General features: G+C 45.6%; 1 protein-coding gene across 1 annotated transcript; it reads right to left on the bottom strand.

The window, feature by feature from the left end:
- Positions 1 to 27,352: 27,352 nt before the first annotated feature.
- LOC136605004 (vomeronasal type-2 receptor 26-like) lies at positions 27,353 to 67,269 on the bottom strand. The gene is made up of 2 exons (XM_066588939.1): positions 67,214 to 67,269; positions 27,353 to 28,360 (listed from the first exon to the last, which is right to left on the bottom strand). Exon 2 carries the CDS (start codon positions 28,356 to 28,358, stop codon positions 27,444 to 27,446), a length of 915 nt encoding a protein of 304 aa, XP_066445036.1. The 5' UTR covers positions 28,359 to 28,360; positions 67,214 to 67,269; the 3' UTR covers positions 27,353 to 27,443.
- Positions 67,270 to 72,089: the final 4,820 nt, after the last annotated feature.

The following is a 72,089-nucleotide window of genomic DNA, read 5'->3' as shown; positions in this document are numbered from 1 at the left end:
AAGAGGGCAGGTGAAACCCATTAATCGCTTTGGTTAATGTGGCTTAATTTGTAACTAGGCCTGGAGGCAGCCCAGTTAAAATAAAAATTGGTTCAGTTGAAAGTTTCAACGCTTTAATGAGCATTGAAACATATAAAAATTGTTTACAAAAATTATATGACTGAGCCTTGTGGGCCTAAGAAAAATTGCCCGTTCGGCGTGATTACGTCAGGTTACGGAGGAAGAGGAGGAGGATGAATATTATACACAGATTGATGAAGCTAAAAGGTCCCCGTTTTTGATGGTGATAGAGAACAATGCTTCCATCCGCGGGTGCATAATACGTATTGCTTAGGTATCGCTGGAGGAGAAGAGAAGTCTGGGGAAATCCAGGCTTTGTTCATCTTGATGAGTGTAAGCCTGTCGGCACTGTCGGTTGACAGGCGGGTACGCTTATCTGTGATGAATCCCCCAGCCGCACTAAACACCCTCTCTGACAAGACGCTAGCCGCAGGACAAGCAAGCACCTCCAGGGCATACAGCGCGAGTTCAGGCCACGTGTCCAGCTTCGACACCCAGTAGTTGTAGGGGGCAGAGGCGTTACGGAGGACGGTCGTGCGATCGGCTACGTACTCCCTCACCATCCTTTTACAGTGCTCCCGCCGACTCAGCCTTGACTGGGGAGCGGTGACACAGTCTTGCTGGGGAGCCAGAAAGCTGTCAAAGGCCTTAGAGAGTGTTCCCCTGCCTGTGCTGTACATGCTGCCTGATCCCTGCGCCTCCCCTGCTACCTGGCCCTCGGAACTGCGCCTTCGGCCACTAGCGCTGTCGTATGGGAATTTTACCATCAGTTTGTCCGCCAAGGTCCTGTGGTATAGCATCACTCTCGAACCCCTTTCCTCTTCGGGTATGAGACTGGAAAGGTTCTCCTTATACCGTGGGTCGAGCAGTGTGTACACCCAGTAATCCGTAGTGGCAAGAATGCGTGTAACGCGAGGGTCACGAGAAAGGCATCCTAACATGAAGTCAGCCATGTGTGCCAGGGTACCTGTACACAACACATGGCTGTCCTCACTAGGAAGATCACTTTCAGGATCCTACTCCTCCTCTTCCTCCTCAGGCCATACACGCTGAAAGGATGAGAGGCAAGCAGCATGGGTACCCTCAGCAGTGGGCCAAGCTGTCTCTTCCCCTTCCTCCTCATCCTCCTCATGCTCCTCCTCCTCCTCCTCAACGCGCTGAGATATAGACAGGAGGGTGCTCTGACTATCCAGCGACATACTTTCTTCCCCCGCCTCTGATTCCGAGCGCAAAGCGTCTGCCTTTATGCTTTGCAGGGAACTTCTCAAGAGGCATAGCAGAGGAATGGTGACGCTAATGATTGCAGCATCGCCGCTCACCATCTGGGTAGACTCCTCAAAGTTTCCAAGGACCTGGCAGATGTCTGCCAACCAGGCCCACTCTTCTGTAAAGAATTGAGGAGGCTGACTCCCACTGCGCCGCCCATGTTGGAGTTGGTATTCCACTATAGCTCTACGCTGCTCATAGAGCCTGGCCAACATGTGGAGCGTAGAGTTCCACCGTGAGGGCACGTCGCACAGCAGTCGGTGCACTGGCAGATGAAACCAATGTTGCAGGTGCGCAGGGTGGCAGCGTCCGTGTGGGACTTGCGGAAAAGTGCGCAGAGCCGGCACACCTTTCCGAGCAGTTCTGACAAGTGTGGGTAGCTTTTCAGAAAGCGCTGACCCACCAAATTAAAGACGTGGGCCAGGCATGGCACGTGCGTGAGGCTGCCGAGCTGCAGAGCCGCCACCAGGTTACGGCCTTTGTTACACATGACCATGCCCAGTTGGAGGCTCAGCGGCGCAAGCCAGCGGTCGGTCTGCTCTGTCAGACCCTGCAGCAGTTCGTGGGCCGTGTGCCTCTTCTCTCCTAAGCTGAGTAGTTTCAGCACGGCCTGATGACGCTTGCCCACCTCTGTGCTGCCGTGCCGCGCGACACCGACTGCTGGCGACGTGCTGCTGCTGACACATCTTGATTGCGAGACAGAGGTTGCGTAGGAGGAGGAGAAGGAGGAGGAGAAGGAGGAGGGTGGTTTAGTGGAGGAAGCATACACCGCCGCAGATACCAGCACCGAGCTGGGGCCCGCAATTCTGGGGGTGGGTAGGACGTGAGCGGTCCCAGGCTCTGACTCTGTCCCAGCCTCCACTAAATTCACCCAATGTGCCGTCAGGGAGATATAGTGGTCCTGCCCGCCTGTGCTTGTCCACGTGTCCGTTGTTAAGTGGACCTTGGCAGTAACCGCGTTGGTGAGGGCGCGAACAATGTTTCGGGCGACGTGGTCGTGCAGGGCTGGGAAGGCACATCGGGAAAAGTAGTGGCGACTGGGAACTGAGTAGCGCGGGGCCGCCGCCGCCATCATACTTTTGAAAGCCTCCATTTCCACAAGCCTATACGGCAGCATCTCCAGGCTGATAAATTTGGCAATGTGCACGTTTAACGCTTGAGCGTGCGGGTGCGTGGCGGCGTACTTGCGCTTGCGCTCCAACACTTGCGCTAGCGACGGCTGGACGGTGCGCTGACAGGCATTTGTGGATGGGGCCGAGGACAGCGGAGGTGAGGGTGTGGGTGCAGGCCAGGAGACGGTAGTGCCTGTGCCCTGAGAGGGGGGTTGGATCTCAGTGGCAGGTTGGGGCAAAGGGGGAGAGGCAGCGGTGCAAACCGGAGGCAATGAACGGCCTTCGTCCCACCTTGTGGGGTGCTTGGCCATCATATGTCTGCGCATGCTGGTGGTGGTGAGGCTGGTGGTGGTGGCTCCCCGGCTGATCTTGGCGCAACAAAGGTTGCAAACCACTGTTCGTCGGTCGTCTGCACTCTCAGTGAAAAACTGCCAGACCTTTGAGCACCTCGGCCTTTGCAGGGTGGCATGGCGCGAGGGGCGCTTTGGGAAACAGTTGGTGGATTATTCGGTCTGGCCCTGCCTCTACCCCTGGACACCGCACTTCCTCTTCCAACCTGCCCTGCTGCTGCCCTTGCCTCCCCCTCTGAAGACCTGTCCTCAGTAGGCGTAGCAAACCAGGTGGGGTCAGTCACCTCATCGTCCTGCTGCTCTTCCTCCAAATCCTCTGTGCGCTCCTCCCTCGGACTTACTGCCCTTACTACTACCTCACTGATAGACAACTGTGTCTCATCGTCATCGTCCTCCTCACCCACTGAAAGGTCTTGAGACAGTTGCCGGAAGTCCCCAGCCTCATCCCCCGGACCCCGGGAACTTTCCAAAGGTTGGGCATCGGTCACGACAAACTCCTCCAGTGGGAGAGGATTCGGAACCCTTGCTGCCCATTCTGGGCAGGGGCCCGGGAACAGTTCCTGGGAGTCTGCCTGCTCCTCAGAATGTGTTATTGTAATAGAGTGAGGGGGCTGGGAGGAAGGAGGAGCAGCAGCCAGAGGATTCAGAGTTGCAGCAGTGGACGGCGCAGAACTCTGGGTGTTTGATAGATTGCTGGATGCACTTTCTGCCATCCACGACAGGACCTGCTCACACTGCTCATTTTCTAATAAAGGTCTACCGCGTGGACCCATTAATTGTGAGATGAATGTGGGGACGCCAGAAACGTGCCTCTCTCCTAATCCCGCAGCAGTCGGCTGCGATACACCTTGATCAGGAGCTCGGCCTGTGCCCACACCCTGACTTGGGCCTCCGCGTCCTCGCCCGCGTCCACGTCCTGTAGGCCTACCCCTCAGCATGGTGTATTACCAGTAGTGCAGAAACAGAATTCTGTAATTAAATGTGCCGCTTATTGGCCTGTGGTTGGAGGCTGACTTCGCTTACGGAACGCCAGGAAATAATTTTGTGCAAGCCTGCTGTAACACTTAGCTGGCTGCGTATGAATTAGGAGGACAACTACACCCAGCACAGACCCAGTACACTGAGGACAGTCACAGGCAGCCCAAATAGATTTTTTTTCCCAAATGTTTTTGGAAAGGCCCACTGCCTATATTCAATAAATATATGTCTTCTGTCCCTGCGTCACCACTACTGGCCCTGGAGTATGTAAAATAACTGCAGACTGTTGCACTGTGGACAGGAATACAGCGGTGATGTAACAGCCAACACAGAGCCAGGAAATAATTTTGCGCAAGCCTGCTGTAACACTTTGCTGGCTGCGTATGAATTAGGAGGACAACTACACCCAGCACAGACCTAGTACACTGAGGACAGTCACAGGCAGCCCAAATAGATTTTTTTTCCCAAATGTTTTTGGAAAGGCCCACTGCCTATATTTAATAAATATATGTCTTCTGTCCCTGCCTCACCACCACTACTGGCCCTGGACTATGTATAATTACTGCAGGGCGCAATGCTCTGCACGGCCGATATACAAAAAAAAAAATGTGCAACACTGCAAAAAGCAGCCTCCACACTACTGCACACGGTTAGATGTGGCCCTAAGAAGGATCGTTGGGGTTCTTGAAGCCAAAAATACTCCTAACACTCTCCCTATAGCAGCTCCGGCACCAACAGCACTTTCCCTCCTCTATGTCAGAATAAATCTGTGGCGAGCCGCGGGAGGGGCCGATTTTTATACTCGGGTGACACCTGATCTCGCCAGCCACTCACTGCAGGGGGGTGGTATAGGGCTTGAACGTCGCAGGGGGAAGTTGTAATGCCTTCCCTGTCTTTCTATTGGCCAGAAAAGTCTCAGAGATGAAAGTGAAAGTAACTCGAACATCGCGTGGTACTCGTCACGAGTAACGAGCATCTCGAACACGCTAATACTTGAACGAGTATCAAGCTAGGACGAGTACGTTCGCTCATCTCTATTAACTATCACCGAAAAATTCCTAATGAATCTATGGTAATAGTTGTTGAACCCCAAGAATCTTTGTAAGGCTTTCACATTTTCTGGTAGGACCCAATCCTGCACCGCTCGGACCTTCTCAGGATCCATCTTGAACCCTTCTTGGTTAATTATATGCCCCAAAAATGTGATCTCTTGTACAGCAAACACACACTTTTCTCTTTTGGCGAACAAACAATTCTCATGCAAAGCTTGGAGGACCTGGCGAACATGAAAAACATGGGACTCAAAATCCGCAGAGAAGATCAAAATATCATCCAAGTATACTAGTACAAATCTGCCCACAAACTGAGAGAGAACCTCATTGATCAAGGACTGGAATACCGCAGGGGCATTAGTGAGACCAAAAGGCATCACCAGACTCTCAAAATGCCCCTCTGGGGTATTAAACGCAGTCTTCCACTCGTCCCCCTTCTTAATCCGGATTAAATTATATGCCCCGCACAAGTCTTTTTTGGAAAACCAGTTGGAGCCATTCAACTGCGAAAACAGATCCGGAATAATGGGGATAGGGTATGGATTGCGTTTCATGATTTTGTTCAATTCCCTAAAGTCAACACAGGGACGTTACCCGCCATCTTTTTTCTTTACAAAAAAGAAACCAGCTGCTAGTGGGGAATTAGATGGCTGTATATGATTCCTTCTCAGGCTGTCCTGGATATAATCTTTGAGCGCCAGTCTCTCAGGGGCCGATATGTTGAACATGCGACTCTTGGGGAACTTGCAGTCAGGGAGAAGTTCAATGGCACAATCCCCCTTTCTGTGCGGTGGTAATTTGTCTGCCCCCTCTTGGGAAAACACATCAGAGAAGTCAGCTATAAATTCAGGCAACTCCTCTGCCTGAATGGAGGCTATATCAGCAGAAATGCAACCGGACAGACCATCACGGCTCCATTTAACAATGTCCACCCAGTCCACCACTGGGTTGTGTAAGCGCAGCCAGGGCAACCCCAAAACTACTTGCGTAGGGAGGGATTCCAAGACATATAGTGTTATAAATTCCGTGTGGAACAGCCCAATCCTTAAATGGACATTAGGTACACAAAAACTCAGATTTCTCTGAGATAGTGGAGCAGCATCAATGGCGGACACAGGGATGGGACAATCCAAAGCACTCATCTCTAAGCCTAAACATTTGACAGTCTCCTGATGTATTAAATTAATACTAGCTCCACAATCCCAAAAGACTCGTATGGGACTGTCAGCACTGCCACAACGAATTTCAGCGGGAAGTACCAGCCTGGAAGAGGATACCCAAGCAATCTGATGGCCTAGAGGGACCTTCTCTCTAACCTCCAGGCCATCTAGTTTTTCCGACTAAGCATTACGACGTGGGCAAAACTGAGCCATATGACCTGTACTATTACAGACAAAGCATCGGCCATTAAACTGTACCGTCCTTCTCCTCCTAACCCTGCCAGCTAGAGACCCCAGCTGCATGGGCTCTTCCATACCTGTAGGTAGGAGGTCGCAATCCGTAGACAGTTCCTGATGCCTCTCCCTGATCCGTCTTCCAACTTTAATAGCCAGAGACATGGCCTCATCCAGACTGTGAGGTACTGGATGTCCTATCAGTACGTCCTTGATCTCATTGGACAGACCACAATGGAACTCGCTCTTTAAAGCAGGGTCATTCCACTGAGTTTCTGCTGCCCAACGTCAAAACTTAGCACAATAATCTTCAACAGTGGAATCTCTCGCAAACGTCTGACATTTCCCTCAGCCACCGCTATCTTATCGGAGTCGTCATAAATAAGACACAAAGCAGCAAAAAAGTTATCCACTAAGGTCAGAGCCTCAGACGTCGGGGGTAATGAAAACACCCATGCCTGTGGCGCCCCCTGCAGTCTGGACATTACAATGCCCACCCTCTGCGCGTCATCCCCCGAAGAGCTAGGACGCAGTCTGAAATAGAGCTTACAGGCCTCACGATAGGATCCGAATTTCTGCCTATGACCAGAAAAACGGTCCAGTAGCTCAATTTTTGGTTCCTTGCTGGGAACCTGCAGCGCAAGTTGTCGCTGTTTAATCTCAGCGACCTCCGCAGCCAGTGTGCCGAGATGGTGCAACAAAACCACAAGGGGATTCATGTTAACAGCACAGAATCTCCCTGAGTAGGTAAGGGCTGGTCAATCTGTTGCGCCCTACGGACGTGCAACCTCAGTAACTTAAATCAAAGGCACAACTGTGCAAAGGAAACAAAACACTATGGGGAATACTCTCCCTATAGTCCCCTAACCCGGGGGCCCTGCCTACTCGGCGGACCGATCGCTCTGACAAGTGCGAGCCCGCACGCGTGCCTGGGCCACTAACAAGTCCCTATCAGGGAGCCCTAGCACAAAATAGAAGCGAAACAGAACCAAACAAAGCAGAAAAGAACTTAGCTTGCATGGAGAGCTTTCACCAAGCTGTGTTGCTCCGTCGCTGTGCAAAATGCAACTGAAGTGATTGACCAGCACAGGAGATAGTGCTGGCCCTGTTTAAATAGGAGCCAGGCTACTCAGCACCAGGTTCTGACTGACCTTCCTCCTGCAGCTACCACATCCCTCAGCTCCCAGCGAAGCATGGGCACACCCAAAACCTGGTCTGGCCTGCAGGCAAGGTGCAGGCCTCAGCAGGGCTGCAACACTACCAAGCTGTATTTTACTTTGACTTGTCCTTTATCTGTAGGACCATTTGTCTGGGATGATTTAGTAAATCCTGCATTGAGCAGGGGGATGGACCAGATGACCCTGGAGGTCCCTTCCAACTCTACCATTCTATGATTCTATTAACACTTTTTGGGAGCCACCAATTGGTAGGACTATTGTATTTCATTTTTCTATTTTACAATATGCCTTCCCTTTGATCCTCCTGTTCTGTGCACTTCTTATAGCTTTTATATACATTTTATACATACTTTGTGGCATTTTTATTGTGAAAACCAATATTAAAAGCTACCTTTTTATGTCCTTATAGTCAAAATATCTATTTCCAATTGATTTTTATATTATATTTAAATATGTATGCATATTTTCTATGAACTTCCACTTTTATCAGAAATTTTTCCTGTATAGCCTTTTACTATACTTATGGTCATTTATTTTAGACCTATTTCTAACAGTTTTATGCATATTCAGTTTTTTTATGTATCATTTTCTACATATACTACGGTGCTGTATATATACTAATCCGCATAAGTTTATATAACAGATACATATAATACGTTTCTTTTCTTCTTCTATTCTTCCACCTTCTACCTCTAACTCTGCCTACTAATGTGTACTATATAGCTTGTATATTTTAAACACCAGCTGAAGTGATGAATGGGTTATCCCTGAAATGTGTTTTTATACGCTGATCACGTGTTTTATTAAATACTAGCTTACCCGTCGCGCGTTGCTGCGAAGACAGACAGACATACATACATTTGTTTTTATATATCAAGATAACAACCAATCACAGCACAGCTTTCATGTTACCTCAGTGGTATAATATATAACAACCAATCGCAGCGCAGCTTACATGTTAACTCAGCTTTATAATATATAACAACTAGAGATGAGCGAACGTACTCGTCCGAGCTTGATACTTGTTCGAGTATTAGCGTGTTCGAGATGCTTGTTACTAGAGGTGAGCACCACGCAATGTTCGAGTTACTTTCATTTTCATCTCTGAGACGTTAGCGCGCTTTTCTGGCCAATAGAAAGACAGGAAAGGCATTACAACTTCCCCCTGCGACGTTCAAGCCCTATACCACCCCCCTACAGTGAGTGGCTGGCGAGATCAGGTGTCACCCGAGTATAAAAATCGGCCCCTCCCGCGGCTCGCCACAGATTTGTTCTGACATAGAGGAGGGAAAGTGCTGTTGGTGCCGGAGCTGCTATAGGGAGAGTGTTAGGAGTATTTTAGGCTTCAAGAACCCCAACGGTCCTTCTTAGGGCCACATCTAACCGTGTGCAGTACTGTGGAGGCTGCTTTTTGCAGTGTTGCACATTTTTTTTTATTTTGTATATCGGCCGTGCAGAGCATTGCGCCCTGCAGTAATTATACATAGTCCAGGGCCAGTAGTGGTGGTGAGGCAGGGATAGAAGACATATTTATTGAATATAGGCAGTGGGCCTCTCCAAAAACATTTGGGAAAAAAAATCTATTTGGGCTGCCTGTGACTGTCCTCAGTGTACTGGGTCTATGCTGGGTGTAGTTGTCCTCCTAATTCATACGCAGCCAGCTAAGTGTTACAGCAGGCTTGAGCAAAATTATTTCCTGGCTCTCTGTTGGCAGTTACATCACCGCTTTATTCCAGTCCACAGTGCAACAGTCTGCAGTTATTTTACATACTCCAGGGCCAGTAGTGGTGAGGCAGGGACAGAAGACATATTTATTGAATATAGGCAGTGGGCCTTTCCAAAAACATTTGGGAAAAAAAATCTATTTGGGCTGCCTGTGACTGTCCTCAGTGTACTGGGTCTGTGCTGGGTGTAGTTGTCCTCCTAATTCATACGCAGCCAGCTAAGTGTTACAGCAGGCTTGCGCAAAATTATTTCCTGGCTCTGCTGTGCGTTCCGTAGGCGAAGTCAGCCTCCAACGACCGGCAAATAAGTGGCACATTTAATTACAGCGTTCTGTTTCTGCACTACTGGTAATACAGCACGCTGAGGGGTAGGGGTAGGCCTAGAGGATGTGGACGTGGGCGAGGACGCGGAGGCCCGAGTCAGGGTGTGGGCACAGGCCGAGCCAGTGCGGTGGCCAGGGCCAGACCGAATAATCCACCAACTGTTTCCCAAAGCGCCCCCTCGCGCCATGCCACCCTGCAGAGGTCAAGGTGCTCTACGGTGTGGCAGTTTTTCACAGAGACGCCTGACGACCGACGAACAGTGGTGTGCAACCTTTGTCGCGCCAAGATCAGCCAGGGAGCCACCACCAGCATTCGCAGGCATATGATGGCCCAGCACCCCACAAGGTGGGACAAAGGCCGTTCACTGCCTCCGGTTTGCACCACTGCCTCTCCCCCTGTGCCCCAACCTGCCACTGAGATCCAACCCCCCTCTGAGGACACAGGCACTACCATCTCCTGGCCTGCACCCACACCCTCACCTCCACTGTCCTCGGCCCCATCCAGAAATGTCTCTCAGCGCAGCGTCCAGACGTCGCTAGTGTCACTGTTTGAGCACAAGCGTAAGTACGCCGCCACGCACCCGCACGCTCAAGCGTTAAACGTGCACATTGCCAAATTGATCAGCCTGGAGATGCTGCCGTATAGGCTTGTGGAAACGGAGGCTTTCAAAAGCATGATGGCGGCGGCGGCCCCGCGCTACTCGGTTCCCAGTTGCCACTACTTTTCCCGATGTGCCGTCCCAGCCCTGCACGACCACGTCTCCCGCAACATTGTACGCGCCCTCACCAACGCGGTTACTGCCAAGGTCCACTTAACAACGGACACGTGGACAAGCACAGGCGGGCAGGGCCACTATATCTCCCTGACGGCACATTGGGTGAATTTAGTGGAGGCTGGGACAGAGTCAGAGCCTGGGACCGCTCACGTCCTACCCACCCCCAGAATTGCAGGCCCCAGCTCGGTGGTGGTATCTGCGGCGGTGTATGCTTCCTCCACTAAACCACCCTCCTCCTCCTCCTACGCAACCTCTGTCTCGCAATCAAGATGTGTCAGCAGCAGCACGTCGCCAGCAGTCGGTGTCGCGCGGCGTGGCAGCACAGCGGTGGGCAAGCGTCATCAGGCCGTGCTGAAACAACTCAGCTTAGGAGAGAAGAGGCACATAGCCCACGAACTGCTGCAGGGTCTGACAGAGCAGACCGACCGCTGGCTTGCGCCGCTGAGCCTCCAACCGGGCATGGTCGTGTGTGACAACGGCCGTAACCTGGTGGCGGCTCTGCAGCTCGGCAGCCTCACGCACGTGCCATGCCTGGCCCATGTCTTTAATTTGGTTGTTCAGCGCTTTCTGAAAAGCTAGCCACACTTGTCATACCTGCTCGCAAAGGTGCACCAGGTCAGCGCACATTTCCGCAACTCCAAGACGAACGCTGCCACCCTGCGGACCCTGCAACATTGGTTTAATCTGCCAGTGCACCGACTGCTGTGCGACGTGCCCACATGGTGGAACTCTACGCTCCACATGTTGGCCAGGCTCTATGAGCAGCGTAGAGCTATAGTGGAATACCAACTCCATCATGGGCGGCGTAGTGGGAGTCAGCCTCCTCAATTCTTTACAGAAGAGTGGGCCTGGTTGGCAGACATCTGCCAGGTCCTTGGAAACTTTGAGGAGTCTACCCAGATGGTGAGCGGCGATGCTGCAATCATTAGCGTCACCATTCCTCTGCTATGCCTCTTGAGAAGTTCCCTGCAAAGCATAAAGGCAGACGCTTTGTGCTCGGAAACGGAGGAGGGGGAAGACAGTATGTCGCTGGATAGTTGGAGCAACCTCATGACTATATCTTAGCGCGTTGAGGAGGAGGGGGAGGAGCATGAGGAGGAGGGGGAAGAGATAGCTTGGCCCACTGCTGAGGGTACCCATGCTGCTTGCCTGTCATCCTTTCAGCGTGTATGGCCGGAGGAGGAGGATCCTGAAAGTGATCTTCCTAGTGAGGACAGCCATGTGTTGTGTACAGGTACCCTGGCACACATGGCTGACTTCATGTTAGGATGCCTTTCTCATGACCCTTGCGTTACACGCATTCTGGCCACTACGGATTACTGGGTGTACACACTGCTCGACCCATGGTATAAGGAGAACCTTTCCACTCTCATTCCCGAAGAGGAAAGGGGTTCGAGAATGATGCTATACCACAGGGCGCTGGTGGACAAACTGATGGTAAACTTCCCATCCGACAGCGCTAGTGGCAGAAGGCGCAGTTCCGAGGGCCAGGTAGCAGGGGAGGCGTGGAGATCAGGCAGCATGTACAGCGCAGGCAGGGGAACATTCTCCAAGACCTTTGCCAACTTTATGGCTCCCCAGCAAGACTGTGTCACTGCTCCCCAGTCAAGGCTGAGTTGGCAGGAGCACTGTAAAAGGATGGTGAGGGAGTACGCAGCCGATCGCACGACCGTCCTCGGTGACGCCTCTGCCCCCTACAACTACTGGGTGTCGAAGCTGGACACGTGGCCTGAACTCGCGCTGTATGCCCTGGAGGTGCTTGCTTGTCCTGCGGCTAGCGTCTTGTCAGAGAGGGTGTTTAGTGCTGCTGGGGGAATCATCATGGATAAGCGTACCCGCCTGTCAACCGACAGTGCCGACCAGCTTACACTCATCAAGATGAACAAAGCCTGGATTTCCCAAGACTTCTCTTCTTCACCAGCGGACAGCAACGATACCTAAACAATACGTAGGCTGCATCCGCGGATGGAAGCATCGTTCTCTATCACCATTGTGGGAGATATCCTATATGTATTTTCTGTATTTTTGTCAACTGTGAATATACTGTATTTTGTCTATAATGGTTTAAACCTCTAAGGGAAGAAACATCACCCCCCCCCCCCCCCTTCCACAAGAATTTAAGGAGCAGTGCCTATTGTCCCAAGAACTGGTAAAACCAGTTCTAACTGGCCAAACCTTTTTAGGTTGTCTTGGACAGCAGAGAGGAGAAACACAGGATGTTCTTCTCCCGAGGACATATTCAAGAATGAACTGAGCGTGCTCACTGAAGTTCCTCCCAGATGGATGACACCACAAGCTACCTCACAAATACCTCCCTCTGAGGACAACCAATCAGCACGCTAAATAATTGTAACTGTATACTTCCTGGGTGGAAACTTATTTAAGTTTCAACGCGCGCAGAATAAAGACAGACTCTTTTGGGAACACATGATGTAGGCCGTGTGGTCTTTGAAAGGCTCTCCAGGCCTGTACACATATTATCTTAATTTGGAAACGCACAGTATATCGAGATAGCGAAATTTGCGCTAACAAATTTGGAGGCACCGCTGGGATAATGAAGATACAGAGATATGAAGATATTTCATCGTTATCCGGACACAAGGGGACTTCGAAGCAGAGACGGACAGATAATGAGCTCGAACAAGGTAATAAGCTATTCTTGTACCTGTCCCATCTCTCCCTCTCTGCTATGATCCGCCCCAGGCCGGGTGAGTTGAAATATGATAAGTCTGTATCTAAAGAACTATGAAATAGATATACTGTGTTGTTTTTATGTTGTCTGTGAAGAAAATGTCCTGAGTGAAAGAAGGTGTGAGCTATGGGGGTTTATATATTCTCTGTAGTAGTGAATGGTGTGAGCAGACTGTGCAGGTTAATAAGGAACAAAGAATGTGTAGAATAACTTGTTAAAAGAAAGCAAAAAGGAAAGTTGATATAAGCAATTTTAGCTGAAGGTTATAGTAGTGAGTAAAGTTGCTGAGAGTGTCCATGCGGTGAGTTTCCATTGTTCAACATGTGGCTGAAGAGGTCTCCCTTTGTTATGTGGGGGGAGGGGTGCACATGGAGTGCTTGCATTTGCCATGTCTGCATACATCAACTCAAGGGAATTTGGGCTTGGAGTAGAGATGTGGGCGCGCCAGAGAAGTCTCCTCCGATTATGGCAGGCCAAACGGGCTGTTGAGGTTCCACAATGTGGTGCCAAAAGTACAGATCTGTGCCATGAGGTGCAGGAGTAGAGAATCTCAATTAATTAAGGATTTTTCCAATTACGACAAGATGGGCAGGGGTGAAATTGTAAGTGCTTATTAGTGGTAAGCCAGACCTGTGTCGTGAGTTGTGGGAAAAATCGTAAATATGACTCGCAAGCAAATTCAGTGAGATGATGTTTGTAAACATAACTGGACACACAAAAATGGGAAAGGAAAAAGCAAGTCAATGAGTTAAGGAAAGGTAGAAGGTTTAACAATGAACGGTGAAAATGGCTGCTATCTGGAGTGGTGAATATAAGTATGTGGGTGGAAATGGGCATAAGTTGTATTATGTTTGTCATTGGATAGCCTATTCTGAACAAAATATGTAAAAACCGCGGTACATAAGAGTTTTCTTATATATATACTTTGTTCAATATGGGAAGTTCTATGAACAGTAAATACAATCCCAGTTTCTACTTCACATGATATACTTATCAGTCTATATATATGAGTGAATTAAAACCCCAGTGAGTGTGAATTTGTGTGTATAAATGAAGGGCCCGTATGAGAGTTAGATTGTGTTATATGGGGTGTGTACTGTCTGTAACCAGGAATAAAATGAGGCAAGAAAGACCAAACGCTGAGCCAGGCCACAGGGGGTGGAGCTAGGTGATGTAAGGAGATGGGAGGGAAGAACAATAGGAAGAGGTCCTGCTCCACCCTCCACACAGACCAGCCTAGGAGAGAAGAGTGTCTCCATTTTAAGTGGATGTTGGTATATATATGTATATTGTGGTAATGTATAGAGGGAAGGTCACTCTTAGACTCCATGTTAAGTCTCTCACTTGAACAAATGTAGGTGGCCAAAGGAGGGGCATCTAATTTATTTCTGAGGGTAGTTGTGTGAGATAATAGTCCAGGATTGCCACAGTATATATATATATATATAGGTTCTTTGAGTATGTGGAGAATTTAAAAATATTGAGTTGTGTTATTTTGAATATCATTGAATTAAGATACTAAAATGAGATAGTTGTGTACTTGAGACACCTGATAAGTACTTTAGTCAAATTAATAACAAAAGTTCTATTTTAGAGAGTATCTCATTTTCAATTAACAACAATATTTTACATGAAAATAGTTACATTTGAAAAATAAGTAAATTTTTAATGACAGAATTTGAGTATATCCCGAAGGGTATCAGGGGTACGAGTCCCTTAGTAAACCAGTAGTTAACCATCATTGGTGCAGTTGTTATGGTTGTAGTTTGTAATAACAATATTTCCTCTCCTGTTTGCAGTATGTTTCGTACAGGTACCAGAGGTGGTGTGGGGCCCCTTTAATATCATGCTTCCTCAAGGGGTCATAAAATACTGCACAGAGTACAAACTAAACATCTTTCAGCTTCCAGACTAGCTATGTATGAGACTGCCCTGCTAGCACCCTCACATATCGCAATCCAGTGGGGTATAGTTCCAAATGTCGTTTCATGTCTTTTACTGAATTTAGAAGGTTGAGAGGAGGGGCAGCAGGTGCAGACCATGACATTAAATAGCAAGCACATGGTTGTATGATTGTAGAAACACAAATGAAAAGAGAAACTGGGTGTCCTAACAATAATGTTGTAACTGCCATGATTAATGTAAATCTTGAGTTTTACCCATAGATGGTTCCAAATATCGGTGAAATGGACAAGTAAAACAGGCTATGCAGTGGTAACCAACAGAAAGAGGTAATTATACAAAAAACACTCTTTTCCTCCTGAGAGACTCAGTTACTCAGGAAATAGAGGTGATGGCGCTCACTGAAATATGTAAGCTGGCTGCAGGTAAGACTGTTTGAGTCTGCACCGACTTAAGGTACACATTGGGAATCGTACACGATTTCACATCTTATGGGGCACAGTGGACGTTTCATGGGGTCCTCGAGTAAGCCAATCCAGAATGCAGAAGCAGTGTCTTTGTTCTACAAGGTTTTAGCTCTTTCCGCACAGGTGACTTATCATCAGAGTCCAGGCTTATGCCACAGAGACAACCACTGAGGCTGGAAGGAACCAGAGAGCAGGCACCGCAGCAGCCTGACTTCCCTTGAATGAGGTAACGGCTGGTAACCTGCTTGCACCTGAAACAGGTGTAGATATTTCTCTGTTGCTTGAATTACAGGAACAGGCCTCAAAAGAAGAAAAAGGAGGAGTGGAAAAGCGAGCGGAATGCTACTGGGGTCTGGCAGAAAGGTAAATGCCTGTGCCTCCCCTGCACGCTGTGCACCATGATGTCACACCTGATCCCTGAGCTAACCGATTCATCCAAGGAGGTAATGTGTGGTATGGTGTCTTCTGCTTGGCTTACCCCAGGGTTCAACACTGCTGCAATAGGGTTTGTACAGGGGTGCATGATATGCGCCCATTACAATCCAGGCCAATTGGTCAAGGTACCTTCTCGATGCGAGCCAGACTATCTGTATCAGTGACTGCAGGATGATAGCATACAGCTACCACAGGTAGGTGTTTGGAGTTGTTGGTTTGCATAGACCTCTTTTCATGTTAGTTGGAGGCGTGGCTTGAGAAATAAAAATAAATAAAATAAAAATAATTTTTAACACGCCAAAAATATGACCTAAAAATATGTTTTATGAAAGTAATTTTGAATATTTGGGTACACCAGAAGTCATAATAAATAATAAAGGTAAACATTTTATTAGTCATCTACTTGGTTAGAACCACGCCTAAATGTAAGACTAAGTTGAGGCCCTATGAAGGTTTTGTTTGGTAATGCTGCTGTAATAGGCCTACGCTTATTCCAGGCCAAAAAGGAGGGCCTCACCTCCCATGTGAGTGCCTAACATCAGGAGTTATATCATCTGTCACTCATAAATGTGTATTCTCCGTGTTTCCAGATCAAAATGCAAAGAATCCTTTCAAGTGCTGTTAACCACTACGGTCTCAGTGAAACTTCAAGAAAAGCTAATTTGGGTTCATGTCAGACATTGAATAAAGATAATCAAGGAAGGAGACAAATGTGGCCCATAATCCTTTGTTATATGTAGGACCCCTGCGGTCATTGGGCTGTCATTTCTCTTCTTCCTCATAAGGGATGTGGTAAATACATAAGTATTGATGAAGAGGATTATGACAAATCTAGGAATATTGCATTGTGGTGCAAATAATAATTGGCTATTTGTAGCCCTCCATTTTGTCCTTCATCCTCCATTTTGTATTTTCTTTTATTCTCCATTTTGTATCTTACATACGAATAGCTATGAACATTCATGTGGCCTTCAAACCTGTTTGGTGTAGGAAGCTTTGATGTAACTGAAATGTGACAGAACAATGCTACCTGCTTTTACTACAATTCCATTTGTATAGGTTTGTTTGAGCTCTGTCCATATACATTGTATGGCCAGGAATCTGTTGTCTTGATAATCCTGTGATACCATCAGCATTGTCTAGGGAATTGAGTTGTTGATTCTGAACCTTTGATCAATGAAACTGGCTCCTTCAGATGGTGGGGGGTCTCAGACTGATAACATCTTGGTTTACAAAGCTTGGGAATGACTAAGCAAGTTTTAGTGTATAAAATAGTACAAAAATGTCAACAGATACAATAAGGTAGCAGTAAGTGTACCAATGTTTCAGCCATATTGTGTAATCAGACCAATGTTAACATGTAACAAACAATATAACCTGAGATCACACTTAAAAAGCCGATCACAATAGACATGTTATATCATCTAAACTATGAACAAGGTGGCTTATGCAGAAAACGTGAAATAAAGATCAATCTTTCAGGAGCCATCTACCTAGAATACCGTTGGGAAAATGTAACGTGTTGTGAGGTATTTTCCTTATCCTGGATATCACCCAGCAGTAGGAAGGGATAAGGCAGGAGACAGGGAAAGGCCCGAGAACACAAATAGGAAGGAAAAACCATCCAGGAGAATGAAAATACGCACAACAAAGGAGGGAATTGTGGGAGATATCCTATATGTATTTTCTGTATTTTTGTCAACTGTGAATATACTGTATTTTGTCTATAATGGTTTAAACCTCTAAGGGAAGAAACATCACCCCCCCCCCCCCCCTTCCACAAGAATTTAAGGAGCAGTGCCTATTGTCCCAAGAACTGGTAAAACCAGTTCTAACTGGCCAAACCTTTTTAGGTTGTCTTGGACAGCAGAGAGGAGAAACACAGGATGTTCTTCTCCCGAGGACATATTCAAGAATGAACTGAGCGTGCTCACTGAAGTTCCTCCCAGATGGATGACACCACAAGCTACCTCACAAATACCTCCCTCTGAGGACAACCAATCAGCACGCTAAATAATTGTAACTGTATACTTCCTGGGTGGAAACTTATTTAAGTTTCAACGCGCGCAGAATAAAGACAGACTCTTTTGGGAACACATGATGTAGGCCGTGTGGTCTTTGAAAGGCTCTCCAGGCCTGTACACATATTATCTTAATTTGGAAACGCACAGTATATCGAGATAGCGAATTTTGCGCTAACACCATCAAAAACGGGGACATTTTTGCTTCATCAATCTGTGTATAATATTCCTCCTCCTCCTCCTGCTCCTCCTCCTGAAACCTCACATAATCACGCCGAACGGGCAATTTTTCTTAGGTCCACAAGGCTCAGTCATATAATTTTTCTAAACAATTTTTATACGTTTCAATGCTCATTAAAGCGTTGAAACTTGTACCTGAACCAATTTGTATTTTAACTGGGCTGCCTTGAGGCCTAGATACCAATTAAGCCACATTAACCAAAGCGATTAATGGGTTTCACCTGTCCTCTTGGTTGGGCATGGGCAATTTTTCTGAGGTACATTAGTACTGTTGGTACATGAATTTTTTTGGGCCCTTGCCTACAGTGTAATCCAATTAATTTTTTGCCCACCTGAATTACAGCTGACGTTACATCAGCTGTGCTGGGCACTGCAATGGGATATATTTATGTACCACTGGTGAGTTCCAGGGAGCCACCCATGCTGTGGGTCCACAGGGAGTTGTAACTACATGTGTCCACTTCTAAAGAACCCCAGTCTGACTGGGGCATGCAGTGTGGGCCGAAGCCCACCTGCATTGAACATGACATTACCTCAGCTGTGATGGGCTATGCTATGGGATATATTTATGTGCCGCCGGTGGCTTCCTGGCACCCACCCATGCTGTCGGTCCACAGGGACTTCACAATAGGGAGTTGTACCTGCCTGTGTCTATGAATTAAAAAGCCCGGTCAGGTTGGGGCATGCAGTGTGGGCCGAAGCCCACCTGCATTTAATCGGACGTTACCTCAGCTGTGATGGGCACTGCAATAGGATACATTTATGTACAGCCGGTGGGTTCCAGAGAGCCACCCATGCTGTGGGTGCACACGGAATTCCCATTGCGGAGTTGTACCTGCCTGTGACTATTTAAAAAAAAAGGCGGTCTGACTGGGGCATGCAGACACCTTGACAGAATGAATAGTGTGTGACACATAGGTTCCCCATTGCTATGCCCACGTGTGCAGCTCCTGATGGCGGTGGCACAGGATTATATTTCTCATTGCTTCTGTACAGCATTGTGGGCTATCGCCCCACCCCTTTTAAAGAGGGTCGCTGCCTAGCCGTGCCAACCCTCTGCAGTGTGTGCCTGCGGTTCCTCCTCATGGCAGACGCACTTATAAATAGACATGAGTGTGGCGTGGCATGAGGGCAGCTGAAGACTGCGCAGGGACAATTTGGTGTGCACTGTGGACACTGGGTCGTGCAGGGGGGGGGGGGGGTTGGGCAGCATGTAACCCAGGAGAAGTGGCAGCGGAGTGTCATGCAGGCAGTGATTGTGCTTTGTTGGAGGTAGTGTGGTGCTTAGCTAAGGTATGCATTGCTAATGAGGGCTTTTCAGAAGTAAAAATTGTTGGGAGGGGGGGGCACTGTTGCCGCTATTGTGGCTTAATATTGGGACCTGGGAATTTGAGATGCAGCCCAACATGTAGCCCCTCGCCTGCCCTATCCGTTGCTGTGTCGTTCCCATCACTTTCTTGAATTGCCCAGATTTTCACAAATGGAAACCTTAGCGAGCATCGGCGATATACAAAAATGCTCGGGTCGCCCATTGACTTCAATGGGGTTCGTTATTCGAAACGAACCCTCGAGCATCGCGAAAATTTGTCCCGAGTAACGAGCACCCGAGCATTTTGGTGCTCGCTCATCTCTAATAACAACCCATCACAGCACAGCTTTCATATTACCTCAGTGGTATAATACATAACAACCAATCGCAGCGCAGCTTACATGTTAACTTAGCTTTATAATATATAACAACCAATCACAGCACAGCTTTCATGTTACTTTAGCAGTAAGAAATAACAACCAATCACAGCGCAACTTTTATTCTGCATCAGCAATATAAAAAATAGCAACCAATCACAGTGCAGCATTCATTTTACCTCAGCGGTATAATATATAGCAACCAATCACAGCACAGCTTTCATGTTGCCTCTGCAGTATAAGAAATAGCAACCAATCACAGCACAGCTTTCATTTTACCTCAGCATTCTTAATATCCAGCAATTGTCTTGCGCAAACGTTCCGCGGACGCATCATTTAGTAGTTGAACACACATCCCGTTGCTCGTAATGCCTTTTGCTTTCGTGCTTGAGATGGAAATCAAACGATCTTTGTCTGGGGGGCATAACTGTCGATGATGCTCGCACGCGCGCCACCTATCGTAGGATAGTTGAACTATGCCAGTAATCTTCCCAGGAGCGTACTCAACAACTTCCCAAAGTCTCATGGCAATTGGATGAATGGTGTAGTAATGCATCAAGAACAGACAGACAGACAGTCATTCATTTATATATATCAGGAAGTGAGAGAATTAGATTACGTAAGTAAAATTTGGACGCTAATTTAGAGATGAGCGAGCACCAAAATGCTCGGGTTCTCGTTACTCGAGTCAAACTTTCAGTGATGCTCGAGAGTTCGTTTCGAGTAATGAACCCCATTGAAGTCAGTGGGTGACTCGGGCATTTTTGTATATCGCCGATGCTCGCTAAGGTTTTCATTTGTGAAAATCTGGGCAATTCAAGAAAGTGATGGGAACGACACAGCAACGGATAGGGCAGGCGAGGGGCTACATGTTGGGCTGCATCTCAAGTTCCCAGGTCCCACTATTAAGCCACAATAGTGGCAAGAGTGAGACCCCCCCCCCCCCACTGTCAGCATAAATATCATTCTCCTCTGCCACAGCTGTTTCAGAAGAACGATGTTAGCCCATTGAATTCAATGGAGCCGGCAATACAGCCGGCTCCATCGAAAGCAATGGGCTGCCGACGATCGCGGGATTAATTGTCGGGAAGGGCTTAAATATATAAGCCCTTCCCTGCAATTCATCCAGAAATGTGTAAAAATAAAAGATATATATATATATATATATATATATATATATATATACTCACCTTGTCCCGGCAGAACGATGTTAGCCCATTGAATTCAATGGGACCGGCAATACAGTCGGCTCCATTAAAAGCAACGGGCTGCCGGCGATCGCGGGATGAATTGTCGGGAAGGGGTTAAAGATATAAGCCCTTCCCTGCAATTCATCCAGAAATGTGTAAAAATAAAAAATATATATATACTCACCTGGTCCCGGCAGCCGGAGTTCAGCGCGGCCAGCGGCAGTCCTCCTGAACTGCTCTGAACAGCTGTGAGTAGTATTCAGCAGCCGGGGATTTAAAATCCCCGCCTGCTGAATGAGCTGCCTCTAATTGGTCACAGCCTGAACAATCAGAGGCTGATTCCACTCACACACCCATAAATTCATATGAATGGGTGTGTGACTGCTGCCTCTGATTGGCTCAGCGGGACCAATCAGATGAGAGGCAGCAGTCATTTAGAATTGAATAATCGAGTAGGGACCCATTAGCTTTTCCTATTTTGGCGGATGCATCATTTTGTAGTTGAACACGCTTGCTCGTAATGCCTTTTGCTTTTGTGCTTGAGATGGAAATCAAACGATCTTTGGGGGGCATAACTTTTGACGATGCTCGCACGCGCACCACCTATCGTAGGATAGATGTACTATGCCAGTAATCAATAAAGTAGCTTTTCCTATTTTTGACATAATCAATGATCGTGCCAAATTTCACGTTTCTATGACACTGGAAAGTGAGAAAAATACATTCCGTACGTAAAATTTGGACGCTAATTCTTTTGCACATAGAATTGAGTAATCGAGTTGGGACCCATTAGGTTTACCTATTTATGACATAATCAATGCTCGTGCCAAATTTCATGTTTCTATGACACTGGAAAGTGAGAAAAATACATTCCGTACATAAAATTTTGATGCTAATTCTTTTGCACATAGAATTGAATAATCGAGTAGGGACCTGTTAGTTTTTCCTATTTATGACATATTCAATGCCCGTTCCAAATTTCGAGTTTCTATGACACCGGGAAGTGAAAGAATTAGATTCCGTATGTAAAATTTGGACGCTAATTCTTTTGCGCATAGAATTGAATAATCGAGTTGGGGACCCATTAGCTTTTGCTATTTATGACATAATCAATGCCCGTGCCAAATTTCGAGTTTCTATGACACCGGGAAGTAAATTAGATTCCGTACGTAAAATTTGGACGCTAATTCTTTTGCGCATAGAATTGAATAATCAAGTTGGGACCCATTAACTTTTCCTATTTATGACATATTTAATGCCCGTGCCAAGTTTTAAGTTTCTATGACATTGGGAAGTGAGAGATTTAGATTATGTACGTTAAATTTCGACGCCAATTCTTTGTGCTAGAATTGAATAATCGAATTGGGGACCAATTACTTTTCCTATCTTGGAGATAATCTATGCTCGTGCCAAAATTCATGTTTGTACGACATCGGGAAGTTGGAGAACTTTTGGCAAGTCAGTCAGTCAGTGAGTGAGTGAGTGAGGGCTTTCAGCTTTATATATATAGATCAGTGCTCGTGCAAATTACATCGGGAAGTGAGAGAAATTAGATTCCGTACGTAAAATTTGAATGCTAATTCTTTACGCTTAGAATTGAATAATCGAGCTGGACCTATTAGTTTTTCCTATTTATGGCCTAATCAATGCTCGTGCCAAATTTCATGTTTCTACCACATCGGGAAGTGAGAGAATTAGTGGCAATGATGGAAATTGAACGATCTACGTGGGGGGGGGGGCGTAACTGTCGATGACACTCGCATGTGTCATTTATCATAGGATAGATGTACTATGCCAGTAATCTTCCCAGGAGTGTACTCAACAACTTCAAAAGTTTCATGGCGATTGAATGAATAGGTAGTAATGCATAATGGACAGACAGAAAAACAGACATTTTTATATATAGATGACATGAGGAAGTGAGAGAATAAGATTCCGTACGAAAATTTGGATGCTAATTCTTTTGCACTTAGAATTGAATAATCGAGGTGGGAACTATTAACTTTTCCTATTTATGACATAATCAATGCTCATGCCAAATTTCAAGTTTCTATGACATAGGGAAGTGAGAGAATTAGACTCCGTACATAAAATTTGGACGCTAATTCTTTTGCGCTTAGAATTGAATAATCGAGTTGGGACCCATTAGCTTTTCCTATTTATGACATAATCAATGCTCGTGCCAAATTTCATGTTTCTACCACATCGGGAAGTGAGAGAATTAGTGGCAATGATGGAAATTGAACGATCTACGTGGGGGGGGGGGGGGGGCGTAACTGTCGATGACACTCGCATGTGTCATTAATCATAGGATAGATGTACTATGCCAGTAATCTTCCCCAGGAGTGTACTCAACAACTTCCAAAAGTTTCATGGCGATTGAATGAATAGGGTAGTAATGCATAATGGACAGACAGAAAAACAGACATTTTTATATATAGATGACATGAGGAAGTGAGAGAATAGATTCCGTACGTAAAATTTGGATGCTAATTCTTTTGCACTTAGAATTGAATAATCGAGGTGGGAACTATTAACTTTTCCTATTTATGACATAATCAATGCTCATGCCAAATTTCAAGTTTCTATGACATAGGGAAGTGAGAGAATTAGACTCCGTACATAAATTTGGACGCTAATTCTTTTGCGCTTAGAATTGAATAATCGAGTTGGGACCCATTAGCTTTTCCTATTTATGACATAATCAATGCTCGTGCCAAATTTCATGTTTCTACCACATCGGGAAGTGAGAGAATTAGTGGCAATGATGGAAATTGAACGATCTACGTGGGGGGGGGGGGCGTAACTGTCGATGACACTCGCATGTGTCATTTATCATAGGATAGATGTACTATGCAGTAATCTTCCCAGGAGTGTACTCAACAACTTCAAAAGTTTCATGGCGATTGAATGATAGGGTAGTAATGCAATAATGGACAGACAGAAAAACAGACATTTTTATATATAGATGACATGAGGAAGTGAGAGAATAAGATTCCGTACGTAAATTTTGGATGCTAATTCTTTTGCACTTAGAATTGAATAATCGAGGTGGGAACTATTAACTTTTCCTATTTATGACATAATCAATGCTCATGCCAAATTTCAAGTTTCTATGACATAGGGAAGTGAGAGAATTAGACTCCGTACATAAAATTTGGACGCTAATTCTTTTGCGCTTAGAATTGAATAATCGAGTTGGGACCCATTAGCTTTTCCTATTTATGACATAATCAATGCTCGTGCCAAATTTCATGTTTCTACCACATCGGGAAGTGAGAGAATTAGTGGCAATGATGGAAATTGAACAATCTACGTGGGGGGGGGGCGGTAACTGTCGATGACACTCGCACGTGTTCTTTATCATAGGATAGATGTACTATGCCAGTAATCTTCCCAGGAGTGTACTCAACACTTCAAAAGTTTCATGGCGATTGGATGAATGGGGTAGTAATGCATAATGGACAGACAAAAAAACAGACATTTTTATATATAGATGACATCAGGAAGTGAGAGAATAAGATTCCGTACGTAAAATTTGGACGCTAATTCCTTTTGCGCTTAGAATTGAATAATCGAGTTGGGACCCATTAACTTTCCTATTTATGATATAACTAGCTCATATACCCGGCTTCGCTCGAGTTATTTGGTGCTGGTGTTTATCTGGTTGTTCACATGGAAATCTTATGAAGTCGTGATTACTTTAGAGATACCGGGAAAACATATGTTCACCATTTTGCGTAGTTCTCTGTGTTACCAGGAAACACCAAGGGACGTAACCATGCGATGTTTCCTTTATATAAAATGACATCAGGAAGTGAGAGAATTAGATTCCATACGTAAAATTTGGACGCTAATTCTTTTGCACTTAGAACTGAATAATCGAGGTGGGACCAATTAGCTTTTCCTATTTATGACATAATCAATGCTCGTGCCAAATTTCACGTTTCTATGACACCGGAAAGTGAGAAATTACATTCCACACGTAAAATTTGGACGCTAATTCTTTTGCGCATAGAATGAATAATCGAGTTGGGACCCATTAGCTTTTCTATTTTTGACATAATCAATGATCGTGCCAAATTTCACGTTTCTATGACACTGGAAAGTGAGAAAATACATTCCGTACGAAAATTTGACGCTAATTCTTTTGCACATAGAATTGAGAATCGAGTTGGGACCCATTAGGTTTTCCTATTTATGACATATTTAATGCCGTGCCAAGTTTTAAAGTTTCTATGACATTGGGAAGTGAGAGATTTAGATTATGTACGTTAAATTTCGACGCCAATTCTTTGTGCTAGAATTGAATAATCGAATTGGGACCAATTACTTTTCCTATTTTGGAGATAATCTATGCTCGTGCCAAAATTCATGTTTGTACGACATCGGTAAGTTGGAGAACTTTTTGGCAAGTCAGTCAGTCAGTGAGTGAGTGAGTGAGGGCTTTCAGCTTTACTATATATAGATCAGTGCTCGTGCCAATTACATCGGGAAGTGAGAGAATTAGATTCCGTACATAAAATTTGGACGCTAATTCTTTTACGCTTAGAATTGAATAATCGATTGGGAACCATTAGCTTTTCCTATTTATGACCTTATCAATGCTCGTGCCCAAATTTCAAGTTTCTATGACACCGGAAAGTGAGAGAATTAGATTACATACGTAAAATTTGGACGCTAATTCTTTGGCGCTTAGAATTGAATAATCGAGTTGGGACCCATTAGCTTTTCCTATTTATGACATAACCAATGCTCGTGCCAAATTTCATGTTTCTACGACATCGGGAAGTGAGAGAATTAGTGGCAATGCTGAAATCGAACGACATCGGGAAGTGAGAGAATTAGTGGCAATGCTGAAATCGAACGATCTACGTGACGTGGGGGGGGGGTCGTAACTGTCGACGCACGCACGCACGCCATTTATCGTAGACATAAATGTACTATGCCTATAATCTTCCCAGGAGTGTACTCAACAACTTCCCAAAGTTTTATGGCGATCGGATGAATGGTGTAGTAGCGCATAAAGGACAAACAGACACACATACATTCAATTTTATATATATAGGAAGAAGTTTTCCCACACCTTTGGTCACTTCCTACATGCTTTAATCTAAAGTATTATGCCTTCTCCTCTGACAGTATTTAGTCCTATTCTCTTGCTCAATCATGCCCACCCAGGTGGTGCATCATCTGGTTAGGCAGCACCTCCACCATTGAAGATACCATTGTACTCTCTTCCCCACATATGTAGTTTCACCCTTCACCATAAACATGACCGTACAGGTTTTGCACTACCCCTCTCTTCTTTCCTCCTTGTCCACGTTAACCTTAATTAGTCAGTTTTTTCCCTTTACAAAAATCCTATAAACTCTAATACGAGAGCTAGGGATGCCTGTATCTAGTATGTGAGTGACTCCGGCTCGCAATAACTCTTGGGGCATGTAGGACCCTTCTTGCAAGAAGTGTTTGACACTGGAAATAGACACTGGGCTCCGTGTCACGGGACATAAACCCTTAGGTTTGTGGCACCACATACTCTTTTTGACGCATCTTGGGGAGTTCCTAGAATGCAGTGTTATTATTCCGGGCCATGATACATATGGACACACACGTGGGAATGGTAGTAAGGAGGTATACATGAACGTAATGAAGTCAGAGAGAAATCAGTGTTACCATTACCCTTGAAAAAGCAACACATAAAACACGTACTTCGGTGTTTCCAGGTGTGACCTATTCTTAGGCTAATTATAGTCAATCAGCAGCACCAAATAAGCAGCACTATATAAGTGTGGAGGAACCTATTATACTCGCCGTGTGCGCCACCTGGATCCTGGACACACAAAGATCCCAAGATAATGGACGATAAATAGCTTCTGCGGATAACAGCACAGGCTTCCAGGAAATGATTGAAGAGTAGATAGATCACTTAATTTCCATTATTTATTCATACCATACCATGCTAACAATACCATGCTATTGTTCATGCTGAGCACTTCTCTATGAATAAATAATGGAAATTAAGTGATCTATCTACTCTTCAATCATTTCCTGGAAGCCTGTGCTGTTATCTGCAGAAGCTATTCTCAGGCTAAGTCATCAATATCATATTGGTTGGCTTCTCACTCCCAGAATCCCTACCAATCAGTTGCTTGAATGTGCCATAGGTCTTCTGCCTCTTCTTTGGACCTATAATATTGGTGATGTATTAATTTTGTAGCTCTGTCTCATTTAAATGAATGTAACCAAACTGTTATACCAGTTACTACATCTACAGATTGTCCATATGCCTGATTCACATGAAGAGGCTGCAGTTTTGACCTGTGTGCCATGGTTCCTTGGTGGAGGTGCTTGGAGTGATCTGGCATTGATGGCCAATCTGATGTTGATGACCTATCCTAAGGTAATCAATATCCAGGCATTGTTACACATAAGAAATCTAAGGCTATAATATACCATACACCAAACTACACATGGATTTGTTTCTTTATTTTTGTTTCTCCACTGATTTTAAATATAAATCTAAAAGTACAAAACATTTCTAATGAGTTACATATAGGAGGATCTATTTATCTCCATAGCATTTTTCCAGATTTATCAATTCAAGTTCTCAGTTTTCCTCTGAATAACTAAATTTCCTTTCATATTCAGTTCTGGTCGCAGTAGGATAATGTAACATTTGGGTATGAAGATACAGCCCAGAAGTCCAGCACTAGAAGCTGAGATGGTGAAAGCTTCTACAGCCACCATGTATTTCCCCTTGGTGCTGAGATAGGCTGGGATGAAGGAGATCCACACACTACAGAAGACGAGCATGCTGAAGGAAATGTACTGAGCCTCATTGAAGACATCTGGAAGCTTCCTGGCTAGAAATGCTATAATAAAGTTCAACACAGCCAGGAATCCCATGTAGCCAAGGACCATGTAGAAACCAATGACAGATCCCTCATTACATTGTAGGATTATCTTCCCAACCTCTACCTCAGCGTTATAATCTGGGAATGGTGGAGATAAAGACAACCAGAAGACACAGATCACAACCTCAATGGAAGAACAGATAATCAGAAGAAATGAAGAAACATGTCTCCAGAGCCATCTCCTTAGTGTCCTGTTTGGTTTGGTGGCGCTAAAGGCCAAAATCACGGTGACTGTTTTGGCCAAAACTGCAGAAACAGCAATTGTAAAAATGATTCCAAAAGCCACTTGTCGGAGGAGACATGAGATCCTTGTGGGACGTCCAATGAAGAACAGAAGACAGAGGAAGGATAAGATGAGAGAGAGCAGAAGTATAAAGCTGAGGTTCCGGTTATTGGCTTTTACGATAGCTGTGTCTTTGTATGCGATAAATATTCCTAATATCACAGCTGTGAAGATACAAAACAGTCCAGCAATAGCAAGAAGAGAAATCCCCAGAGTGTCTCCATAAGACAGGAATTCAATGGGTCTCAGAATGCAGCCATCTCTTCTGTCATTTGACCACTGATCCTCCGGGCACTTCAAGCATCTTTCCATATCTGTGAAGGTGAACATGTTACAAGAAGTAGCATGATGTAACAGATGTCAGAAGTACCAGATTAAAAATGAACAATAGTAAGTTGTCACTTTAAGTGTCATTATGAAACATCAAACTGGGACATGAACACTCTGCAGAGTCTTACTAGCATGGGAACTGTGAAACTGCAAACTGGACATGAAACTTGACAGTAGATGAACTCATACTGAACTGCAGAACTGCAGACTGGACACGAAACTCACTGACGTGACCGGGAAACAGACATAAACATTATGCCACTCACACTCTCATACTGGTGAAACCAAACTGAACAGCAGAACTGCGTAACGGACTTGATACTTGTGGACAGACACAAACCAACAGCTGATAAACACTCAAAACATGCACCAAACATACCTGCATGTATAAACAGATGGAATAAATACAATACAAGGTATTAGTTTGTATTTTTGGCCAAGATACTGAAGCCTGCAAGCCTACTTCAAGGGTCCCCGTTGTCTTGTGGGGCCCTACACTTACGAGACAACTAACCCCTGGTAACCTGCCTACAATGCAGGGCAATCATCCTGATAGGGATGATCCCACATTGGAACCTAGGGATCTACCTTATTCTAGGTGATAAAGGACCCACAGCAAGACTCTGTTCTCACTACATGTACTGAGAGCTGCACAGACTCATAGGACCATGACTCTGTTCAGACGGAACATCCTGAATACTGCATAGACTCATGTCCAGCCACATAAACAGACATGCAGGAGCATGACACTGTTAATAATAATAAAAAATAATCTTTATTTATATAGCACAAACATATCCTGCAAAAGCACACTGAACATCTTGAACAAACATAGAAAAGGCCAGCAGCCTCTAGCAGAGGAGTTGATATATATGAGCAACAGATCTTGAGTATTGGCTGGCTGGAGCAATCCACACCCAGCCAGCTCAATCAAATCCACCCGTGAAGCTATGTTGCTTAAAATCCATATAATACAACAGATCCCAGCAGCAAACCTTAACACATTAATTCCAGGGTGCAGCATATAAGAAAAGTGTTGCTGCAGTTCTGGGATCGTGTCCTTTCTAAAGAACCTGGTACAGGTTTTGTATGTATTTCTTTATCGTCTGGCTCTGGTGGGAGTGGTATTAGGTGAGACATGCTTGGCCTCACCTGTGAATAATTTGTCAGGATTATTTAGCCTGGCCTGGTGCTTAGCTCAAGGGCTGCTTAATTTTTCAGTCTTCCTATGGCTTTGGGTGAAGTCAGAACTTGCAGCTGTATGTCCTGCTTGCCTGAGTCTTCTCAAGCTAAGTATAGTGGTTTTGTCAGGACTCGGGGTCCAGGAAACTGGAGGTCCCTGAAGATACCCCTGTCCCTACCTTCTTGCCCCCCTGGGCTAAGCCCCAGGGCGACAACTAGGTGACGGTCCCTACACTCACTAAGGAAGGGGAACCCTGGGACTAACAAGTACACAGACACTGGAACAAACAACAGCAAGGAATGTCAGACTATCCGGGTCGGCAACGAGAGGAGTCGTAGGAAGCCCAAACTAACACTGGCACTGGTCTGCAGACACAAGCAGGTTTAAATGTTGTCAGAGCTCCCGCCCCAGCAGCTGATGGGGGGCAGGGAGTCTGACAGCAGCTGAGTGCTGCAGGAGGCAGGGAAGGAGACACATGCCTGGTTGCCATGAGACCGAGGACGCGGCGGGGGGCAGCACTCACCGTGTCCCTGGCAACCCAGCGGCGAGGAGGACCTTCGCGGCCAGGGGAGGTGACGAGGTTGGGGATCCCCTGCGCCGCACAGTGGCAGCCCATGTGACAGGACAGGTGGTGAGGGTATGAGGGACCCGTGAACCGCTGGTCCTTACAGGTTTATTTTGTTCAACTTGTTTGTTGTGATTTTCTCCTATCCCACATAAGGTCAGCTAGTGGCCTAGGTACATGATCAGGTTTGCACTTCTCAGGGTGGGTTACCTGCGTATAAGCAGGTCCCTTCTGTGGGTTAGGTCATTTAGGGACAGTATTTCCTTGTTGTGGATGTTTGAATTGTTTACCACTGTTTGGTGTACCTTAGCGTATTTCAGGTTACAATCTAGCGTGCGGTATTTTGATGCGACTAAAAGCATTTTACATTACATAGCATAAAACCAAGAACATTATACATGAAATAATATGTGACAGACTAGTATGGAGGGCAAGAGAGTCCTGCCCACAATGACTTGTAGCCTACAAGGGAAAGGCACGGAGATAGTAGGGGAGAAGCTGCTCATATGGTAGTGCAGCAGGGTGTGTAAAGAAGTGTATAAATGTGGGACGTTCAGAAAGTTAGACCCTGTAAGAGTCATGCACTCTGCTCCTTGGAGACTGGAGCATACTCTGCTATCATACAAAATCCAATGATGCAGGGGGACAGAGTGGGAGAGAGAAAGACATAAATTACTAACTGGTATTAACCCTGGTCACAAAGTGAACAGTTGATCATGGCAAGTAAGTTGCCAGAGTCTTATAAGAACCCAATAGGATTCTTATAAAGGCATAGAACCAAATGAATTATGATGCTACTTGCAGTGATTTAGCATAATTGTGTTCTATAGCTGCTGGAGCACCAATAGTGATGAAAGTTCATAATGTCTGAACTGACTGACTGGAACCAGAGAATGTTGCTGTTAATAAGAAAACAGCTGACTCCAGACGGCTGTCCATGCACGCCTTCCAGAGTTAACTGGTGCACTCTATACAGGTTTGCCTGAAGCTGTGCAAGGCACAGAGGAGACCACAAACCATCACCCAGATGTGCTAATGTATTTGTGGATCAGGAATATGATATCCGTGCAACTGCTAGTAAAGATGCTCGGCTTTTCAGTAACTGTTTTATTAACGGCTTATGGGAGGAAGTGAAAAGATAAGTATGCTCCACTAGAACAGACATTAGTGGTTGCTGGGAGCATAAAGGACAAGTTCAATTAAAAAAAAAGCCCCAAAACAGTCCATCTCAGTGATGATTTCTTTGGTTGTTCCACCTGGTATTGCACTGATGGTGCTCCAGAGATTTTAGGGGATAAAGTTGGGAATATATCACGGTTTTCACCAAACAGAGAAGAGTTTTGTATGAAAGGATTAAGGTTGCAGAGAGAGGGGTAACCTCTCTGTCAGACTTTTCACAAACTTTATTCTATGTACTATCATCCTGCCATCTGCAGGATGAACAGACCCAGCTGTTACAATAGGTTGATGATTTGATGCTTTGTACTAAAACTAAGGATGTTTGTTTAAAGGAAACCCTATCCCTCCTGGTATCTCAGAATTGAAGGGCGTACTGTTTCAAAGAACAAACTGCAAGTTGCTAAAACCAAAGTAGGGTTCTTGGGATATTGCATTTCAATGCAGATGAGACATGTCCCATGGTGGAGAATGCGGGACTCCACCAAATGCTACAATCAAAAGATATACAGCATTGAATTCTGCTACGCTTCATCCTGATGTACAGGAGGGGAAAGGTGAGGGGTTAACAGAACATGACTGTTTTGAACTAATGAAAACAGAAACTAAACCACTTGACAATGTCAGTGAGATCCTAATCCTAAATGTAGATACTGAACAGTATGCAGATGGATCCCGCTCCTATAGGGATGGAAAACCACAAACGGGTTATGCCATAGTGCTGGAGAGTGAAGCATTGCCTTCCAGCATGTTGTGATACGTATGGGATACGATTGAACTGGATGATTGTGTCAGAGGCAGGGAAATTAAGGTACTCAAATAACTAGTTGCCGTATGAGTTAACCAGAACTTCAATGAACTAATGACCCGTCTGAATATTCTGCTAACATTTGTTCAAAAGCAGAATATTTTGGACATATATGGTATGTTACAGCAAGAATGACTCATAATACAACACAGATGTCGATAACTTCATGGACAAAATATTCAATATATTTTGTTGCCAATCATCTACTACGCATGTCTAGAACCTGAATAGCCATATTAGAATGACGTATATACCCATAACTGCGCAGAAGCAGATATGCCACGTAATGTAAGAACAGCATAAATAACAGTGATCTTCAAGGAGAATCTGGGACTCGTTTTGCTGTGGTCGATAGACGTATCGGCGTACTCCCGGATTCCTCCTATAAATCGTACCTGGAGATCCCCCGATTGCGGAGTGATGCTACAATATCCGGTGACGTATTGATGCTTATCTTTGTTACCCATGTGATCTCAATGCCTATATGTTAATTAACTATTTTACTTACATATACTAAAGAGTAAATAAACCTGTGTTTTATATTTGTCTTACTTTGAAAACTGTCTCAGACGGTATGCTTGGTAGGTATGCCAATGAGGTTAAAGAATAGCCAAAACTTGAGCAGGTAAGACATAAATTGGCGTAGTCTGGCAGGATATATATATATATATATATATATATATATATATATATATTGTTGTCTTTGGTAAGGTTATATTACTGTATAATTTGGTATTGTGACAGTGCTTCTCAGTGCACGGGGGGCTGCTGTCACCATATTAGATTTTTGGCCCATTGCCAAGGGGTTCAAATGGTTATAACTTTGCTTTGATAAGTGATAGAGTAATAATAGTAAATACACATTGATAGTCGCAGTAAGTAGTCCCTGTTGAACCCATTGGCATACTGCCAAAATTTTATAAGTTCTGTAACTTTGAGACAGGACTTGGGAGATTGGTGCCAGTTTGCACGGTTGTGTCTAGCAATAAGCGGGACCTTTGTGCAAAATTTCACCAATTGGCACGTTGCCAAAATTTTCGGAGTTCTGTAACTTTGAGACAGGACTCGGGAAATCGGTGCCAGTTTGCAGGGTGGTGCCTCGCCGTAAGGGGGACCTCTGTGCAAAGTTTCACCAGATTGGCACGTTGCCAAAATTTTGTAAAGGGGAACTCTGTGCAGAGTTTCACCAAATTGGCACGTTGCCAAAACTTTCGGAGTTCTGTAACTTTGAGACAGGACTTGGGAAATTGGTGCCAGTTTGCAGGGTGGTGCCTCGCCGTAAGGGGGACCTCTGTGCAAAATTTCACCAAATTGGCACGTTGCCAAAATTTTCGGAGTTCTGTAACTTTGAGACAGGACTTGGGAAATTGGTGCCAATTTGCAGGGTGGTGTCTCGCAGTAAAGGGGACCTCTGTGCAAAGTTTCACCAATTGGCATTTTGCCAATAAGACAACAATATGTTTAGAAAAAGAACCAAGAAAGATAAAACTAAAATCGTTCAGAAAATAGACATCCCCGGCTGGTCCGAGGGTCCCTATGATATATTAGCTCAGGAGTTGATGCATAGTGGGCTTGCAGAATCATGGGATAGTAAGCTAAAAGATTCAGAGCCCCTCGATGTCGTTAAGGTACTCGAGGAGACCCCTGCCAAGGCAGGTGACGCAGTTCAGTTGGGTAGGAGAAATTGGGTATTGGCCTCAGCCTATAGGAATATCCATAAGAAGAAGTCCCAACTAATAAGAAAACTTAATCAGACGGAACAAAAGTTAGCAGAATCTGAAGGAAAGAGAGTGGTGTTGGAATGTAACCAAAGGCTGATAAAGGAAAAAATAGAACATTACCAGAATATTGCAGAAAAGGCTGTTGTAAAAGTTGCTCAGAATAAATATAAGGGACGCAAAGGTAAAGTTGATAAGCGAAAGGTATCGAAAGCTATAGCTTCTGCTTCTGTGAACTGGGACCCAGATAAGTGGGATGGAGACTTATGGGATTCCTCATCTTCTTCGGGGGAGGAGGACTGGCATAAGTGGGATTGGGAGGACCCACCCAATCCAATAATTGATCCACCTGCTTTAAAACGTGCCCAGCCCATTAGCAGAAGGAAGGAAACTACTGAATATGGACCCGATACCCAGCCTATCGTAGGTCATGATGGGCAAAGGTTGCCCAGGTATGACGATCAGGGAAACTATATGTACGATGCCGATGGGAGACTGTTGGTGCAAGAAGAATTGGTGCCACATAGGCGCACCAGGCTTACCCTAGAGGATTTCTCTCAGTCAGAAGTTGATGATATACTGAGTAGATTTAGGCAAAAGCCTGGGGAATCTGACATACCATGGTTGGTCCGTCTATTTGAGCACGGGGCGACTGGGGTAATGTTGGATCCAAAAGATGCAATGAGATTTGTTACTCTAACCAGAGATCCAGTAATCAGTAGAAATTTTAGAGAATACTTTCCTAATCATCAAGGAGAAAGTGCTATTTCCCTGTTTAATATAGTAACCAATGGGTTTCTTAATAAGTTCCCGACAGAGGCAGACATTCCAATCAATGACAAACCTTGGTACACTATCAGGGATGGCATTGAAAGGTTGAAGGAGGAAGCTATGAGGGTCTCATTAATTATCATCGAGCATATGGAAGATTATTTGGAGACTCGGCTGACAGCAGGAGTTAGAAATCGTTTAATTAAGACTGCACCTCCGGCTTATAAAGCCGTGATGATGACCCTACTTCTATCCATGACTAATGAGCCAATGTCTGCGGTCGTGGCTAGAATGCGGGAATTGCAAGATATGGGAAACTGGGATAGAGAGGAAAAGCGAACAGATCGTAATAGGTCTAGGAATCCTAGTTCCCAGGGGACTGGTGATTCAGGAGTGCCAAGGGTATCTCGTAGAGATATGTTTCAGGCTCTCCTGAAAGCTGGAGTCTCCAAGGACGCCATTGATGGAAAAGATACAGGTGATTTGTGGCGTCTTTATAAACAGAAGGTATTATCCAACAAAAAGGTGGATAAAAGGGAAGATTCAGTGGCCCCAAAAGCTTCTAAAAAGAGAGAGAAGCAGGTCACTAATTTAGAACCTAAGAAATTAGAATGGGAGGACTTTCAAAAGATCTATCCATGGAAGGAGATGGCTGCAATGGTAGCTACCCAAGTGCAGGACCATTTGAAGCCATCTGCTCCGCTCCTGGAGGAATCAGATTCTGATTCCGCATAGGTAGCAAGCCAAGCCCCTGTCTGGGTTAGGCGGGATGACAGACCCTACGTCCCGCTAGCCATACATTGGAAAGGGGGTAATGTCCAAAGGGTCCCAGCTTTAGTAGATACAGGGGCGGAGGCTACTCTGATTTATGGAAATCCCAAAAAGTTTAAAAGGTCCAAAAGTTAATATTTCAGGATTGGGAGGAAAAGTTACCGAAGGAGTACAGACACAGGTAACTTTGAAACTGGGCAATTTGCCCTTACGTAAATACACGGTGTTAGTAGTACCTATTCCGGAATATATAATTGGCATAGATATTCTGAAAGGATTGACACTACACCTTGAAGATGGTAAGTTTGCCTTTGGCGTAAGGAAAATAGGGATAAAAGCTTGTCCAGTTACGGTGGGAAAGGTCAAAATGCCACCCGTACATATCCCTCCTGCAGGAAAACTGGTTGCTATGAAGCAATACAGAATTCCTGGAGGTCACAAGGAAATAGGAGAAACCATTAAGGATTTGGTCGATGCTGGGGTTGTGAGGCCTGCAACCACAGCATGGAACAATCCGGTATGGCCTGTGAAGAAAAGTGATGGGTCTTGGAGGATGACTGTCGATTACAGGGAGTTGAATAAACAAACACCTCCCTTGACGGCAGCTGTCCCAGACACCATTACAATTGTGGAGCAGATCCAAAGTCACAGTGGACAATGGTACGCTGTGATTGATATCGCACAAGCGTTCTTCACAATTCCAATAGAAGAAAAGGCACAAGATCAGTTTGCCTTTACGTGGCAAGGACGTCAATATACGTTCACTCGATTGCCACAAGGTTGGATACATAGTCCAACCATCTGTCACCGGACGGTGGCAGAACATTTGGATGAGTTTGATTTACCATCAGAAATGCAGTTTTCACATTATATCGATGATATAATGATTCAGGGACCAGATGAACAATCTGTAAAGAAACAATTGGACAGACTGTTACATCATTTGCGAGAAAAAGGATGGGAAATAAATGATAGCAAGGTGCAGGGCCCCTCTCAGACGGTGAAATTCTTAGGAATTCAATGGAATAAGGGCCATAGGGAGATTCTCCCTAAGGCAAGGCAGAAAATCTTAAATTTTCCCACTCCGAAAGACAAGAAGGAAACACAATCCTACATAGGATTGTTTGGATTCTGGAGACAACACATTCCGCATCTGGGGCAGCTTCTTGCTCCTCTTTACAAGGTGACTCGCAAGAAGTACGAGTTCACGTGGGGAGAAGAGCAACAGGTTGCATTTGAGGCAGTAAAAGAAGCCATACAACAGGCTGTAGATTTATGGCCTTTACAAGATGGTGAGATAGAACTTCATGTATCAGTTCAGCATATGTATGCAAACTGGTCATTGTGGCAGAAGCAAGGGGGCAAAAGAGTGCCACTAGGCTTCTGGAATCGGAAATTACCAGATGCAGGAGAAAAATACACTCCACTGGAGCAACAGCTGTTGGCATGTTATTGGGCCCTGGTGGATACTGAACAATTGACGACAGGACACATAGTCCTTCTAAGGCCGCAAATACCCATCATGAGTTGGGTATTATCTAATCCAAAGTCCAATCGGATAGGACATGCCCAGGAGCAGAGTATCATTAAGTGGAAATGGTACATCTCGGAAAGAGCGAAAAAAGGTGAAGGGGGGATAGCTGCCCTGCATGAAAAGATAGCTGATATCCCTCCAGATGGTCAGGTTACACCAGTAGCGCAAATGGAGGAATCCCCAGTAAAGTGGGGAATACCTTACTCTGAGTTGACAGACTCCCAAAAAGAGCATGCTTGGTTCACGGATGGTTCGGCCAAGTATATCAGTGGAAGACGTAGATGGAAAAGTGTAGCCTTTAATCCAAAATTAGACAAGACGTTGGTCATGGAAGGAGAAGGTAAGAGTAGTCAATATGCAGAACTTTGTGCAGTATTCTTAGCTCTGAAGCAGGAACAAGGGCAAGAATGTCATTTGTATACGGACTCATGGTCAGTTGCCAATGGTTTGGCCACTTGGATCATGGGATGGAAGAAGAACGACTGGAACATTCATGGTAAGGAATTGTGGGGGAAGGAGCTTTGGCAAGATATAGAGGAATTCATTAGGAGTACCAAAAGTACTGTGTTTCATGTTGATGCTCATGTCCCTCTTGACTCATTGGAACGTTTATTTAATTCTCAAGCAGATGCGGCAGCATCGATTTCTGTTGCCGTACAAGAACCTGACAAGGAAAAGGAAGCATGGCTTCAAGGTACAGCTGTTTGGGCTCACCAAAAAAGTGGACACTTGGGAGAGAAGGCCACTTACAGGTGGGCACAAGAAAGAGGTATCCCATTGACAGTGGACATGATCAAACAAGTAATCGCGCAATGTCCAGTATGTCAACATGTGCAAAAACGAGAAGTGCCTCATACAGTAATGGGACACATAGGGAGGGGCCAGTTGCCAGCGCAGATTTGGCAGATGGATTTTGTAGGGCCCCTCCCTGAGAGCAGAGGATGTAAGTATATTTGTACAGCAGTAGATACATTCTCAGGTCTGATGGTGGGATTCCCGTGTAAAACAGCAACACAATGGAGTACTTTACGTACTCTGGAAGTTATTACCCAGTATTATGGGACTCCCCTGCAGATCCAGACAGACAATGGTTCACATTTTACCGGAAATCAGGTAAAAGAGTATGCCAGTAAAAACAACATAGAGTGGGTATATCATATGCCCTACTATCCACAGGCCGCGGGCCTGGTGGAACGAATGAATGGGTTATTAAAATCTACCCTGAAGAAGCTCACTGAGACCGACAAATATGGTCAATGGAGAGATAATCTGACTGCTGCTTTACAGATTATCAACAACAGGCCCATCACTGATTCTATGACACCCTTAATGCGCATGCTAACACCCAATCTCAGTATAGATGTAGCTAAGGTAGAGACAATCTTATACTGGAAAATTAATCCAGATGCGCAGGCACCTTATAGAGCCACTCCTGCCGCTGCAGGGTTGGATCTATACGCTCTTGATACGGTGGTGATAGCCCCGGGAAAGGTGAGTACTATTCCCACAGGGATAGGATGCAAGATCCCGGAGAATCACTTCGGGCAGATAGCCACTAGATCAAGTTTTGCTCTGAGAAGTGCAGTAGTCCTAGGGGGAGTCATAGATGCAGATTATCAGGGGGAAATTAAAGTAATCATGATAAATTTAGGAACAGATCCTCTGATAATAGGGAAAAAGGAGCGCATGGCACAGCTGCTATTAATACCAGTGTATCTGACACAAGTGGAAGAAGGGGCGGCCCCCACTGAACTTACTGTAAGAGGAGATAAAGGTTTTGGCTCAACTGATGTTACTAATGTAGGGGCCAAAATATGGGTTCAGAATCACCAAGGACCGCCCTCCCCGGCAGAGGTTATTGCTGTGGGGAAAGATCGAACTTTGCTTATTATGCGACCCGGAGTAGAGAAATGGGAATATGTCCCACAAGAAAAGTGCTATTTGCGGGAATAATGCTTGTTTCCTTGCCTTCTCTAGAATCACATAATCATTTTTGGAATCCTTGGCGTCATGTGTTCGGTGTTCATATACAATGTTACTAAAAAGAATGTGATGTGTAAGTTTGTAGTTCTCCCCTTACTTATAGGTGTTCCAGAAGATATGCATTTCTGGGTACCTAGATTTAACGGGATTTACATTGATGACCAAAATAGAACTCATGATTTATCATTGTGTGATGATACATTAGAAGGGACCATATGCAAGGTCCAATCGGCTGTTTATGAACCATGCTTATTACAAAATACGATCAATGTATGTGAATGGACTGTGCTGCCACTCACTTTTAAGATGATGGTTGAAATAGCCCCACAGGAGGTATGTTTGGCAAGTAATCATCCTGTTGTACCTGGGATGGTTGTCCCATTTTCAGGATGCTTGCGAAACGTATCTGCACTTGTTTGGGAAAATGAGACCTTTGTGTTATTACCTGAACAAGACAAGACAGTGGCTGTCAATTGGCAACCACTGCCTTTAAATGTGTCAAATTGGGATCTAAATTTGACCAAATTCAAAAAGTTGTTAGAAGACACAGAAGAAGTACAGCAACATATTAAATTGCTTAATAGATCTTTGGCAACGCATATTGTAAGTACTACTGTAATAGCTGGCAAAATTGTAAAGATGGGATCGGCTATTGCTGATGCCACGTCACACCATTGGTATGACATCTTTATGGGTTATTCATCATCTGCACAAACCACTCTTAATTGGCTAATACATCCTGTTTTGGTATTGGCCATAGTTGTAATACTTTTATCGCTATGGAATTGTTTCATGGCATATAAGGTATTCTGTAGAAAACCAAAAGTTTTAATGGTATCATACGGCAAATAGTGAATGATTAAGGACCGATTGTGATACGTATGGGATACGATTGAACTGGATGATTGTGTCAGAGGCAGGGAAATTAAGGTAATCAAATAACTAGTTGCCGTATGAGTTAACCAGAACTTCAATGAACTAATGACCCGTCTGAATATTCTGCTAACATTTGTTCAAAAGCAGAATATTTTGGACATATATGGTATGTTACAGCAAGAATGACTCATAATACAACACAGATGTCGATAACTTCATGGACAAAATATTCAATATATTTTGTTGCCAATCATCTACTACGCATGTCTAGAACCTGAATAGCCATATTAGAATGACGTATATACCCATAACTGCGCAGAAGCAGATATGCCACGTAATGTAAGAACAGCATAAATAACAGTGATCTTCAAGGAGAATCTGGGACTCGTTTTGCTGTGGTCGATAGACGTATCGGCGTACTCCCGGATTCCTCCTATAAATCGTACCTGGAGATCCCCCGATTGCGGAGTGATGCTACAATATCCGGTGACGTATTGATGCTTATCTTTGTTACCCATGTGATCTCAATGCCTATATGTTAATTAACTATTTTACTTACATATACTAAAGAGTAAATAAACCTGTGTTTTATATTTGTCTTACTTTGAAAACTGTCTCAGACGGTATGCTTGGTAGGTATGCCAATGAGGTTAAAGAATAGCCAAAACTTGAGCAGGTAAGACACATGTCAGCATCATGTAGCCAACATTTACACTGACAGTCAATACTGCTTTGGTATATGTCATGACTACTTGCCCTTAAAGGGGTTGTCCCGCGGCAGCAAGTGGGTCTATACACTTCTGTATGGCCATATTAATGCACTTTGTAATGTACATTGTGCATTAATTATGAGCCATACAGAAGTTATAAGAAGTTTTTCACTTACCTGCTCCGTTGCTAGCGTCCTCGTTTCCATGGAGCCGACTAAATTTCGCCGTCTAATGGCCAAATTAGCCGTGCTTGCGCAGTCCGGGTCTTCTTCTTTTCTGAATGGGGCTCCGTGTAGCTCCGTGTAGCTCCGCCCCACGTCACGTGCCGATTCCAGCCAATCAGGAGGCTGGAATCGGCAATGGACCGCACAGAAGCCCTGCGGTCCACCGAGGGAGAGGATCCCGGCGGCCATCTTCAGCAGGTAAGTAAGAAGTCACCGGAGCGCGGGGATTCAGGTAAGCACTCTCCGGTGTTCTTTTTTAACCCCTGCATCGGGGTTGTCTCGCGCCGAACGGGGGGGGGGGGGGGGGGGGTTGAAAAAAAAACAAAAAACGTTTCGGCGCAGGACAACCCCTTTAAGGTGAGCCAGAGACTTTACCTAATCCTCTGGGAAGCCCATCAAAATGCCAAACTGGTAGCGCAGTGTTTGAGAGCTCTGGAACTGCCCAAAGTATGATGAAAGTGTAGGCTCATACTAGAGGTCAGACATAAGAGACTTATGAAAACCGGAGAGCAGACTTAGCAGCTAAGGCTGTGGAGTTGCTATCCCTCCTCTCTGTGAATGTGTGCACAGTGCAGCTTGTGCCGGGGAAGGCGGATATGAAGCTTCTACAGAAACTTTAGGATCAAGCCACTGCTCAGGAAAAAGAGGAATTGACTAGAAAGTCCAGGTCCAGGATAGTGAAGGGCTTTGAAGGGTGGGTGCTAGCTTATGCTTACCTAGGGTACTCCATCCAATGACCTATACCTGATCTCATGGACTTACCCATCAGTCCAAGAAAGCTATGGTGAGTTTGGTAAGTCAACATTAGGTAGCCCCAGAATTCTATAATGCTGCTGCCAGGTTTGGGCAAGGTTGTGTCATCTGTGCTTGTCATAATGTTGGGAAAACTATTAAAATTCCACTTAAATGCACCCCTGTAACATTGGTCCTGGACTGCCAACAAAACCATGTGGAGATTTGGTACCTGGGTGTCATGCCTGCTGCCAGTAAGCAGTAACTGTGTTACTGAATTTAAGGTCAGCTAAAAGGACTAATTCGAGGCCAGTGCGGTGGTCATTGTTTTTTTTTTACGTTTCAACTTTATCGTCATGTACCGTCCGGGCAGTAAAAATGTCCAGGCAAATGTTTTGTCCAGGAGCATGGTTCCAGAAATTTCAGATGGATGCATATTATCTCTGAAGGGATTGTATTTTCAGTGATGTCACTGGACTTGGAGGAACAAATTCCTTGTTCTCAGGAGTTAGCTCCACGGGGTCTTCCTGAGGGGAACATAAATCGAGCAGCACCACCAGTAATCTAAGATGATGTTTCTTTATTAATCCATACAAAAAGGACAGAGCAGCAACGTTTCAACTCCTTCCGGAGTCTTTGTCAAGCAGAGGCTATATACAGTGGGGAAAAAAAGTATTTAGTCAGATACCAATTGTACAAGTTCTCCCACTTAAAAAGATGAGAGAGGCCTGTAATTGACATCATAGGTAGACCTCAACTATGAGAGACAACATTATAAAACACACCCAGAAAATCACATTGTCTGATTTTTAACAAATTTATTTGCAAATTATGGTGGAAAATAAGTATTTGGTCTCCTACAAACAAGCAGGATTTTGGGGTCTCACAGAACTGTAACTTCTTCTTTAAGAGGCTCCTCTGTCCTCCACTCATTACCTGTATTAATGGAACCTGTTTGAACTTGTTATCAGTATAAAAGACACCTGTCCACAACCTCAAGCAGTCACACTCCAAACTCCACTATGGTGAAGACCAAAGAGCCATTGAAGGACACCAGAAACAAAATTATAGCCCTGCACCAGACTGGGAAGACTGAATCTGCAATAGGCAAGCAGCTTGGTGTGAAGAAATAAACTGTGGTAGCAATAATTAGAAAATGGAAGAGATACAAGACCACTGATAATCTCCCTCGATCTGGGGCTCCACGCAAGATCTCATCCCATGGGGTCAAAATGATCACAAGAACGGTGAGCAAAATTCCCAGAACCGCACGGGAGAACCTAGTGAATGACCTGCAGAGAGCTGGGACCAACGTAACAAAGGCTACCATCAGTAACACACTACGCCACCACTCGGGTCCTGCAGTGCCAGACGTGTCCCCCTGCTTAAGCCAGTACATGTCCGGGGCCGACTGAAGTTTGCTAGAGAGCATTTGGATGATCCAGAAGAGTATTGGGAGAATGTTATATGGTCAGGTGAAACCAAAGTAGAACTGTTTGGTAGAAACACAACCTATCGTGTTTGAAGGAGAAAGAATGCTGAGTTGCATCCAAAGAACACCATACCTACTGTGAAGCAGGGGGGTGGCAACATCATTCTTTGGGGCTTTTTCTCTGCAAAGGGACCAGGACAACTGATCCGTATACGTGAAAGAATGAATGGGGCCATGTATCGTGAGATTTTGAGTGCAAACCTCCTTCCATCAGCAAGGGCACTGAAGATGAAACGTGGCTGGGTCTTTCAGCATGACAATGATCCCAAGCACACCACCAGGGCAATGAAGGAGTGACTTCGTAAGAAGCATTTCAAGGTCCCGGAGTGGCCTAGCCAGTCTCCAGATCTCAACCCTATAGAAAACCTTTGGAGGGAGTTGAAAGTCCGTGTTGCTCAGCGACAGCCCCAAATATCACTGCTTTTGAGGAGATCTGCATTGAGGAATCGGCCAACATACCAGCAACAGTGTGTGCCAACCTTGTGAGAACTTAGAGAAAACGTTTGACCTCTGTCATTGCCAATAAAGGATATATAACAAAGTATTGAGATGAACTTTTGTTATTGACCAAATACTTATTTTCCACCATAATTTGCAAATAAATTAATTAAAAATCAGACAATGTGATTTTCTGGATGTGTTTTCTCATGTTATCTCTCATAGTTGAGGTCTACCTATGATGTCAATTACAGGCCTCTCTCATCTTTTTAAGTGGGGGAGCTTGTACAATTGGTATCTGACTAAATACTTTTTTTCCCCACTGTACATTGCAGAAACCAATCACAATCAAAAATTAAGACAAATGATTGAAATCACAGGACCCCACCTGTTGCGTAGAGTGTTTACTCCCCAATGGTGGCAGGTATGAGACCGGGAGCAGCTACGGCATGTGTACTGGTCCAACACAGAAACATTCGTCTGCAATGCGCGGGGTTAACCAATCATCGCGATAAGTGACTGACATATTCACTGCCAAGTATCAGTGCCTAGTGCACATGTCTCTAGCCTCGCGATCACCACAGCATATACTGGCTATAGAGGACCTGTGTAATGACAACAAAATGTTGTCATAGCAACGCAATACTCCGCGGATCCTCACTATAAACCACCACTATACCAGAACATATAGCTCCAACACTAAAGTAACCGCTCATATTGTTGGCTATATGTATAGAGTGGAATTAAGAGAATACTTGTAATCAGAAACATAAAAATAGCCAAAGTGCAAGATCCTTTTATAGAAAATCTACCTGGTGGCCGATACGGGGGCTAACACCTCCTAATCACTATTAATATATATTGCAGCAACCAATATATCATGCCAAACACTTATTATAATACATAATAGTCAAATCCAAACATGAATGATGTAATACATCCTCATTAGAGATGAGCGAGCACACTCGTCCGAGCTTGATGCTTGTTTGAGCATTAGGGTACTCGAGATGCTTGTTACTTTAGTCGAACACCATGCGGTACTCATTTATCACCGAGGCAGAAAAGTTCCCACTGGAACAAAACTTAATCACTGTTGGGAACCACTAATAGATAAGACTTAACTTTTAATAAAGAACTAATTAAAATAATGCGCAGCTTAAATATGGTTCAAATTTTCTATGCACTTTTAGAACCGGGGTAGTGCTGTATTTGCACAATCAGTCATATGTTTATAGTTCTTGGGCTAGCATGACATGCGTTCAGGATAGTCCAAGATATGACAGATAGTAAGTATATCGCAGCTTATTCACTGTGATCACCAATATGTGAGTTTCTATTGGAAATATCTCAATTATCCTCAGACATGATCATTAATGCATAAGATCATATCTGTTGAGATCCAATACTAATGCTCACTTATGTCACTTATAGTTCTCTAGACCTGGAGCCAATAACTGTGCATGAATCGTATAGAGCTCTATACAAGCACATACTTGATATAATCAAGTTACTATTGTCCTATCGCTCACAGTTTCATCATGACATAACCATTAGAAGGTGGGAGTGCGTGTATTAGAAAGCACTCCATTCACAGTGAGCTGTTGTGCTAATAGTGCATTACCCCATCTGGTTGTAAAGGATAATATCACCAAGCATAATAGCTATATTGTGATTAATGCCTTCCAGATTGATAAGAGAGCTAAGTTTTCTGCCTGTGATTTCTAGGCAGAAACAAACTCTCTTAGAAAAAAACAGGAGGAATGGGATATTTTTTTTATTTTTATATTATCCCACATTCCTCACTCACTATAGAAGATGCTATCTAGAGTTTTAAAGTCATCTCCTATTCTATTGCCTGCCACCAACGCGTTTCTGCAATAAGATGTATGCTATTGCTTCATCAGGGTGGTTATTAGAGGAGGACAAGCACATGCAGTCTCTCGGCTGTAAAGATCTGAGCATAGATGGTACGTGGCCCTTTCTCACGGGTATATAAGGCCAAAGCCACGCCCACCCTAAATGGGGGAGCGTCCCCTGCAACCAATGAGCGGCCAGCAGCACACACACACCTCCTGCAGGGTATCGCGTTGTCACGGCGGTCCGCGCATGCGCACTCGCCGCCAAGGTCCGTCTGCCAACCACTGCCAACCAGCGGAGAGCGCCGCCGGGTGACGCGGAGGGCGCGACGGTACCATAGCAACGGAGCGCACGGGACAGCAGGAGAGGGAGCCGCTTGCCGTTCTGGAGACTTACATTCCCCACAGGGCTGATGTTATAGTAGTTTTGTGTTCTCATTCATTTAGGATGTATACTTAAGATTAGAAGTAAACCAAGCACAGTATGATTTAAAGTAAAAGTATTAAAGCATAGTTTAGCTCAAATACTCTCATTAAGATTTTTTGGCATAATTATACTTGATACATCAGGGATAGAGGCATAATGTAAAGGGTTCATGAACACCCTTGATGTTTTACTATGCAGTTATATAGTGAAAAAAGTACATGGGTATGTTTTATATCCCATGTCTTATATGTTTCCTTTTTCAGCAACTGCATGTAATCTCTTTATAATCCGTTATTATTCCTTGTAAATTCCATACTGTTACACGCATGCCTTGAAATTGTTCTTTGGCACACAAAAGGACGGATATAGGATTAATGCATTGTGACCATAACATAGAGTTCTTATTATCAATAAATACAGTAATTGGTGATGTATTACTATATGGTTATATAATGGACAGAATGCAAGGGACTGTTATATATCGTATGTCTTATTATCACATGTTTCCTATTACAACAGCTTTCCATGATCTCTTTGATTCCCCTATTCTAGGGTTTATTATTGTTCCATGTCTTTCCATCATATCGATGGAGTGTTCTATGCATGCAATGGGATTGTTCTATGATAGACAAAGAACGGATATAGGATTGATACATTATGACCATCGCATAGAATTTCTATTGTCAATAAACTTGTATGCAATAATTGGTCTCTATATCCCCACCATTCTTTGAGACAAAGTATAGCATGCTAGAACAAGACATTTTCTCAGATGTGAGACCATATTATTGATCAACACTAATCATATATTATTCATGTAGCTTTAAATAAATGAAATATATGATTGTTGTTCATTTAGTCCCTTTGGATTACATGACTTCAGGCGGTAAATCCATTGGGTTTCTTTTTGGAGCAGTCTCCGGTCCCGATTGCCTCTTCTGCCATTTTCCCTGATGGTCTCTATTCCCTGAAATTTCACCACATTGGGATTGTTATTGTGACATTCTCTGATATGAGTGGCCAAACTTGTATGTTCCCCTCGATCTATGTTGCCGATGTGTCCCAAAACACGTCGTCGCAGTTGTTGGATTGTCTTCCCAACATAGTCGAGGGGGCAGGGACAAGTAGCCTTGTACACGACACCTGTAGATCGACAATTGATGAATTCCCTGATTTTGTATTCAAGGCCTGTAGATGAGCTGGTGAATGTTGTTCCACGCTTCATAAACTTACAAGCCTTACAGCCCGAACAGGGATACGAACCTTTGGGTAATTCAGAGTTGAGCCATGTAGTTGGAGATGTCAAAGGGGTTAAGTGACTGTGGACTAAGCGGTCTCCCAGATTCCGTCCCCTCCTATAGGTTATGAGGGGTTTTTCCGGTAAGTATTCAGAGATGTCCCCATCACGATGGAGAATGTGCCAATATTTAGATAATATACCTCTTACCTCCCTAGAACAGTCATCATAGGTACCCACAACTCTAATCTTTCCATCACCACTTGATCGGTCCCTTTGGGCCAGAAGATTGTCTCTATTCATGTCCTTCACATGATCCATAGCTCCTAATACCACTTCTCGGGGATAGCCCCTATTGATGAATCGGTTGGATATTTCATTAGATTTTATCAGAAAATCACTGTCAGAAGAACAGTTTCTCCGTACCCTAATCTGTTGTCCCTTGGGGATCCCACGTTTAAGTGAGACTGGGTGATGACTCTCCCAGTGAAGTAGGGTATTCGTCGCTGTGGGTTTGCGGAAAATTGTTGTTTCAAGGTTACCGTCTTCACATTTAGTGATTTTGAGATCCAAGAATACAATTGTGTTAGGATGTATTTCAGCCGTGAAATATAAGCCAAGGTCATTCTTATTTAGGTTAGCGACAAATTTATGGAAGTCCTCAATTTCTCCGGTCCATAGAATCAATATGCGTGTAACATATGCGTGTAACAGTATGGAATTTACAAGGAATAATAACGGATTATAAAGAGATTACATGCAGTTGCTGAAAAAGGAAACATATAAGACATGGGATATAAAACATACCCATGTACTTTTTTCACTATATAACTGCATAGTAAAACATCAAGGGTGTTCATGAACCCTTTACATTATGCCTCTATCCCTGATGTATCAAGTATAATTATGCCAAAAAATCTTAATGAGAGTATTTGAGCTAAACTATGCTTTAATACTTTTACTTTAAATCATACTGTGCTTGGTTTACTTCTAATCTTAAGTATACATCCTAAATGAATGAGAACACAAAACTACTATAACATCAGCCCTGTGGGGAATGTAAGTCTCCAGAACGGCAAGCGGCTCCCTCTCCTGCTGTCCCGTGCGCTCCGTTGCTATGGTACCGTCGCGCCCTCCGCGTCACCCGGCGGCGCTCTCCGCTGGTTGGCAGTGGTTGGCAGACGGACCTTGGCGGCGAGTGCGCATGCGCGGACCGCCGTGACAACGCGATACCCTGCAGGAGGTGTGTGTGTGCTGCTGGCCGCTCATTGGTTGCAGGGGACGCTCCCCCATTTAGGGTGGGCGTGGCTTTGGCCTTATATACCCGTGAGAAAGGGCCACGTACCATCTATGCTCAGATCTTTACAGCCGAGAGACTGCATGTGCTTGTCCTCCTCTAATAACCACCCTGATGAAGCAATAGCATACATCTTATTGCAGAAACGCGTTGGTGGCAGGCAATAGAATAGGAGATGACTTTAAAACTCTAGATAGCATCTTCTATAGTGAGTGAGGAATGTGGGATAATATAAAAATAAAAAAAATATCCCATTCCTCCTGTTTTTTTCTAAGAGAGTTTGTTTCTGCCTAGAAATCACAGGCAGAAAACTTAGCTCTCTTATCAATCTGGAAGGCATTAATCACAATATAGCTATTATGCTTGGTGATATTATCCTTTACAACCAGATGGGGTAATGCACTATTAGCACAACAGCTCACTGTGAATGGAGTGCTTTCTAATACACGCACTCCCACCTTCTAATGGTTATGTCATGATGAAACTGTGAGCGATAGGACAATAGTAACTTGATTATATCAAGTATGTGCTTGTATAGAGCTCTATACGATTCATGCACAGTTATTGGCTCCAGGTCTAGAGAACTATAAGTGACATAAGTGAGCATTAGTATTGGATCTCAACAGATATGATCTTATGCATTAATGATCATGTCTGAGGATAATTGAGATATTTCCAATAGAAACTCACATATTGGTGATCACAGTGAATAAGCTGCGATATACTTACTATCTGTCATATCTTGGACTATCCTGAACGCATGTCATGCTAGCCCAAGAACTATAAACATATGACTGATTGTGCAAATACAGCACTACCCCGGTTCTAAAAGTGCATAGAAAATTTGAACCATATTTAAGCTGCGCATTATTTTAATTAGTTCTTTATTAAAAGTTAAGTCTTATCTATTAGTGGTTCCCATGCGGTACTCAAGTCAATTGCATTTCCCTTCCCTGCATGTTTAGCACCATTTTCTGGCCAACAGACATGCGGGGAAGGCATTACCACTTCCTCCTGTGACGTGCCAGCCCTATCCCACCCCCCTGCAGTGAGTGGCTGGTGAGATCAGGTGACCGCCGAGTACTTAAAGCGGTCCCGCTCAGACACACGTTGGCAGAGTATAGGGAAAGTGCTGCTGCTCATTCAGGGATAGTGTTAGCGTCTTCAAGAAGCCCAACGGTCCTTCTTAGGGCCACATCTGACCGTGCGCATTACTGTTGTGGCTGCTGGGAGCAGTTTTGCTCAATTTTTGTTTTTTCATCTCGGGCTGTGCGGGCCATTTCATCTATAGCGTTCTCAGTCTGCAGTGTATTATACAGAGTATAGGGAAAGAGCTGCTGCTGATATAGGGATAGTGTTAGCGTAGGATCCTGTCTTCAAGAACCCCAACAGTCCTTCTTAGGGCTACATCTGACCACGTGCATTTTACTTGTTGCTTGCTGGGAGTTGTAGTGCTTCCATTTTAGTATTACGCAGCTAGGCCTCTTTGCAGCCTTTCGTAATATTTATTTCTGGCTGGCGTGCAGTATAAACAATAACGCTCTCACTGTGAAAGTGCACGCAAATAATCCCTAGCCTGCTGCGAACAAACTAATTTATACCGTTCTCTGTCTGCAGTGAATTAGACGCAGAGTGTTGGGCCACAACCACTTCTAGAGGGAAAGTTGTATACAGTATACAGTCCGTATCCTCTTTAATCCAAAAGCTCCTTTTTGGGCTACATCTGACCACGTGCATTTTACATGGCACCTGCTGGGAGTTGTAGTGCTTCTATTTTTGTATTACGCATCTAGGCCTGTTTGCAGCCTTTCACAATACTTTTTTCTGGCTGCAGTGCCGTACAATCCCACTCTCACTGTGAAAGTGCACGCAAATAATCCCTAGCCTGCTGCAAAGAAACTTATTTATACCGCTGTGCAGAGCGTCTCACAGTAGCATTTCCTTGGTGGGGTTGATATAGCCGCAGTTAGCAGCACTATCCACTGGCTTTAGAGTCTTCTCCCACTCCACACAGCCTCTATTATCTACAAGTCTCTGCGAGCAGTAAATTACCCCTAGGTATCAGCGCAAGACAGTGGGTAACTTTTTTCAAGTCACAGCATAGAGCCTCCACTATCTACAAGTCTCTGTGTGCGGTGAATTAAGGCCCAGTTGTCAGTGCTGTACAGTGGGGTAATTTATTTGGGCCCTGCTCTATTCTTAATCCGCCATGATTAGGAGTAGGGGTAAGGGTCGAGGACACGGACGTCCAAGTGAGGGTGTGGGCACAGGCCGAGTTCCTGGTCCAGGTAAATCACAGCCGGCTGCTGTGGTAGGGAGGAGGGGTTAAGGTGGGGAAGGGGGGGGGGAGTGGGGGATACAAGAAGTAACAAAATAAACTTGGCGAGCACAATGTCCATTTACTTAATGAGTGGAGCGAGGAGAGAGCGCCTTACGGCATATGGAAATATCCATCTGTCATGTCTTGTTAAACGTTTAATTCGTTTCCGCTTCACGGAATCCGATCCATGGCGTCCAGAGGGCTGTAAACTCACCTCTTGTTCCGGTCTCCCAGGCTATCATTTCTTCGAAGCGAAATATTTGCGCTACTCTCTCTAGCCATTGGAATATCTGTGGGGTTTGTTTTTCCCTCCAATAGAGAGGGAGGAGTAACTTGGCCGCTGTTAAAAGGGTAGTGGGTAGGCTTTAATTAGAGGATTTGAATTTGTCATTGGGCAGCCAAAGCAGGACCTCTTCTGGTTTGAAATAATATGACGTGTGGCAAATTTTATTAATATGGTCTGTAACCAGCTTCCAGAAGGGTCTAATTTCCTGGCAGTCCCACCATATGTGTAGTGCGTTTCCCTTCTCTTTTTTGCATCTCCAACATTTATCCGACGTCTCAGGGTTTGTTTTAGATATAGTTACCGGGGTTCTGTACCATCTGGCTAGAATTTTATAAGAGTTTTCCTGTATTCGCACGCACCTAGAGAAGCCGTGCGAGTTCTTCAATACCTGACAGGTCTCTTCTCTAGTTAGGTTCAGTCTCAGTTCCCTTTCCCATTCTCTGAGAAACCAAGGTTTCTCAGTTGATGTTTGTAGGAGAAGGCCTTTATATAGTTGTGTGATCAGTTTCTTTGGGCGTGAGGGTAGCGAGGTGTATGTCTCGAACCATATTGGGTCTCTAAGTCTGCCGTAACTGGATCTCTGTAGTTTCAGCGAGGATTGATAGAGTCCTGCCCTTCCCAGGAAGTCCAGGTCAAGGTGGGCGAATTTCGCATCGAATTGAGCCTGGCTTGTGAGTTTGGGGCCATCGAGTAGGTCATGTATCGTGAGACCTTTAAGTTTGTCCCAGAATCCCTCTATTTTTTGTGTATTGTTAGCCAGGATAGCTGGGATTAAGGCTGCAGGGGTCATCGGGGGTAGTGATCCTTTCTCCGCCATCTCCAGCCTTATTGAGCGGAGGGTTTTAATTGTGCTTTTTATAATGGGGCTTAAAGGGTGGCATTTAATTAGTGGAGGCCCGTCTGACCAGAGCAAGGTTTGGTTGACCGCACCTAGTATGCCTCTCTCAGCTTCCATGGTAGGAGAAGTTGTCTCCAAATCTATCAGGGAGATCCACCTGGCAATGCGGATCGCTTTGTGGTATGCTTTTAAGTTTGGTAGTCCGATTGCTCCTTGGGGGGCGTTTTTGGACTAGGTAGGAAAATGCCAGTTGTGATTTGTTTTTATCCCAGATAAATTCTCTGAACAGTCTGTGTAATTGTGTGAAGAAAAAATTTGGGATACCTATGGCTACTGCATTTAGTACGTAGAAGATTGATGGTAGTATGTATGTGGATATTAAGTTCTTCCTCCCTAGCCATGAAATTAATGGTGAGTTAAATTGTTTGAGCTGGGATTTAATTTTTGAAATCAGGGGAGTGTAGTTAGCATTGAATAGGAGGCTAGGGTTGGAGGTTAGTGATATGTCGAGGTATTTAAAGGGGTTGTCCCGCACCGAAACGGTTTTTTTTTTTTTTCAACAGTCCCCCCCGTTCGGCGCGAGACAACCCCGATGCAGGGGTTAAACAAGAACACCGGACAGCGCTTACCTGAATCCCCACGCTCCGGTGACTTCTTACTTACCGGTTGAAGATGGCCGCCGGATTCTTCTCCCTCGGTGGACCGCAGGGCTTCTGTGCGGTCCATTGCCGATTCCAGCCTCCTGATTGGCTGGAATTGGCACGTGACAGGGCGGAGCTACACGGAGCCCCATTGAGAAAAGAAGAAGACCCGGACTGCGCAAGCGCGTCTAATTTGGCCATTAGACGCTGAAAATTAGGCGGCTCCATGGAAACGAGGACGCTAGCAACGGAACAGGTAAGTGAAAAATTTCTTATAACTTCTGTATGGCTCATAATTAATGCACAATGTACATTACAAAGTGCATTAATATGGCCATACAGAAGTGTATAGACCCACTTTGTTTCACGGGACAACCCCTTTAATGCTCGAGGTTGACCACCGGAATTCGAATTTCTTTTTTAGGTAATTTATGATGTGGAGGGGTGTGGAAATATTGATGGTTTCTGATTTGTCATAATTGATTTTGAAGTTGGACAGCCTGTCAAAGGTCTCTAAGAGCATGGGGTGCGTCTTCTTCGGGTTTGTCGTGAACACTAGTAGGTCGTCTGCGAAGGCCGCGGTGGTATGAACGGAATCTCCTAGTCTAATGCCATTGATGTCTGGGTTTTGTCTAATTTTTTGGAGTAGCGTTTCCATCACTAGAACGAATAGTGTGGGCGAGAGCGGGCAACCTTGTCTAGTGTCGTTTTTTATAGAGAAGGGTTTTGATAGTGTGCCTTCTCGGCGTCAGTCGATATCAGCATCAACGGAATCTTGTTTATTTTGGCGTGGTGTATGGCGTGTATTGCTCGTGTGGTGTTATGTTTCCCTTCCCTTCCTGTAACAAATCCCACTTGATCGGGGTCGATCCATTTGGGTAGGTAGGGGGCTATTCTCTGGGCGATCAATTTCGCCCAAAGTTTTATATCCATGTTTAATAGAGGGATAGGGCGGTAGTTACTGCATAGGGACGCATCTTTGCCTTCCTTGGGAATTAATGTGATATATGCCTCGAGGGATTGCTTGGAAAGAGATGCACCAGTGAGGAGGGAATTGCAGAGTTTAGTCAGGTAGGAAACAAGGGTTTTTGCAAACTTTTTGTGATACATAATTGGGAGCCCGTCTGGGCCTGGGCTTTTCCCATTGGGAATAGAGGTTAAAACTCTGGTGACCTCCTCCTCTGGGATTGGTAGCAGAATTCATGCGGCTTCGTCTTTGGATAGGCTCGGGAGTTTCAAGTGGTTTAGAAATGTTAGGATGGTGTCAGGAGTTGTGTTCGGGTCTGTCGGAAGGTTGTATAGTTTAGTGTAGTATGTTTCAAATTCTTTGGTCACTTCTTCATTAGAAGTCACCGCATTTCCTGAAGGGGTTTTTATTTGCGAAATGGCTTTTTCTTTCTGTTTTTTAATGAGCCTCATCATCGCTTTTGAGCCTCTGTGAATATATATTTTGTATTTGGATGTGAGAAGTGTTTTTGCTATTTTTATGTTTAGGACTTGTTTGAGTTTATCTCTTGAGTCCCTTAGCTTTTTTAAGATGTCGTTGCAAGGTTTATCTTTATGTTGGGTTTCCAATTCAGATATTTGGGAAAGGAGTTTGTTGGTTTCCTCGTTTCTTTGCCGTTTGACTTTGGTCCCTAATGATATTAATTCTCCTCTCATGAAGGCTTTATGGGCCTCCCACAGTATGGAGGTAGATATCTCTTGTGAGTCATTATTTTTGAAATATTCCTCTAGTTTTTCTGTCATGAGGGTACAGTGTTCCTCACTGTTTATAAGTGCACAATTAAGGCGCCATTTCCAGTCCCTCCTCGGCAGGCTGTCCATTTTTACTGTTATAGAGATGGGGGCGTGGTCGGAGAGAGTAATTGGGCCTATATCCACTGAGCTAACTGCATGAATGTGTTTGCCCGAGATCAGGATATAATCTATTCTATGGTAAGTGGAGTGTATGTGGGAGAAGTACAAGTACTCTCTCACTCCTGGATTTAGAATTCTCCAGGTGTCTTGTAAGTTTTGATCTGATAAAAGGCATCTCGATCTGCGCAGCTGTTTCCTAGGGAGTGACTCAGAGCTAGAGGTAGTGTCTAGTGGGTGGTTTAGCGCCAGATTGAGGTCTTCGCCGACCACACACAGACCCACCACAAATTCGTTGAATTTGGTAAGGACATGTGTTAGCCATGGGATTTGTTTTTTGTTTGGTGCTTATAGGTTGGTGAAGGATAATTTACTCTACTGTGCTACTGTGCCTTTTAAAAACATGTATTTACCTTGTGTGTCCAATTCTGTTTGCTCGAGGATAAAAGGTAAATTTTTATCTATGGCAATTGATACCCCCCTGGAAGCCGAGGAATGTGTGCTATGAAACCATTGGTTAAATTTGAACGTGGGGAGGTGGGGGACTCGATTGTGGTGGAAGTGGGTTTCTTGAAGAAACGCCACTTCTGTTTTTAATTTTTTTCAGTAATGCAAAGGATTGGGATCTTTTTTGTGGGGTATTCCAGCCTCTTACGTTGAATGAGGTGGGGGTGGGGAGCTTATATCTTGGAATGTGGGTGGAACAACAGTAGGAGGGGGGGACTCCACAATCTGGTGTTGCTGAACGCGTACTTAAGCTCGAGTTCAATCCCCAGGTGTGGGGTGTCACCGAAGCCAGTTTAATGGCGGTGACAGTAGTAGCAATAGGGTTGGTGGTCCCACTATGATTCGGCACTCAACTGAATGTGGGTTCAAGTCCCGGCTGTGTGGGAGCGCCAAAGCACACGAGGTGACCCTTGCCTAGGTGGCAACAATCCTGTGTCTCTTTAATGAGTTCCTGTGAATAGGGTGGTCTTAGGCTGGGGGTGAGGGATAAACTGCAGTGGGGTGGGACCCCATTACCTGGTCTTTAAGTCCTGGAGAGAGGTTTCCGTGATCCCTCGGTCATCTTCTTGATGTCTGTCACCTGTCGAGGCATCCCACCAGCGGAGTCTGGGGATTTATTTACCAACATCTTCGGAGGGAGGGCCGGAACAGGGGTGAAAGGAGGCAGAGACACTCAGAGCGACCTTCTACTAAGTAAGGAGGGAGCTAATTTCTATACTTCTACCAATGGCCTTTTCTTGTGTCTCGGCATTTTTGGGGGTTCGTCCCAGTGTCCAACTCTTAGGTTTTTTCATCGGAGGTAGCTGGTGCTGGATCTGGACGGGTAGCTACAATGGTATATCTAAGGGGGTCATCTCGAGTTTCTCCCATGCTTTCCCAAGATCTTCTGGGGTTCTAATAATTATCTATCGTTCGTCTTTATATGTGGAAACGCCGAATGGGAAGAGCCATCTTACCGGTAGCTTTTTCATGCGCAGAGCCTCGGTCAGTGGCTTCAGTAGTCGTCTTTTTGCCAGGGTGCAAGGTGAAATGTCTTGGAATAGAAGAATAGTGTTGCTCTCGTAGATCACTTCTTTCATTTCTCTGGCACGTAGTAGGATAGCGGCAGTGTCTGTGTAACTTAGCAGTCCGCAGATTACGTCCCTGGGTGGTTCTGATGGCGATGGTCTGGGCCGCAGGGCTCTGTGGATGCGTTCAATAACTATTTTGTCTGCTCTTTCTTCTCCTAGTAGGGACTGGAAGATCTGTGTGGCCACTGAGTTTAGCGCCTCAGTAGCGATGGATTCTGGTAAGCCTCTGAAGCCTATCTTCTTATGTCGGCTTCTGTTCTCCTGATCTTCTATTAAGAGCGTAGCTTGATTCAGGTGGTCTTGTTGTGCCCTCATGTTTGCCTGTAGGGTTAGGTTGTATTGTATCAGTTCCTGCTGCGTGCTCTCCAAGTTCTCCACTCTATGCCCAATTGTTTTACTTCTGATTTAATGTCCGCTTGTTCTTTCATAACTGGCGAGATGGAGTGTGCTAGTAGCTTCTTGAGGATGGCACGAGATATCGGACCTCTATCTGTATCCTCGTTGCGTTCTGAGGTGACTGAGGCGCTATCTATCTCAGAGTCCTCTGAGATTTGTTCGGTGAAGCTTTCTTGGTGTGCTCTCTGTTTTTGCGCTGCTGGTGAACTATGTTTCTTCTTTAGGTATTTGTCCATTTCTGCCTGATTTTTGCTGGGTCTTGGCATATCTACGTGCTCCCTGTTCTTGTCCTTTCCAATTTTCACCATTTTTCTATTGGAGGCTTATGGTGTTCTGCCCCTGTGCTGTTATCTCTAAATAGTGCGATTTATCGTTGTCTCATCTGGTCCGTTCTGTAGAAAGAGGGAATCAGGGGTCTCGGTGCTTCCCGTTACATTTTATTTGATTAAATTTCCATCTGAGTTCTTTTCTGCTGGTTTTTGTAGCGGCATTAGTTTGGAGCTCCTCTTCAGGGGGTTCCGGAAAAATTAGAGCTAGGCTCTGTTTAATTCCCTTGCAGGCAGTTTGGTGTGTGGATGAGGAGAGGGAGGAGGGGGGGGGGGGTTATGCCTCTCTGTGTTGCTCTGTTAGCCTTGAGGTTTGCTGGCTTGTAGTGGGCCCCCTGGGCTGATGTGTGCACAGGGATCGCTCAGTCTCCCAGCAGGGCTCTGTTGCTCTGTAAGCGCAGGCCCACCCCCCTCTGATGGCTCTCACCTCTCTCCTCCGGTGCTTCTGCCTCCTCTCTTTGCCCTCAGTCTCCTGCAGACGAGCTCCGGTCACCGCTGTCTCCCGGCCGGGGATAACTACAGGCTGGTGAGTAATCCAGCGGCCAGGTTCCGCCGCGATCGGGCCGCCGCCGCTACTTCCGGTCGGCCGGGGCAGGCACTTTAGCCCGGGGATCCGCCTGGTGGTGTAGGCCGCGGCGGTGTAGGTGCCGCTAGGAGCTCGGACTGGTCTCTTTTTAAAACTCTTCTTTCTGCGGTGCCAGCGGTGCTGTTTTTAGTCCCGGGTGGGGCCTCTAGTTAGCAGGATCACTCTCCAAAGCGCTGCACACTCAGGAGCCTCTGAAATGGCGCCCGCTCCCGCTGCTGGCTAGGCCATGCCCGCCACCACCCAGTCTTCTACGCAGTCCACTACTCCCGGCTTAGGGACTGCAACTCTGAATACTCCGGTTGCTGCTCCTCCTTCCTCCCAGCCTCCTTTCTCCATGAAAATGACATATTCTGAGGAGTAGGCAGACTCCCAGGAACTGTTCTTGGGTCCCTGCCACGAGTGGAAAAAACAGGTTCCTCTCTCACCTGAGGAGTTTGTTGATACCGATGCCCAACCTTTGGAAAGTTCCCGGAGTCCGGGTGATGAGGCTGTGGATTTCCTGCAACTGTTTCAAGAGCTTTCAGTGGGTGAGTAGGATGATGATGATGAGATTCACTTCTCTACCAGTGAGGTAATAGTAAGGGCAGTAAGTCTGAGGGAGGAGCGCACAGAGGATTCGGAGGAAGAGCAGCTGGACGATGAGGTGACTGACCTCACCTAGTTTGCTAAGCCTTCTGAGGACAGGGCTTCAGAGGGGGAGGCAAGTGCAGCAGCAGGACAGCTTGGAAGAGGCAGTGGGGTGGCCAGGGGTAGAGGCATGGCCAGAGCGAAGAATCCCCCAACTGTTTCCCAAAGCACACCCTCGCACCAAGCCTCCACGCAGAGGGCTAGGTGTTCAAAGGTGTGGATGTTTTTCAGTGAGAGCGGGGACAACCGACGAACAGTGGTGTGCAACCTGTGCCGCACCAAGATCAGCCAGGGAGCCACCACTACCAGTCTCACCACCACCAGCATGCGCAGGCATATGATGGCCAAGCACCCCATAAGGTGGGCCGAAGGCCGTTCACCGTCTACGGGTCACACCACTGCCTCTTCCCCTGTGCCCCAACCTGCCACACAGATCCAATACCCCTCCCAGGACACAGGCACGAGCGCCTCCCAGCCTGCACCCACACCCTCACCTCCACTGTCCTCCACCCCATCCAGCAATGTCTCTCAGCGCAGCGTTCAGCTGTTGCTAGCACAAGCGTTGGAGCGAAAGCGCAAATACGCCGCCACGCACCCGCATGCACAAGCTTTAAACGTGCACATTGCCAAATTAATCAGCCTGGAGATGCTGCCGTACAGGCTTGTGGAAACTGTGGCTTTCAAAAACATGATGCCGGCGGCGGTCCCGTGCTATTTGTTCCCCAGTCGCCACTATTTTTCCCGGTGTGCCGTCCCAGCGCTACTCCAGCACATCTCCCGCAACATTAATCGTACCCTCACCAACGCGGTAACTGGGAAGGTCCACTTAACAACGGACACGTGGACAAGTACTGACGGCACTTGGTGGAGGCTGGGACCGAGTCAGAGTCTAGGACTGCTCACGTCCTACCCACATCCAGAATAGCGGGTCCTACCTCGGTCCTGGTATCTGCGGCGGTTTATGCCACCTCCTCTAAACCCCCCACCCCTCCTACGCAACCACTACCTTTCAATTAAGAAGTGTGAGCAGCACGTCGCCAGCAGTTGGTATCGCGCGGTGCGGCAGCACAGCGGTGGGCAAGCGTCAGCAAGCCGTGCTGAAAATAATCAGCTTAGGTGACAAGAGGCACACGGCCCCCGAACTGTTGCAGGCTCTGACAGAGCAGACCGACCTCTGGCTTTCGCCGCTGATCCTCCAACTGGGCATGGTCATGTGTGACAACGGCCGTAACCTGGTGGCGCCTCACAAACGTGCCATGCCTAGCCCATGTCTTCAATCTGGTGGTTCAGCGGTTTCTTAAAAACTACCCTCACTTGTCTGACCTGCTCGGCAAGGTGCGCCACGTCTGCGCACATTTCCGCAAGTCCACCCCGGACGCTGCCACCCTGAGGACCCTGCAACATCGGTTTAATCTGCCAGAGCACCGACTGCTGTGCGACGTGCCCACGCGGTGGAATTTTACGCTGCACATGTTGGCCAGGCTGTATAAGCAGCATAGAGCAATAGTGTAATACCAACTCCAACATGGGCGGCGTAGTAGTAGTCAGCCTCCCCAATTCTTTACCGAGGAGTGGGCCTGGATGGCAGATATCTGCCGGGTCCTCAGAAACTTTGAGGAGTCTACCCAGATGGTGAGCGGCGATGCTGCAATCATTAGCGTTACCATCCCGCTGTTTTGCCTGCTGAGAGGTTCCCTGCAAAGCCTAAAGGCCGACGCTTTGCGGTTGGAAGAGGAGATGCGGGATGAGAGTATGTCACTTGATAGCCAGACCACCCTCATGTCTATATCTCAGCACGTTTTGGAGGAGGAGGGGGAGGAGGAGGAGGAGGAGGGGGAAGAGACAGCTGGGCACACTGCAGAGGGTACCCATGCTGCTTGCCTCTCATCTGTTCAGCGTGTATGGGCTGTGGTGGAGGAGGAGGATCCTGAAAGTCATCTTCCTAGTGAGGACAGCCATGTCTTGCGTTCTGGTACCCTGGCACACATGGCTGACTTCATGTTTGGCTGCCTTTCTCGTGACGCTCGCGTTAGACACATGCTGGACAACATGGATTACTGGGTGTACACCCTTCTCAACCTACGGTATAAGGAGAACCTTTCCTCTCTCATTCCCGAATAGAAAACGGGTACGAGAGTGATGCAATACCACAGGGCCCTGGTGGAAAAAGTGATGCTAAACTTCCCATCTGACAGCGCTAGTGGCAGAAGGCGTAGTTCAGAGGGCCAAGTAGGAGGGGAGGTGCGGAGATCAGGCAGCATGTACAACGCAGGCAGGGAAACACTCACCAGGGCCTTTGCCAGCTTTATGGCTCCCCAGCAAGATTGTGTCACCACTCCCCAGTCAAGGCTAAGTTGGAGGGAGCACTGTAAAAAGATGGTGAGGAAGTACGTAGCCGATCGTACCACCATCCTCTGTGATGCCTCTGCTCCATACAACTATTGGGTGTCAAAGCTGGACACGTGGCATGAACTTGCGCTGTACGCCCTGGAGGATCTGGCTTGCCCTGCCGCTAGTGTCTTGTCAGAGAGGGTGTTAAGTGCAGCTGGGGGAATCATCACGGATAAGCATACCTGCCTGTCAACTGCCAGTGCCGACATGCTGACACTCATAAAGATGAACAAGGCCTGGATTTCCCCAGACTTCTCTTCTCCACCGGCGGAAAGCAGCAGTAGCTAAAGATTATTTTCAATGCAACCGGAGAAATAAGCATTCCCTATTACTGGAGAAAAAGGGGGAATTAGCTTTGTCAATCACTCTTGGATATTAGTCCTCCTCCTACTCCTCCTACTCCTCCTCCTCCTGAAACATCATGTCATCACACTGAGCTGCCAATTTTTCTGCGGCTAAAAAAGGCTCTGCTTACAATTTTTTAAAGTTTCAAAAGTATTGATAGTTTAACAGAAACCAATTTTTTGCTTAAACCAAATTAAGCAACAGCGAGCTGTATCTTTAAAAAATGTGTATGGGTTTCACCTGCCCTCTCAGTAGAGAAATTTCTCAGTGGTACACTTGTACTCTTGGTACACCAATTTTTCTGGCACTCGCCTATACTCAAGGTACACCAATGTTTCAGGGGTCCGCCTATACTCTTGCTACAGAAATGTTACTGGGGTTTGCCTATACTTCTGCTACAGAAATGTTAGAGGGGTCTGCCTATACCTTTGCCACAGGAATGTTACTGGGGTCCACCTCTACTTTTACTACATAAATGTTACTGGGGTCTGCCTATGCTTCTGCTACAGGAATTTTACAGGGATCTGCCTCTACTTTTACTACAGAAATGTTACTGGGGTCTGCCTCTACTTTTACTACAGAAATGTTACTGGGATCTGCCTATATTTCTGCTACAGAAATGTAACAGGGGTCTGCCTATACTTGTGCTACAGAAATGTTACAGGGGTCTGCTTATACTTTTACTACATAAATGTTACTGGAGTCTGCCTATACTTTTGCTACAGGAATTTTACAGGGGCCTGCCTCTACTTTTACTATAGAAATGTTACAGGGGTCTGCCTCTTCTTTTACTACAGAAATGTTACAGGGGTTTGCCTATACTTCTGCTACAGAAATGTCCCTGGGTCTGCCTATACTTCTGCTACAGAAATGTTCCTGGGTCTGCCTATACTTCTGCTACAGGAATTTTACAGGGTTCTGCCTATACTTCTGCTACAGGAATTTTACAGGGGTCTGCCTCTACTTTTACTACAGAAATGTTACTGGGGTCTGCCTATACTTGTGCTACAGAAATGTTACAGGGGTCTGCTTATACTTTTACTACATAAATGTTACTGGGGTCTGCCTGTACTTTTGCTACAGGAATTTTACAGGGGCCTGCCTCTACTTTTACTACAGCAATGTTACTGGGGTCTGCCTATACTTCTGCTACAGAAATGTTACTGGGGTCCGCTTATACCTTTGCTACAGAAATGTTACTGGGGTCTGTCTATACTATGGGTGCACTAAGTCTACCCATCGCAGTGTTTTACCTATCTGGCACAAATAATATATTGACTGACTAGGGAAGAAATGTGGGCCGAGGCCAAGGTCCTTGGCGGGGTGAAACTCTCCCATGGTTGGGCACTCTGATTTCTTCCTGTGTACTACCATCTTTGTGCACTGACAGCATAGGCGAGCCCAAGGAGCTCAAAGACTTCCACTTGCATTGTTGAGCTATCCGTGTGGGGACACATGGATTTCCCATTGCTATGTAACTCAGGGCACCTTGGGTCACACAAGGTGGAAGCTGGGACCGAGCCTGATTCTGGGCCCGCTCACGTGCTTCCCACACAGACTATAGCGGGTCCTGGTCATGGTTTCTTGGCCTCCTAATGCCATCTCCTCGTCCTGCTTGGGGTCAAGGGATTAGCACTTGACATCATGTATTTTCTCCCGTGTTACCACAGTTATCTGAAACACTGGTTTGGGCCAAAGAAGAGGAGCGTTACTGCATTAATGAGATGTTCACAGCTGTACTAGCATCGGAGTCCGCTCTGTATAACAGAGGGTACCCATACTGCTTGCCTCTCATCTGTTCAGCGTGTATGGGATGTGGAGGAGAAGGAGGATCCTGAAAGTCATCTTCCTAGTGAGGACAGCCATGTCTTGCATACTGGTACCCTGGCACACATGGCTTACTTCATGTTAGGCTGCCTTTCTTGTGACCCTCGCGTTAGACACATTCTTGCCAACGCGGATTACTGGGTGTACACCCTTCTCGACCCACGGTATAAAGAGAACCTTCCCACTCTCATTCCCGAACAGAAAAGGGGTACGAAAGTGATGCAATACCACAGGGCCCTGGTGGAAAAAGTGATGCTAAACTTCCCATCTGACAGCGCTAGCGGCAGAAGGAGCAGTTCCGAGAGCCAAGCAGCAGGGGAGGTGTGGAGATCAGGCAGCATGTCCAGCGCAGGCAGGGGAACACTCTCCAAGGCCTTTGCCAGCTTTATGGCTCCCCAGCAAGACTGCGTCACCATCCACAATCAAGGCTAAGTCGGAGGGAGCACTGTAAAAAGATGGTAGGGAGTACGTAGCCGATTGTACCACCGACCTCTGTGATGCCTCTGCTCCATACAACTATTGGGTGTCAAAGCTGGACACGTGGCACGAACTTATGCTGTACGCCCTGGAGGTGCTGGCTTGCCCTGCTGCTAGCGTCTTGTCAGAGAGGGTGTTTAGTGCAGCTGGGGGGAATCATCACGGATAAGCGTACCCGCCTGTCAACTGCCAGTGCTGACATGCTAATACTCATAAAGATGAACAAAGCCTGGATTTCCCCAGACTTATCTTCTCCACCGGCGGAGAGCAGCGGAACCTAAAGATTCTTTTTGCTGCAACCGGAGAAATAAGCATTATCTATCACCGGAAAAAAAGGGGGAATTAGCTTTGTCAATCACTCTCGGATATTAGTCCTCCTCCTCCTCCTCCTCCTGAAACATCATGTCATCACGTTTAACTGCCAATTTTTCGGTGGCCCAAAAGGCTCTGCTTACAATTTTTCAAAGTTTCAAAAGTATTGATAGTTTAACAGAAACCAATTTTTTTCACAGGGCTGGCTGCAGGCTCTGTTGCAAATTAAGCAACAGCGAGCTGTATCTTTAAAAAATATTGCTGGGTTTCATCTGCCCTCTCGGTTGAGAAATTTTTCAGGGCTACACTTGTACTCTTGGTACACTAATTTTTCTGGCCCTCGCCTATATTGTAATCTAACTAATTTTTCTGGCCTTCGCCTAAACTAATGGTACACCAATGTTTCAGGGGTTTGCCTATACTCTTGGTACAGAAATGTTACTGGGGTCTGTCTATACTGTTACTATAGAAATGTTTCAGGGGTCTGCCTATACTTCTGCTACAGAAATGTTACAAGGGTCTGCCTATACATCTGCTACAGAAATATTACTGGGGTGTGCCTATACTTCCACTACAGAAATGTTACAGGGGTCTGCCTATACTTGTGCTACAGAAATGTTACAAAGGTCTGCCTATACTTCTGCTGTATAAATGTTACAGGGGTCTGCCTATACTTCTGCTACAGAATTGTTATTGGGGTCTGCCTATACTTCTGCCACATAAATGTTACAGGGGTCTGCCTATACTTCTGCTACAGAAATGTTACTGAGGTCTGCCTATACTTCTGCTATAGAAATGTTACAGGGGTCTGCCTATACCTTTGCTACAGAAATGTTACAGGGGTCTGCCTATACTTCTGCTACGGAAATGTTACTGGGGTCTGCTTATACCTTTGCTACAGGAATGTTACAGGGGTCTGTCTATACTATGGGTGCACAAAGTCTTCCCATCGCGGTATTTTACCTATCTGGCACAAATACACTGACTGACTTGGGCATGAATTATGGGCCGAGGCCAACATGTATTTTCTCTCGTGTTACCACAGTTCTCCACGGCAGTGGTTTGGCCAAACAAGAGGAGTAATACTTCACTAATGAGACGTTCACAGCTGCACTAGCATCGGAGTCCGCTCTATGCCCGCGATTGCAGAGGCCTATGTCCTCGGCACAGTGAAAGTCTGCCATGTTTGGGCACTCTGATTTCTTCATGGTTCATGTCTTAGGGCTCCAACCCACTTGCGTTTTTTTCACGCGTTATAGCTTGCCTTTTTTTCATGCTATATTGCTGCTTTTTTTTCACGCGATTGTCAATGGGACTTTCTAATGTTAAAAACGCTTTGCAAGTTGGTGCGTTTTTAACATTAGAAAGTCCCACTGACAATCGCGTGAAAAAAAGCTGCAATATAGCATGAAAAAAAGGCAAGCTATAACGCGTGAAAAAAACGCAAGTGTGCAGGAGCCCATATGGCATGATAAAAAAGCAAGCTATAACGCGTGTAAAAAACGCAAGTGGGTTGGAGCCCTTAGGCCTCATGTCCACGGGGAACATCAGGCCCGCTCCGGATTCTCCATGGAGAATCTGCAGCGGGTCCCTCCTGCCCCGCGGACATGAGCGCTGAAAATAAGAATAAATGAGAATAAACTCACCTCCCATCCGCTCCGTTTCTTCTCTTCGCCGCGACGTCATCTTCTCTGCGTCGTGGCCGTATCTTCTTTCTTCGGCTCGGCGGATGCGCATGATGACGTCGGTGACGTGCCCCGCGCATGCGCCGTCCCGAAGAAAAAAGATCCGGCCGCGATGGAGAGAAGATGGCGCCGCGGCGAAGAGAAGAAACGGAGCGTGTGAGTAAATTCCGAATTTTGTCTCCCGCGGATCCGGACGGCTTCCATAGGCTTCAATAGGGAGACCCGCATGAAAATGGAGCATGGTCCAGATTTTTTCATGCTCCATTTTTTTAAAATCCCTTTTATTGACCATCCGTGGGTATTTATCTACCCCGCGGGTGGTCAATGCATCCCTATGGGGTGCGGATCCGCGGGCAGGAGAAGAGTTAAAATCCGCTGCGGATTTTAATTCTTATTTTGCCCGTGGACATGAGCCCTTAGGCCTCATGTCCACGGGGAAAATCATATCCGCTGCGGATTTGGGCTGCGGATGCAGTGCGGATGCACTGTAATTGTCTTTTATTTTTCATGCGGGAGATCAATTGAGCTATGTGCTCTATGAGCTCCTTCATGCGTGATCCGCACTAAAATGGAGCATGTCCATTTTTTTTCATGCTCCAGACATTTTTTAATTACCATCCGCAGGTATTTATCTACCCATTGGTGGTCAATGCATTCCTATGGGGCGCGGATCCGTGTGTGGGAAAAACGCTGCGGATTGTAATTCTTATTTTCCCCGTGGACATGAGGCCTTAGGGTTCCTTGGACTCACCTATGCTGTGGGTGCAGACAGACTTCCCATCGCGGTGTTTTACCTATCTGACACAAATACACTGACTGACTAGGGCATGAATTGTGGGCCGAGGCCAACATGTATTTTCTCTTGTGGTACCACAGTTATCCGTGGCACTGGTTTGGGCCAAACAAGAGGAGCGATACTGCACTAATGAGACGTTCACCGCTGTACTAGCATTGGAGTCCGCTCTATGCCCGCAATTGCTGAGGGTTTGTGCAGAGGCCTATGTCCTCGGTGCAGTGAAAGTTTGCCATGTTTGGGCACTCTGATTTCTTCATGGTTCATGTCTTGGGGTTCCTTGGACTCACCTATGCTGTGGGTGCATACAGACTTCCTATAAGGGTGTTTTACCTGTCTGGCACAAAGACACTGACTGACTTGGGTAGGGGGCAGCGTGCAGATGGCTTTCCCCTTGCATTGTCGATGACGTATCCGGCACCCAAACAGAATAAGTAGTGTGTTGGCACATGGATTCCCCATTGCTATGTCACTCGCAGCACCTTGGACCACACAAGGTGTTTGCTGGGACCGAGCCTGACCCGGGGCCTGCTCACATACTTCCCACACAGAGTATTGCTGCTTTGCGGAGATGTGTAGAAGTGCTGGGCTGACACCTTAGTCCCCTTTACGCCCACGTTTGCGGCTCGTGACAATTTTGTGACGGAGGTGGCACGGGATTGGAATGATGATCGTATGTCAATTTATCATCAATTCTCAATAGCATTGTGGGCTATCGCCCCCTTTCAAAGAGGGTCGCTGCCTGCCCTGCCAACCCCCTGCAGTGTGTGCGTTCGTTTCCTCCTCATCGCAGATGCACTTAGAAATAGACATGAGGGTGGTGTGGCTATGAAGCGAGCGTGTGGCATGAGGGCAGCTAAAGGCTGCGCAGGGCACCTTTTGTGTGCGCTGCGGACGCAGGGTCGTACGGGGGGTTGGGTGGCATGTAACCCTGGAGAAGAGGCAGCGGTGTCACCCGCAGGCAGTGATTGTCCTTGGTTGCAAGTAGTGTGGTGCTTAGCTAAGGTGTGCCTTGCTAATGAGGGTTTGTCCGAAGCAAAAATTGTTGGGGGGGGGGGGGGGCTCAGACTCTTGCCCCCATTGTGGTTTAATAGTGGGATCTGGGAGCCTGAGATGCAGCCATGCATGCTGCCCCTGCCCTTCCCTATCCCTTTCTGTGGTGTTTCAATGACTTTCGGATGTTTTCCAGAGCTTCACAAGTGAAAACCTATGCGGAGCATCGGTCATATACAAAAATGCTCGAGTCGCCCATTGACTTTAATGGGGTTCGTTACTTGAAACGAGCTCTCAAGCATCGCGGAAAGTTTGACTCGAGCAACGAGCACCCGAGCATTTTGGTGCTCGCTCATCTCTACTTATAACTCATTCCACAAAACCCAAGCACTAATATGGTTTCTCCAATGAAAACATTAAAAAGTTCTGGCTTTAGAAATACAGAATTGAAAAAATTTGAATAAATTGCTGCATCCTTAGGGAATATACAGAGCTTGGTTAACAAGCACTAGGGAGCAGCTATCACACCAGGTTACATGAGAGGAGTAAGTGGATAAAATCTGATGGAAACCTAATTATAGCAACCCTCCTGAGAAATCAGTCCAGGGACAGCAGGGGGGAATTATAGTACCTGGTGCCGTACTTCTCCAAGTTTGGTGGCCGATCCACTTCTTCCTGTGGCCAGAGGGTCACTTCAACTATTACCAAGAAATCAAAATAACAGTAGATGAAGATAAATGTCTGCAGCTCTATTCCACTCACCGGTCTGGTTGGAGATCTCACCCTCGGGACAGGGAGTGCAGTAGTAGCAGCATCGCTGTTGTCCTTCCAATGGGACTTTCCTGTATCCAGGGAGACAACTCTCACTACAAGCTGAGCGCGGGATCTGTAAAAAAATGTTGAATCCGTTGTCCACAAAGAGGAATGATAAAGTGTCTGATGCTATAATTTGCTTGTTATCACCTCTGAAACCACCAGGGCTAGATTGCCTATCTGGCAGTTATGGCAAATACCACATGGGACAGTGTCAACATTGGATTTCCTGCTCTGGAAGTATAAGTGAGGCATCTGCAATGATTTCACCACCATGTGACCAAAGCATGAGTATGAAGTTCAGCAGTGTGGAATATAAGTGGGGGTGGAGGAGCTGTGATGATGTCACCATCATGTGACCAGGGCGTGAGGATGGAGCTCATCATAGAATGATAGAGTTGGAAGTCACCTCCAGGGTCATTGGGTCCAACTCCCTGCAGGATTCACTAAATAACCCCAGACAGATGTCTGTCTAGACTTTGTTTGAAGACTTCCATTAAAGGAGAACTCACCACTTCCCTTCCACCCATTGATTACACTCACTGTTAGAAAGTGTTTTGTAATATCTAATCTGTGTCTCCTCCATTTCAGTTTCATCCCATTACTTGTAGTCTTTCACTGTTGAGATGAGAATAGGGCTGATCCCTCTGCACTGTGACAGCCCTTCAGATATTTGTAGACCGCTATTAAGTCTCCTCTCAGCCTTCTCTTCTGCAAGCTAAACATTCCCAGATCCTGTAACCGTTCCTTATAAGATATGGTTTGCAGAACGCTCACCATCCTGGTAACTCTTGTCTGAACTTGCTCCAGTTTGTTGATGTCTTTTTTTTATATTGAGGTGCCCAGAACTGGCCACAGTATTCCAGATGAGGTCTGACTAACGAGGCGTAGAGGGAATAATTATCTCACGTGATCTAGACTCTATGCTTCTCGTAATACATCCCAGAATTGTGTTTGCCTTTTTACCCATTCTGCCTAATCAGTGCTTGCAGCTGATCACAATTTAGTGATTTTTGTTTGCCCACACGCTTTTTGAGGATTGACCACATGTTCTCAATGGGATTGAGATCAGGGGATTTTCTGTCTGTGATCCCAAAATGTAATTGTTTTTGTTACCGAGCCACATAAGTTCACCTGTTATATCTAGCATAGCCACTGCAGTGGGAACAGAGCTGTCTACTTTCTTCAGAAATAAGCTCAGTACGTGAACACACTGGCCCAGCTGTATGGGGTGAGGGGGTGAATGGTCCCCACCATTATTATGTTTCTGTCAGGGAACTGGGGTCTGGGTACTGGAAGTCCCTGAAACTGCCCGCAACCCCTGTCCCTACCTACTTGCCCCCCTGGGATAAGCCCCAGGGCGACAACTGGGCGATGGTCCCTAGACTCTCTAAGCAAGCGGGCCAAGGGGTCAGACTACAAACTGACACTGAGACAAACAAACACAGAGGCAAGTCAGGCAATCAAGGTCAGCAACAGGAAGGTATGCAGTACAAGAGGTTAGGCGAAGGCGAAGTCAGGGTCAAGCAAATAGTCAAACAGGGAGACAGGCAATCCAAAGAAAGTGAGTGCAGCAGAAGACCTAACTAACACTGGCAATGCTGGAAGGAACAGAGGCGTTGAAATGCTGTCAGAGCTCCCGCCCCAGCAGCTGATTGGTGCGGGGAGCCTGACAGCAGCAAACTTCGATCACCGAGGCACTGGGGAACCCTCCCCCAGCCTTTCTGGACAAACGGAGACCAAGAACGCACGCCCGGTCGTCATGATGATGAGGACACGGCACGGGGCAGCACCCGTCGTGTCCTAGCAAGCCAGCCATGAGCAGGATTACGGCAGCAATGGGAGGTTAGCAGAACTTGGGCTCCCTTGCGCCGCACAGCTGCAGTCCGGTTGATAGAGCCTGCGGTGTGGCCATGGAGGCCCGCGATCCACTGGTCCCGACAGTTTCATAGTGTTTATTAGGTTCTCGTTTGGTAATGCTTTTTTTTAAAACTCTTCTAGAACCAATTACCGTAATTATACGGCGATTGGTCCTGGACTTTAGTAAATATATGGTTTGGAATTAAAGGGGTTGTCCCGCGCCGAAACGTTTTTTTTTTTTTTTTTAACCCCCCCCCCCGTTCGGCGCGAGACAACCCCGATGCAGGGGTTAAAAAAACAAACCGCACAGCGCTTACCTGAATCCCGGCGGTCCGGCGTCTTCATACTCACCTGCTGAAGATGGCCGCCGGGGTCTGCTTCCTCCGTGGACCGCAGCTCTTATGTGCGGTCCATTGCCGATTCCAGCCTCCTGATTGGCTGGAATCGGCACGTGACGGGGCGGAGCTACACGGAGCCGGCATTCTGCACGAGCGGCCCCATTGAAGACAGCAAGAAGACCCGGACTGCGCAAGCGCGGCTAATTTGGCCATCGGAGGGCGAAAATTAGTCGGCTCCATGGGAACGAGGACGCTAGCAACGGAGCAGGTAAGTAAAAAACTTTTTATAACTTCTGTATGGCTCATAATTAATGCACAATGTATATTACAAAGTGCATTAATATGGCCATACAGAAGTGTATAGACCCACTTGCTGCCGCAGGACAACCCCTTTAAAGCTCCTGCTCCTGCAATCTCACAGGAGCAGGTCGGGTGCTCGGCTGTCAGACAGACATGAAGATTCGGAGGAGAAGATAGAAGGGGCTCATATTGATGCTCCAGTAATAGTGGGAAATTAAAAACATAATACAATGCGAATGTCCCTCAGAGGTCTTTATATAATGTCATGCTGGACATAGATGTTAAAAAAGTTACAAAAATACATTTAAAAAAATACAGTAAAAAATATATTATACAAACGCCAACCTAAACCGTCCCCATATCAGCCTTGTAGTCCTAGACTATACAAATTATGTATCAAAACATCCAAAACAAAATGGCAAACCCATTCTTTCAATTTAGTTTAGCATAAATTAAATAATTAAAAAAAGAACTAAAAATTAAAAAAACAAACATTTTTTTTCTTTTTGCACATATTACAAATAGAAAAAACTTTAAAAATTTACGTGAAAAAAATGTATTAAAAATAGCTGCTATATGAAATAAAACATTCTAACAAAAATAATATTGGCAGTTCAGATAAAAAATAGGGCCATAAAAACACCTCATCGGTAAAATCGTCAAACAATGTCTGGTTCTTTATGACTGAAACATTGTGGTCTATATAGGGTTAAACACTGTACCTTTTGGGAGGGGTTTGGCTTTGTTGAGTGTAGGCTATAGAATACCATGTTCTGTGGGGGAAGGAAGGGGGGGGGGGGGAGTTAAGACTCCAGAAAGTGGTAGTGAAGGGGTGAGAATGCAGCAGGAGGGAGAGCTAGATATATATATCTCACCCCTTCACTACCACTTTCTGGAATCTTAGGCCGCCCTCACAGCACATGGTATTCTACAGCCTACACTCAACAACGCCGAACCCCTCCTAAAAGGTGCAGCTTTTAACCCTATATAGACCCTATATAGACCACAGTGTTTCAGTACTATATATATATATATATATATATATATATATAATATATACACTAGCTGATATACCCGGCTTCGCCCGAGTTGATTTGGTACTGCTGTTTATCTGGTGTTCACACGGAAAATCTTCTGAAGTCGTGGTTACTTTAGAGATACCGGAAAAACATATGTTCACCATTTTGCATAGTTCTCTGCGTTACCCAGGAAACACCACGGGGAGGTATCCAAGCGACGTTTCCTTTATATAAAATGACATCAGGAAGTGAGAGAATTAGATTCCATATGTAAAATTTGGGCACTAATTCTTTTGCACTTAGAATTGAATAATCGAGTTGGGACCCATTAACTTTTCCTATTTATGACATAATCAATGCCCGTGCCAAATTTCAAGTTTCTATGACATCGGGAAGTGAGAGAATTAGATTTCGTACGTAAAATGTGGACGCAAATTCTTTTGCGCTTAGAATTGAACAATCGAGGTGGGACCCATTAACTTTGCCTATTTATGACATTTTCAATGCTTATGGCAAATTTCATGTTTCTATGACATTGGGAAGTGAGATTTTTAGCTTATGTATGTAAAATTTTGACGCTAATTCTTTTGTGCATAGAATTAAATAATCGAGTTGGGACCTATTAGCTTTTCCTATTTATGACATAATCAATGCGCGTGTCAAATTTTAAGTTTCTATGACATTGGGAAGCGAGAGATTTAGATTCCGTACGCAAAGCTTCGACGCCAATTCTTTTGCGCTAGAATTGAATAATCGAGTTGGGACCCAATTACTTTTCCTATTTTGGAGATAATCTATGCTTGTGCGAAATTTCATGTTTCTAGGACATCGGGAAGTTGGAGAACTTTTGTCGAGTCAGTCAGTCAGTGAGTGAGTCAGTGAAGGCATTCAGCTTTATATATCTATCTATATATATAAAGACGAAAGCCCTCACTGACTCACTGACTGACTCACTCACTCACTCACTCACTGACTCGCCAAAAGTTCTCTAACGTCCGGATGTCGTAGAAACATGAAATTTGGCACGAGCATAGATTATCTCCAAAATAGGAAAAGTAATTGGGTCCCAACTCGATGATTCAATTCTAGCGCAAAAGAATTGGCGTCGAAATTTTACGTACATAATCTAAATCTCTCACTTCCCAATATCATAGAAATTTAAAACTTGGCACGAGCATTGATTATGTCATAAATAGGAAAAGCTAATGGGTCCCAACTTAATTATTCAATAATCTCTCACTTTCCGGTGTCATAGAAACTCGAAATTTGGCAGGAGCATTAATTATGTCAGAAAAAGGAAAAGCTAAT

Source organism: Eleutherodactylus coqui, unplaced genomic scaffold (assembly GCF_035609145.1).
Source record: "Eleutherodactylus coqui strain aEleCoq1 unplaced genomic scaffold, aEleCoq1.hap1 HAP1_SCAFFOLD_155, whole genome shotgun sequence".
In the NCBI taxonomy this organism is placed as follows: Eukaryota; Metazoa; Chordata; class Amphibia; order Anura; family Eleutherodactylidae; genus Eleutherodactylus; species Eleutherodactylus coqui.
Note: the sequence above shows the minus strand (reverse complement) of the source record. Positions and strands in the feature narration are given on the sequence as shown.

Excerpts from the sequence above, each read along its gene's own strand:
- LOC136605004 (XM_066588939.1), bottom strand. The coding sequence starts at position 28,358 with ATGGAAAGATGCTTGAAGTGCCCGGAGGATCAGTGGTCAAATGACAGA.